The sequence below is a fragment of the Nicotiana tomentosiformis genome, chromosome 4 (genome assembly GCF_000390325.3).
Source record: "Nicotiana tomentosiformis chromosome 4, ASM39032v3, whole genome shotgun sequence".
Taxonomy (NCBI): Eukaryota; Viridiplantae; Streptophyta; class Magnoliopsida; order Solanales; family Solanaceae; genus Nicotiana; species Nicotiana tomentosiformis.
The window spans coordinates 41,797,039-41,869,127 of record NC_090815.1 but is presented as its reverse complement, the minus strand read 5'-3'; the positions used below and the strand labels follow the sequence as shown (position 1 = coordinate 41,869,127).

The 72,089-nt window shown below is 37.9% G+C and overlaps 2 protein-coding genes across 2 annotated transcripts; both read left to right on the top strand.

The window, feature by feature from the left end:
- Positions 1 to 21,698: 21,698 nt before the first annotated feature.
- LOC104112852 (transcription factor MYB16-like) lies at positions 21,699 to 24,303 on the top strand. Its single transcript, XM_009622895.4, has 3 exons — positions 21,699 to 21,949; positions 22,088 to 22,217; positions 23,166 to 24,303. The coding sequence occupies exons 1-3, from the start codon at positions 21,817 to 21,819 to the stop codon at positions 24,010 to 24,012; spliced, it is 1,110 nt and encodes a 369-aa protein (XP_009621190.1). The 5' UTR covers positions 21,699 to 21,816; the 3' UTR covers positions 24,013 to 24,303.
- An 8,195-nt stretch (positions 24,304 to 32,498) lies between these two features.
- LOC138909565 (uncharacterized) lies at positions 32,499 to 34,868 on the top strand. The gene is made up of 5 exons (XM_070200770.1): positions 32,499 to 32,658; positions 33,439 to 33,986; positions 34,059 to 34,196; positions 34,302 to 34,359; positions 34,477 to 34,868. Exons 1-5 carry the CDS (start codon positions 32,499 to 32,501, stop codon positions 34,866 to 34,868), a joined length of 1,296 nt encoding a protein of 431 aa, XP_070056871.1.
- The last annotated feature ends 37,221 nt before the right edge of the window (positions 34,869 to 72,089 follow it).

Below are 72,089 nucleotides of genomic sequence, written 5' to 3'. Positions count from 1 at the left end.
TCTTCTTGCCTTCTATATGAGGATTATTCTATTGGCACGTGAGTCGTCCGTGCGGTTATGAGTTGTAATGTGGGCACAAGATGCCAAGTGATTAGGGTTCATGAATTGGGACCCGTGAGCTGTGATTATAAGGTTTAGTATCTCGTGGAAAAGCTTGAACAGATTTGGTGTGAAAGCGGTTGTTCTCATTGAGTTATTGCTGGTTTTCCATTTATTTTGGTTTCCCAGACTTAAACTGTGATTATTTACTTTACAGCATTATTACATGACTGCTTCATGCTAGATATTGTTGTTACTAGTGTATCATTGCAAGTATTGACTTGTATTCCTTATTATGCTTAGCTTTTTATTAATATTGTCTCTCTGTTAGTTCAGCTACACACTTGTTCAGGTTGTTTAGTCCAGTAGGTGTCTTGACTGTCCCTCGTCACTACTCCACCGAGGTTAGTCTTGATACTTAACGTTGGGATTAAAGATTGGTGAATGGGAAATGGAGGGAAGAAAAGTGGAGGGAAAGTGAGCTCCCTTTTGCTTTGGAAAGAGCAAGTGTCCCTCATTGGTGGTGGAAAGAAAAGTGAATGTGCTTATATTAAGAAAGCACTTCTCTTGGTGTTAAATGGGTTGGAAAGTAAGTAAGCCTCGCGCCGCCTTCGTCGTCGTCGCTCGCTCGGTTCGGCTTCGGATTCGGATTCGGTCAAAGATCGATTGATTAATTAATCTTTTTGGACAAAATTTTTTTAATCTATTCCAATGTAATTTACTACCATTGAGTGATTCGTTGACACAGTAGTTTTTGGTACCAATACACCGGTGAGTTAAATCGTTCTATCCTAGGAGGATAATATTCCAGCACCTCGGGTACTTGAGGGGAATAATTTTCTTAAGGACACACTATGCATTTAGTGGGCTCGATTTATTTCGAAATTATTTTTTCAGATATTATTTCGACATTCTAACATTGTAGGTGCTTGCAATGGGACGGATGCGACTTCCCTCAGTTGGTTTGGGTGGCATAGCCCGTTGTATAAGTCCCCCCCCCCTTTTTAATGCACCGGGAGTCAACTCAAAAATTTCTATTAGGTTGCAATACACCGAGTTGCTTCTTTGTTCTATCATGATTGGGCGGACTTTCCCTCATGAACTGATTCCCACCACGAATTTGATCGCCGGGTCGTGCTAATTCCATACGAATCAGTACTGAGAAGCATATGCCCATCCAAATCCGAATCTGTAGAATCTATTGGGGAATCCCCATCCGCACCCGAAGTGGCTAAATCATTGATGCTAACTTTTTGTTTCTGTTTTCTGTTTCAGAAAGATTATTATTTCGTTATTTATTATATTAATACAGATTGAATAACAATCTTAAGAAAATTACTTATTGTAATCTGTATTTTGTTTTAGGAGATTAAAACCTGTGTGGTTTTCTACTCCTTCTGAATTTTTCTATTCTGATTTGAAGATATAAAAACTTCATCGGAGTATTAAAATTCAGAAACGATTTGAAGAACATAAAAGCTTCATCATTTTCTGTGAAACAGTATATAAAAACTTCAGTTTTTATTTATTAAACGTACTGTTTATCATTAATTACAGTGCTGTTTACTATTCTAGTTTTTACCATTAATTGAGATCTTCTGTTGTTGACAATGAGAAATGGCAATTGATAATTAAAATGCTTCTGCAACTATTGCGGCAACAAGCCGAACTACTGTTCTACTGGTCGAGAAATCGGGGAAATTTTCTGGATCCAACTTCAAAGGATGGCAGCAAAGGGTGTTTTCCGGCTTACCACGCTTAGTATGCAGAAGTCCACCAGTGAAGAACCTCCAGTGCCTGCAGCGGACATGCCAGACAACGAGAAATTTATGATTGTTGAGGCATGGAAACAAGCAGATTTTCTTTGCAAAGGCTATATTCTAAGTGCTTTGGAGGATCACTTGTACAATATCTACAGTGCTATGAATACTTCTAAAGAATTATGGGACGCACTTGAGAAGAAGTACAACACTGAAGATGCACGCTTGAAGAATTTTGTGATTGCCAAGTTTCTAGACTATAAAATGATAGACAGCAAAACCGTTGGAACCCAAGTTCAAGATCTTCAACTTATTTTTCACGACCTTATTGTTGAAGGTATGGTCGTGAATAAAGCATTTCAAGTGGATACAATGATTGAAAAATTTCCTCCTTCGTGGAGAGATTTCAAAAACTATCTTAAGCATAAACACAAAGAAATGAAGTTGAAAGATCTTGTGATTCGTCTCAAGATTGAGGAAAACAATAAAACAGCCGAGAAAAAGTCTCGTGGAAATTCAATGATTATGGGAGCTAATATCGTTGAGGAGACTGCTTCAAAAGTAAGAAGAGGAAGGGGTCTTCTGGAGAGCAGAACAAGAAACAATTCAAGGGAAACTGCTATAATTGCGGAAAAGCTGGTCACAAAGCCCCTAATTATCATCTCCCAAAAAAGGATAAGAAGAAGGGACAGGCCAACATAGTGGAGAAGAATGAAGACATTGATGATCTGTGTGCAATGCTTTCGGAATGCAACTTAGTTGGAAATCCAAAGGAGTGGTGGATTGACTCTGGAGCCACTCGACATATTTGTGCTGTCAAAGAAGCATTTGCAACTTACTCTACTGCTGGTCCCGAAGAAGAGCTTTCCATGGGAAATACTGCAATAACCAAGATTGAAAGTTATGGGAAGATATTCCTGAATATGACTTCCGGCAAGGTGTTAATGCTCAACAACGTTCTTCATGTTCCTACTATTAGGAAGAATCTAGTTTCTACTTCTTTACTTGTTAAGAATGGATTCAAATGTGTATTTGTATCTGACAAAGTTGTTGTAAGCAAGAATGAAATGTATGTTGGAAAGGGCCACCTCACAGAGGGCCTTTTCAAACTCAATGTAATGGTTGTTGATAGTATGAATAAAATTTTATCTTCTTCTTATTTATTAGAGTCAAATGATTTATGGCATATTCATTTAGGACAAGTCAATTACAAAACCTTACGGAAGTTAATTAATTTAGAAGTATTGCCTAAATTCGAGTGTAATAAATCAAAATGTCAAATATGTATTGAATCTAAGTTTGTAAAACATCCTTATAAGTCTGTTGAAAGGAATTCAAATCCTTTAGACTTAATTCATACTGACATTTGTGATATGAAGTCGACACCATCTCGAGGTTGGAAAAAGTATTTTATTACTTTTATTGATGATTGTACTCGATATTGTTATGTTTATTTGCTTAATAGTAAGAATAAAGCAATTGAAGCATTTAAGCAATACATGAATGAAGTGGAGAATCAATTAAATAAAAAAATGAAGTGGGGGTGTTTAGCAAAGATATAAGTACCTTTACCCAAAAGTGTAAAAATCGGACAAAACATTGTGGATTGCATTTTCATTGGATATGCTACAAACAATAAATCATGTTGGTTTTTAGTTCATAAATCTGATAATCCCGAAATTTATGTTAATACGGTAATTGAATCAGATAATGCTAAATTCTTTGAAAGCATCTATCCGTATAAAACTGAATGAGAGTAGTTAAGTGAAAGGCCTAAACGACCACGGGAAGAACCAAAGGAAAATACTCCAAGTAAAGAAGATCCAAGGCGTAGTAAACGTCAAAGAACATCTACTTCCGTTGGACCAGATTTTGTGACATTCTTGCTTGAAAATGAGCCTCAAACTTTCAAAGCAAGTATGTCATTTTCTGATTCAGCATTTTGGAAAGAGGCAGTCAATAGTGAGATTCAATCAATTTTGGATAATCATACATGGGAATTGGTTAATCTTCCTCTAGGAAATAAGCCTTTAGTTTCGAAATGGATTTTTAAACGGAAAATGAAAGCTGATGGTACTATTGACAAATATAAGGCAAAACTTGTTGTCAAAGGTTATAGACAAAAGGATGGCCTTTATTACTTTGATACTTACTCGTCAGTAATGAGGATAACATCCATTAGGTTGTTAGTGGCACTGGCGGCCGCGTATGGTCTTAAATCCATCAAATGGATGTTAAAATAACTTTCTTAAATGGAGAATTGGAGGAAGAAATTTACATGGAATAACCTGAGGGTTTTATAGTTTTGGGTAAAGAAAAGAAAGTGTGCAAACTTGTTAAGTCACTTTATGGACTTAAACAAGCACCCAAACAATGGCATGCCAAATTTGACCAAACAATGTTGGCAAGTGGGTTTAAAATCAATGTGTGTGACAAATGTGTTTATATTAAAAACACTTCAAGTTATGAAGTCATTGTTTGTTTATATATTGATGACATGTTGATAATGAGAAAAAATATGGCAGATATAAATGCTACTAAGCGCAGGTTGGCTAGCAAATTCGACATGAAAGACTTAGGAGTTGCTGATGCGATCTTAGGAATCAGAATTCACAAGACTCCACAAGGTCTAGCATTATCACAGTCTCATTACATTGAAAATGTACTTGACAAGTTCAAGTATTTGGATTTCAAGATTGCCAAGACTCCAATTGACATGAGTTATGCACTTTAAAAGAATAAAGGTGAAAGTGACTCACAACTGGACTATGCAAGAGTATTGGGAAGTTTGATGTATATCATGAATTGTACGCGACCAGATATAGCATGTGCTATTAGAAAACGGAGTCGGTTTACAAGTAATCCCAATCAAATACATTGAATGGCAATAAAATGAGTTTTGGGGTATCTGAAACATACCCAAGATTATGCTCTACATTATAACAAATATCCCTCCGTGATCGAGGGATATAGTGATACAAATTGGATCACCGTATCATCTGAAGTTAAATTCACGAGTGGATATGTTTTCACAATTGGGGATGGAACAGTATCTTGAAAATCATCCAAACAAACGTGTATCGGCCGTTCTGCAGTGAAATCTGAATTCATAGATTTAGACAAGGCCGGTGAAGAAGCTGAATGGCTCCGGAATTTCTTGGAAGATATTCTATTTTGGCCCAAACCTTTAGCACCTATATGTATACATTGTGATAGTCAAGCGACAATAGGCAGGGCAGGGAGCGTTATGTATAACGAAAACTCTCGTCATATATGACGGAGACACAATACCATTAGACAACTACTCTTTAGTGGTATTATCACGATTGACTACGTAAAGTCAAGAGATAACGTGTCGAATCCACTAACAAAAGGCCTATTTAGAGAGGCAGTTGAAAGATCATCGAAGGAAATGTTAAGGCCTAGGTCAACTCATCATGGCGGTAACTCTACCTAGTAGACTAGAGATCCCAAGAGCTAGGTTCAAAGAGATCAAACAAAGTTATGAATGATGATTCAACATTGTCAAATAACTCAACACATTCTCGTGATGAAGACAATGTTCAGAAATCAAGGTAAAGCATTAAGGCTTTTTGATGAGTCAATAAAGCTTAATTTTTTTTAATGATTTGCTAAGTCTGGCAGGATATGACCAGATAGTGTATATATAGGATTACACATTTAGAAATCACATATGTGAGTGTGAAGTGTAAGCCACTTCAAGAGGAATGAAAGTAAAGGCCCATTCTCTAAGCACTCAAGAAACCAGACGATGTGCATGGATGACACGAACACAACCGTGAGAACCATAGATAGTTAAGGGTTGATTGTGTGACTTATGTTGTCTAGGTATACAACAAAGCTCGACGGTTTAAAGATATCAAATCTACTAATTGACCGAGTATATTCGATATAAGTTCACTACGAAAAGTTCAAAGGGAAACCTACTTATCCAAATGCAATTAATCCTTACATGTAATTACACATCCGTGCGTGCATTCCTTTGTCTTATAGCCATTCCCCATTAATATGGGGGATTGTTGGATTAAAGATTGGTGAATGAAAAATGGAGGGAAGAAAAGTGGAGGGAAAGTGAGCTCCCTTTTGCTTTAGAAAGAGCAAGTGTCCCTCATTGGTGGTGAAAAGAAAAGTGAATATGCTTATATTGAGAAAGCACTTCTCTTGGTGTTAAATGGGTTGAAAATTAAGTAAGTCTCGCGCCGTCGTCGTCGTTGCTAGCTCGGCTCGGATTCGGATTCGGCTTAGGATTCGGTCAAAGGTCGATTGATTGATTAAAGACAAATATCCAACACGAACCGGATCCGTGCGCGACCCTTCCCTGATTTTTTCCTCCCGTTTTTAAGTGACTATTCTAAAGGGTTGTAAACTTTTAGAAACAGTAATTTCATTGGCTATAAATTCGTTTGATTCCTCAGATTTTTCCTTACGAATTTTCTGAACTTCAAGATTTCTTCTTCTTCTGCATAAATCTATCCCAGTATAATTTACTACCATTGAGTGGTTCGCTGATACCGTAGTTTTTGGTACCAATACACCGGTGAGATATTCCAGCACCTCGGGTACTTGAGGAGAATAATTTTCTTAAGGACACACTGCATTCAGTGGGCTCAATTTATTATGAAATTAGTTTTTCAGATATTATTTCGACATTCTGTTGCTGCTAACTTTCTGTTTCTGTTTTATGTTTCAGAAAGATTATTATTTCGTTATTTATTATAGTAATACAGATTGAATAATACTTACTAGGTACCGCTGTGGTGTACTCATACTACGCTTCTGCTCATTTTTGTGCAGATCCATGTGCCTCGGTTGTTGTTGATTATTAGCTGGCTGGTCGAGCGGTGGAGACTCAAGGTAAACCTGTCGTCGCGTTCGTAGGTCTCAGAGTCACCTTCTGATATCTTGACTGTACAGTTTAATTCCATCCGAACAATTATATTTAGGGATTTTCTAGCAAATTCAGTAGAGCTTATGACTTGTACTACCGGTTTTGAGAATTATAATTTATATTAAATTTTTATTTCGTATTTTTCATTTGATGGTTAAATTCTTCTAATTATTTAATAAGTGTGAGGCTTACCTAATCTTAGAGATTAGGTCCCGTCACGACAATCCACGGAAGAAAATTGGGATCGTGACAAATATACTTTGTTCATATAGTTATCTTTTATTATTACCATTGCCAGTCGGGGGATCCCTTTCTCTGTTTCTTGGAGTTATTTCATATAATCTTTCGATTTCTTTACAGCTGTATAGGCTTCTAGCTTCCACCAGCTACGCTGAGAGAGTATCCAAAAATAAAGAATGCAGGAAGAAAAAAGACCGAACTGCAATCTATCATTTAGAAAATCAACAAGAAGGTACGGATGTTATAAATTATTGTGTTTAATTGTCTGAATCCTGGTATGAGAGCACATTTATTTTGGTTGTTGGAGGACGAGAGACAGTAACCAGCTCTAATTCAAAAATCTATTTAATATGTATAAACAATTCATTCATGATCCAATAAATTTTTTTTCTAGAATTGATTATAAACTCAATGTTTTAGTTAATTAGTGTATTTTGAGTACATAACCAAATAGATGAGATTCCCAAATCAACGACAACAACCATCCAGTGTAATTTTATAAGTGAGGTCCGGGAAGATAGGATATACGCAACCTTAACCTTACTCTGAAAGGGCAGAAAAACTGTTTCCGATAGATACTCGGGACCCGTTGCTTTACAAATCATAGGATTTTCTTTTCATTCCTGGATTGCAAGTTTGATTGGTTATTGCAAGTTCTCATTTCTCTTTCACATTATTTTTTAGGGATAATAGCGATTTTAGCCCATATGTTATTATTTTTTTCCAGTATAAATCCTTGTGTTATTCCACAAAGCATATTTAACCTTCAATTAGTATAAATGTGCAGTTTTGATCCCTCGAACACACGTTGTTAATAAACTTTAACAGAATCATGGATTCCATCTAAACCAATGAATAGTTTTTTCTACGTAAGTTTAACTAACATATACTATAATCTAACATTGTACTGAAACACTATCACATCACTTGATGAAGATCGATTACATGTAACTTGTTATAGCGAAGCATAAAATGGTAATATACAGGACATGATAAGTGACCTATCGTATCAGATGAAACTATACTGATTTGCATAAACCTTTTTACATTATGGATAATATGATTTAAGCCGGTGGAGCCCGACAAGTGTACCCTCTTATTTCTTTATTATTTTGGCTACTTTCTTACGGTAGGAACAGTAGTAAAAGCGGAGCAAGAACTTTGAATTTATGTGTTCATTCTAGAAAGGTAGCTTACTGGATTATAAAACTTATTTATAGTAAATTTTTTAAACACAAATATAGAATTTGGGCCAAAATATTGGGCCTGCCGAACTCATAAGAAGAAGAGAAAATTACTCAGTTTGACCTTTCAAAGCAAAAATGCTACCAATCATAATTATTTTATAAAAAACTACCAATATTAACTAATTACTCATAAATGCTATCAATATTGAGCATGACTAAGATAGAACACTTAGAGTGCAAGTTCAGTGACATTACTCACGAAGCTGGCATGAAAGTGAAGCTGGATTCACAAATTATCCCTAAGAGAGGTAGCTTCAAATACCTTGGATCAGCAATCCAAGGCAATAAAGTCGACGGTGAAGTCACACATTGTATTGGAGCGTCCTGGATGAAATGGAGGCTAGCATCTGGTGTCTTGTATGATAAGAACGTGTCACTAGAACTTAAAGGCACGTTCTACAAAATGGTGGTTAGACGACTCTATTGTATTGAATGGAGTATTGACCAGTCAAGAACTCTCATGTCCAAAAGATGAAAGTAGCGGAGATGAGAATATGCTGAGATAGATGTGTGGGCATATCAGGAGAGACATAGTCAGGAATGGAGATATTTGGGACAAGGTAGGTGTGGCCTCCGCCGTGGACAAAATATGAGAAGTAAGGTTAAGATGGTTCGGGCATGTGAACAGAAGATGTCAGGATACCCCAGTGAGCAGGTGTGATAGGTTGACGATGGTGTGTCCGAGGAAAGGTAGACGTAAGCAGAAAAAGTATTGGGAAAACGTAATTAGGCAAGACATGGCGCATCTTCAGCTTACTGAGGACATGACTCTTGATAGGCCGGTGTGGAGGACGAGAATTAGGGTAAAAGGCTAGTAGGTAATTGTGCTGATATTGCTTGTGTTTTGGGTGTTCTACTTTCTTATTGTTATAACTGTTTCTCTCACTTTTACACTACTTCATTTTTTTCTCTATATTGTTGTGACTGCATATTGGCTAGGAGCCGGGTCTTCCGGAAAAAACCTATCTACTTGTATACTCACTACGCTCGCCAAACCCCACTTATGAAATTATACTACGTTTGTAACTATTGTTGTTATTGTTCCTTCTCTTTCGTCTACCTCCCCATCTTCCTCTTTCTCCCTCACGTAGCCAACTGCAAAAAATATTAAAATATAATAAATTTGATTGGAACCATAAATAACGAACAACACTTTCTTTATAATTTTATCATTAGAAGTAAGTTCATTTTCTTTTGTTTCTGGATCCCATTCTTGACAGCAATTATAAATCTATTGAAGTACAATTTTTATGGAAACCAAGTAGTAAATGAATACTCATAACACTTACGAATTCCAAACTCTACAATTATTAGTATATTAGTGTTATTTTCTACAACTTTAATTTCCTAGATTTATTAGCTTACATGTTATCATAAACAAAGAATGGTAAATACAAGTTTAATTCTCTGTATGTCATGGAAACAGTTACTTACTCTCCCTTTTATTAACAATTAACAAGAGTATCAGAATTTTATGCGTGCATAGAACACTGTTTGATTGCCTAGAAAGTGAAAAAGATGAGCTAACCTTCATTGGAAGCCATTGAAGCTTGCTTAAGCTTGAGTTCGAAAATTTAAGTTTTTGAATTTAGTATTTGTTTTGAGTTGGTGTTGTTGGAATAGATTATGTACATATTAAGGAGTTTCAATCTCATTTTTGGGACGATTTAATGGAGTTTTGAGTTGGTTTTAATTGAAAATTCGAAGAGATGAACATGGAAGAAAATGAGATGAATATCCTTTGTATATTATTTTTATGTCCCATATGTATCAAATGTGTATCCCATGTATATTCTGATACACCTATGCATGTATACCTGTGTGTATGATACATGTGAGATACATGCTAGATACACGTCATAGAAAAATTTTTAAACTCGATTTTAGCTACAAATTTTAACTCCAAACCAGTCCAAATTAAATCACCTCCAATCTTCTTCAAATTTTGTATATTGTCTCATCCATGTGTTTTTAACGAATTCTAACAATAACATCCAAAAAAAACCTCTTTTTGGCTAGGTTCTTTTTTCTTTTTTGGAAAAGAAACTCGTATGACATGAATATGTCAAAAGTTGTACACACCTGATAATAGCTGAATAGGTGATACATTTTCAAATGCCTTTTTTACACATGACAATGGCAAAGAAATACAGGAGGAAGAAAGCAAGGTCAAAAATTGATGTTGTAGTTTTCTTCTTTTCGCGGTTACATCCTTATAGCAACTAGAAAGAATAACAAGGTGTGACAACAATGAGATGAAGAAAAAGCTTCATGCAAAAGCCTCGGCCAAAGTGAACGATGCTTTTGTTTTGTTTTTTTTTTTTGGGTAAGAGGGAAAACCCGCGGCCGCTACAACCTCTGTCACAGCTTCTGTCCTTCGGGTGAGCACTCTGTAGTGAGCACTTTGTGTGCACTAAGTAAACCTCCCCCTGTATAATAGTTTGCAAATCACACAGAAGATGTAAACCGCACTAGACAAGCCCTGTGCAACAGACTCAACCTAGAATGTTTTTGTTGCTGCTCAAAAAGGTCGCGAAAGATGCTATATTTGGTATCATGGTACTTCTTTATAAATTTTTTGAATGTTGTATATTATTTTAAAAAAAGAGAGGCTATTTTTAATAACACTATGTTATGGCTAATTATTGATAAATAATATCTTTTTTTGACAAGAGTGGGTTGTTATAGTGGTAAGTATCCTCCACTTTCAACCAAGAGGTTGTGAGTTCGAGTCATCCCAAGAGCAAGGTGGAGAGTTCTTGGAGGGAGGGAGCCGAGGGTCTATCGGAAATAGCCTCTCTACCTCAGGGTAGGGTAAGGTCTACGTATCTCTACCCCAGAGTAGGGGTAAGGTCTACGTACACACTACCATCTCCAGACCCCAGTAGTAAGATTATACTTGATTGTTATTGTTGTTGTTGTTCCCACTAAGAAAAATTGTAGCTCCGCTCCATATACAAATATAACTCCAAGAAAAATTGTAGCTACCACGACAATATTGATACGTGGTTGGGGAAAGGCATTATGTGCTGTAAATTTTTCTTATAGACTGAAATAAATGTGATAATTATTAAAAGGTTCCGCAAACTTTCAGAGAAAGTAAAGAATTAATTAACATCATTATTATTCTCCTGTGTTCCAATGTGCATCTATTCTATCCACAATTGGCAATTCATTTGTTTCTACGGAACTTGTTTAAAATGAAATTGATAAATATATACAGCAGAAATTAAACAAGGCATAAAAGGAATTGAACCTAATTTAGCAGTATAGTTGATGTTATTGAAGAAAATAGACTAAAACTGTCAGTGTACTGTACGATTGCACTAAAGAGGTTAAAATTTTACCCACGTACAATGTCGGAGTCCTACATTATATTTATGGTTCTTAAACATGTTTTTAATGTATATACGATCTTTGGTTGTAGAATAAATCAACATGATACTAGATCCATGCGCAAGGGAGCTATGTATAGATTATGGTTCAGATGAATTCAGTAATTTTGATTCAAATATTATGTTTGTTTTAAGAAATTTATTGAATATCTATAAATTATTAATTTAAAACTCATAAACTTCAAATTTCGAGTTCATCCTTGTAACCATGCAACCAGATAATGTACCAAAGCTCAAATATTTTGTATTAATAATTCAACTTTACTTCAGTTGATGGGAGTTATTTAAGTGAGATGTAAGCCCAAGAGACTTTTTTTAAATTAAAACAAAATTGATGAATAAGTCCTTAACATAATACCCAAATTTTCAAAAGTCAGCTTGTAATTACTTAAAAGTTTTATAGAAGAACTGAAACATTAAATTTAAAAGTTAAAACTTTTTTTTATTGCTATAAGCCCAAATTTATGGTCTTTCCTAATTCTTTATCTTTTTCGCTAGTCTGCTACCATCTCCCAAAAGCAATGAACAACCAACTTTTTGTTTTTGCAAATACAAAGAAAACTCAATTCTCCTCCATAGCAGCGAGTTCAAATATTAAATTGCAGGTTAGTCATCCTTTTTGTTCCTCCATGTAGAAAACTTTATTCTTTTCAACTCAAGTTATTTGTGCTAGTAAGTAGCGGATAATGAATTATTTTGACTAGTTTTTTGTGGGGATGTAGCATATCTATATATAATTTTTCACTTATTTATAGTTTTCTTTAATTTTATGTAATTTTACCTATTTAAATATATTTACTTTAATTATATTATTTTATAATATTAAGAATTAAATTGTAACGACCCGACCGGTCGTTTTAAGAATTTACGTCATGTTCGGTGGCTTAAGCTCTTGAGTAGCATCGTATTGTGTATTATGACTTGCAAGTGTGCCGGGTTCCGTTTTTCGGATGATTGAGGATTGATTTGGAAGAATGATTCTTGTTTTAGAAGTTTAAGTGGCAAGAGCTGACCGGAGTATGATTTTTGTATAAATGACTCTGGAATGGTATTTGATGATTCCAATAGCTTTGTTTGTATGGTAATTTTGGATTTAAGCGTTTGTCCGGATTTGGATTTGGAGGTTCGTAGGTTGATTTGATGTATTTTGACAAAAGTTGGAAAAGTTGAAGGTTTGGAAGGTTGAGAGGTTTGACCGGGAGTTGGCTTTGGTTATATCGGGTTTGGATTTTGATTTTGGGAGTTGGTATAGCTCTGTTGTGTCATTTTAAACTTGCATACAAAATTTGAGGTCATTCCAGATTGATTTGATATGATTTGGCGCGAGTTATAGAAGTTGAAAGTTCATTAGATCATTAGGCTTGAATTGTGGTGCAATTCGTAGTTTTGATGTTGTTCGATGTGATTTGAGGCCTCGAACAGGTCCGCGTTATGTTGTGAAAATTGTGTTCGAACGGGGTACCGGGGGCCTCAGGTATGTCTCGGGTGGACTACGGGTCATTTTCTCATGTTTTGGAGTTGTTAATAGCTAGTGTCTGATAATCTTCTTCACGATCGCGTAGAGTAAGACGTGATCGCGTAGGGTGTTTGATGATTGGCCACTATTCCTTCTTCGCATTCACATAGCAAGGTCCACGATTCTGTGGCTATCGACTCAACGCATTCGCGATAGTGAGTCCGCGGTCGCATAGTGGGCGACCATGCTGGGAAGGCCAAGTTCTTGTTCATCGCATTCGTGTGATTTCGTTGGCGGTCGCGCAAGCTGGGGGTTTAGGTGCATCGCATTTGCACACCTGGTATCGCGTTCGTGTAGTGCTTTTGTGGGGGGGGGGGGCAGTGTTATTTCTTCTTCGCAATCGCGAGTGTTGTTTTGTGATCGCGTTGCGTAATTCGCTGAGCAGAATATAAGTACTCTATTTCGAGGGCATTTGTTATTTTATCACGTTTTGAGTTAGAGAGCTCAGATTTGGACGATTTGGGAGGGGATTTTCACGTGTTGGATTCAAGTAAGTATTCCTGACTCCGATTTGATTGTACTTCATCATTCCATCTTTATTTTTATTATTAAATTAGTGATTGGAATTGGAAAAATTGGAGGTTTTTGTAAAAAATATTCTAAAATGTAAAATGATGATTGGAAGGCCAATTTGATATCGGAATTGGATAATTTTAGTATGGTTGGACTCGTATAGGAATGGTTATTCAGATTTTATGGTTTTTGTTAGGTTCCGAGGTGAGGGCCCGGGATTTACTTTTTGGATTGACTTTTTAGTTTTCATTAAAGATCGAAGCTTTATTATCCGAAATTATTTTCTTCGATTTTTATTTATGATATTAAGTTATTTTGGCTAGATTCGAGTTGTCCGGAGCTTGTTTCACATGAGGAGGTTATTTTAGAATATTGATTTTAGTGTCTTTGAGGTAAGTATCTTGCCTAACTTTGTGTGGGGAAACTATATATTGCGGCCAAACGCACACGCAAGTATACGCGGTCGTCAAGTAATAGAGTAGTGAGTAGAGTATCATTTCCACGGAGACTTGTTATTAACTATTACCTAGATTAGACTATCCTAATTATTTAAACAAGGCTTAAACCCAAAAGCAGTGATGCTAAAGTAATTAAACTAAAAAGAAAATAAATAATGAACTCTGAACAAAGGAAGTGCAGATTTTTATGGTATCAATGTACTGAAAACGATCTAGGATTATGGGCTATCTAACATTCCTATTGTATTCTTCAACTGAATTAAATAACTAATTCATCTAGTTCATTGGTTGACAGGGTTAATATTGCTCATAAGAATCTGTCGAGTTCTTACTCGCCTATTCAAGCTAACATAACGCCTATATGTCTATGAAATTAGACTAACAAGAACACATTTATAATTCGTGTACATCAAGCAAGCAAGGCAATTAGGTATATGTCTATCCTAACTGTGAATCTGTTCCCCGATGCCCAGGTTCAAGAACTTGCTCTACTCAATCATGTGTGCAATCTAGAATTCTCACTTTCGAGTTCAACTCTAGATTCGTAGATAGTATTCAATTGGTGATCAAGCAATTAAATAATTAAGTTCAAGATTGAATAAATAAATCAATATGATAAATCAAGAAAGCAAAATCAATATCCGAATAACAATAGTCATGAAAGAACCACAACCCTAGAATGTGAAGTTTATCTCTACATAGACATGGTAGCCAAACATCAAATCATACAAAGAAACATAAAAATTACTAAGTTTGGTGGAAGAAAGATAGAATTTAATGAATTTCGGCCTCCACGGCGGCTCTGTGCTTGTATTTTCCTCTCAAAAACGCCCCCTCCCCCCTATAAAATAGGTTTAGAACCCCTTTTAAATGAGTTGGGGTCGTGTAGGATCGAAATAACTTTGTCCCGAGCGAACTAGGAAAAATCTCTCCTCCAGCGTCCAGGGCAGCGCCTCGCGCTAACTCTGGCGCAGAAACCAGTAATGTTTTGCAATGCGTTTTGCTTTGAATTCCATAGCTTACTCTTTTGTCTTCCATTTGGGGGGGACAAAACCCAAAGGGTGTCCCCTTTTTTTTATTCTTTTAATTTTGTTTCTTTTTCTTCCGCATTTTATTTAATTTTACTCCAAATCTCTTCATCTTCATATCACTTTGTTCCTACATAGTTAAAATATAATATTAAACATAAAGTAATATAATTAAAACTCGAAAGACAATTAAAAGTACTAGAATATGAGGCAACAATGGTTAAATATATGCATTTTTTGCCAAACATCACAACCCCACACTTAAACTCTTGCTCGTCCTCGAGTAAGCGTTAAACTTACTCTCAATAAATCAAGCCTAAAAACGCCACCACTTCGGTTGATACTAATAACTAAGTCCTATAGCAACTCAAACCATCAAATATACACTTCCTGATCATCGTGCAAGATATACAAGTCACAAACAAACAACAAACTTCTAACCTCCGAACCTCAGAGAGGGACTCTAACTCACCAAATTTAAGCTCGCTCACCTACTCTGTCAAATAAAACTAATAACATCACCTATCTATCAAGAAACCAGTGTCCTCACAAGAATAAACAGTCCATACACTCAAATCAAATAATGAATACTCCCTCTGTTTCAATTTATGTAAACATATTTCCTTTTTAGTCTGTGCCAAAAAGAATGATCTCTTTCCTTGTTTGGAAATAATTTACCTTTATATAATGATTTATAGCCACACAAAATATACGTGCCTCATTTTTCACTACAAGTTCAAAAGTCTTCTCTCTTTTCTTAAACTCCGTGCCCAGTCAAATTGGTTCACATAAATTGAAACGGAGGGAGTATAATTTAAGGACTTAGTATCAAAGAACAACTCTCGCACTCACAAATAAATTTCACATGTATGCACAAAGAACCATAGGCTTGCCCATTATGTACATCTCTACTAATTAAATATGCTCGAATATAATCAAATAGGACTTTAACGGTTTGTAATGTTGGCTAGGGGACGGGTAGGAGAATTATATAATAGTGACATACACTTCCCTAAGCACTTTGCACTTTAGACTTCATTACCCATTATTTTAAGCTCTTAATTTTATTTTTTAGACCTCTCTTCATCAATTGTTTCACAAGTATTTCTCTCATATCATGAACATATCATTTTTTTTCAAAGCAATTTTTTTCTTTTTTTTTTCCGGTCACATTCTTTTCAAGAGGGCATTTTTATCACTTTGCAGCTATCATTGGTTACCTTTTTCACTTAATCATTCCTTTATCAAAATTATCAATTAATATCACAGTCTAAACAACAATGCTCAAGGAAGCAGGGTGCAAAAACTAGGGATTCAATAAAAGGATCAAGGCAAAAATACGGCTTTCAAACAAAAGGCTATAAGCTCAAAGGGCTAACTAGTGGTACAATATTTGAAAAGGCTAAAATTCACAAGACATATCAAAGAAAGCCTATTATCATCTTCTAAACAGAGAAACATTTTTATTTCGCTTCAATAATATGCACGACAAGTTCTAGACTAAGATGCAAAACATGGAATATATGTAAGAAATCCACACCACACATGGTACAAGTATCAATCAAGATGGATCAATTCTATTCTAAGACAGACATGATCATAGCGAACAACAAAATAGGAATAAGCTATATATAGAGTCACAACCCTGAGCTTAGGTGTCAGAAAGTCTGCTATTTTATTCATTACTCAAGCACTTAGAGGAAAGTACTACTCAAGCTTAGGCCTAGATATGCTAGTATCAAACAAGTCACAAAGGTTTTTCTTCTCCCTTTTTTACTACTCCTAAAAAAATCTAATCCTTAAAATAAAAAAAATTACCCGATTCAAGTTACATCCCCTGGAAAAGAACTGATGCAAAAAGAAAAACCAAGGGGGATTATTATCTAACTAAGACTAACTAGAACACAAAAGAAAATATTTTTAGATTTTTTCTTCATTGGACCTTAATCCTTCAAGAAAGCTGTCCACAAAATCCATCGTTGGGAAAAGTCCAAATTTTTTGCTTTATTTTTCAATTTTTCTTTTTTTTTTTCAATTTGTTTTTATTTACACAAAAACTACTACACTAAGAAAGAATACTACAACTAACCTATGATAGCACGGAAAAGCATCCAAACAATCTCCTCACCCCATACTTAAAATTGTACAATGTCCTCAATGCACATTGTAAACAACAAGAGGGTAAAAGAAACTCCCTGGTAGGCCAAAGGCCGAAGCATTAGCAGCTCACAGGATATTCAGACTTCTCCCAGGTATGATCCTTTGTGCGGGCATCTCACACTTAGTTCCAACCACATGAATCACTTTTGCACACTTTCTATGACTTTGCTCCCTATGCTCAAAATCCTACAAAATAAAATAACACTACACAAATAATACAATAAGAAAAAAAATCAAAACTAAAAGAAAGCAGTAAAGCGGGTTGCCTCCCAACAAGCGGCTAATTTAACGTCGCGGTACGACATGAATCACTTTTTGCCTCTAACTCAATTTTATGAATTGAGCCCCTAATTTGGCTTCAAGCTTTTTGTTATGCTCCCGGGGCGGTGAAACAAATTTAATTGGGCCAAGAAACTAATATCGCATTCTACACTTCTTGGCCTTAGGATGAGGTATGCAATTCTGTCTCTCTGGCACGACAAATTCAAGAATGTAAGCACCCCGTTTCTCGTCCATTGGCTCCTCCAAAGGCTCAGATAACTCTATTTCCATGTCATCATCCAAACATAATATTAAAAATTGAATGGAATAAGGACCAATACACCCTAACTCTAGAATTGTATTACTCTTTACATCCTCAAATTTACATTCATAAGAGTCTTCAAATATAACATTATATGTTTCCTAACATGGCTCTAGTGTACTTTTCTCAACATGGGCATCATCAACAAAAATATGTTTGAATGATTGGCTCTCTACTTTTAGCTCCTCAATTTGGCGTATAAGCTCTTTTTCATCTTCACACAATGCATTACTATTTTGTTGGGCGTTAGATGCATCAACCTTTGCATTCAATTGAGCCTCTAAGTCATGAATAGTAGTGCCAAATTTATCGATCTCTTGTCCCAGTTCAGATCTTCCTTCTATAGTGTATCTCATCTCATTTGTAATTTCCTCACGTTGAGCCTCATATATTTCTAATCTTTTATCTTGTTCCACCAGCCAAGTTTGGCTCAAAATCTCCTCTTTTGCAAAATTTTCCTCTTGCTGGTACTCGCTCTCTTCATTTAATTCTTCCAGACTGGCCTTCATTCTTGTGATTGCTGCCCTCATTCTTTTTATATCTTTTTTGAGTTCATCCTGTTGCTCTAATACTTGCCTCAAAATATCCCTAATATATGCATCACGTTCCATATCCTACACTTCATTGCCCCTACAAACTCACAAACACTGTTAGAAAGATCATAATAAGGGCTAAGAGAAGGATGAAAAGAATTAGGACAACCATCCCAATGGCCATCGTGACCACCGCACATATTATAAATATTCCACTCAAAGGATTGATATTGTACGCACAACTCGCTCTCGAAAACATTCTTACAATTTTTTCACTAGTGAGGTCCTCCACAATATGGACTAGGATCATCAAAATAAGAATAACCATCATTCGAATAATTTTCATTCCAAGATGCCATGGTAAAATAAATAAAAAATACTAACTAAACTAAAACAAAAAACTTGAAAAAATAAAAAATAAATGTCTAATCTAGAAAAATAGCTAATTCTAAGTCCCCGGCAACGGCGCCAAAAACTTGTTACGGCCAAACGCACATACAAGTATACGCGATCATCAAGTAATAGAGTAGTGAGTAGAGTATCATTCCCACGAAGACTTTTTATCAACTATTAACTAGATTAGACTGCCCTAATTATCTAAATAAGGATTAACCCAAAGTAGTGATGCTAAAGTTATTAAACTAAAAATAAAACAAATACGAAACTCTGAACAAAGGAAGTGCAGATTTTTATGTTATCAATGTACTGAAAATGATCTAGGATTATGGGCTATCTAACATTCCTATTGTATTCTTTAATTGAATTAACTAACTAATTCATCTAGCTCATTGGTTGATAGGGTTAATATTGCTCATAAGAATCTGTTGAGTTCTTACTCGCCTATTCAAGCTAACCTAACGCCTATATGTCTATGGAATTAGACTAACGAGAACGCATTTATAATTCCTATACATCAACCAAGCAAGGTAATTAGGTATATGTCTATCCTAACTGCGAATCTGTTCCCCGATGTCCAGGTTCAAGAACCTGCTCTACTCAATCCTGTGTGCAATCTAGAATTCCTACTTTCGAGTTCAACTCTAGATTCGTAGATAGTATTCAATTGGTGATCAAGAAATTAAATAATTAAGTGCAAGATTGAATAAATAAATCAATATGATAAATCAAGAAAGCAAAATTAATATCCGAATAACAATAGTCATGAAAGAACCACAACCCTAGAGCGTGAAGTTTAGCTCCACATAGACATGGTAGACAAACAACAAATCATACAAAGAAACATAAAAATTACTAAGTTTGGTGGAAGAAAAGATGAAATTTGATGAATTTCGGCCTCCACGGCGGCTCTGCGCTTGTGGTTTCTTCTCAAAAACGCCCCGCCCCTCCCCTCTAAAATAGGTTTAGAACTCCTTTTATATGAGTTGGGGTCGTGTAGGATCGAAATAACCTTGTCCCGAGCGAACTAGGAAAAATTCCGCCTCCAGCGTCCAGGGCAACGCGTCGCGCTGGCCCTGGCGCAGAAACCTGTAACGTTTTGCAATCCTTCTTAGCTGCGTTTTGCTTTGCATTCCATAGCTTACTCTTTTGTCTTCCATTTGGGGGGACAAAATTCAAAGGGTGTCCTTTTTTTATTCTTTTAATTTTATTTCTTTTTCTTTCGTATTTTATTTAATTTTGCTCCAAATCTTTTTATCTTCACATCAATTTGGCCAAACATCACTACCCCATAGGATTTGGGATTTATTGTATTATTTGAATTATGTGAAAGATGAGTACGTGAGTTGACGAGTGCGTACTCGCACTTATATATGAAAATTGACCGGTTTAGACTCTTAGGCTTCTTTCATGTATTTATTTGAAGTTGTTACATGTTATATCTTTATTTGTCAAGTTTGTTCTTTCATGTATTTATTTGAAGTTGTTGGCATATGATATATTTTTTATTTTTCAAGTTTGCTATCACATGCTTTATTTGGAGCTGTTAGCACATGTTATATCTTTTATTTGACAAGTTCACTCTTATATGCTTTATTTAAAGTTGTTACTCCTCTTATTATTATGTGACTTCCTTTATTGTTGAGTTCTTCTTAATTAAAATTATTGTTACATGATGTCCTTTCATTGCCGAGTTATTCTCATGTATTTAGACGTAGTTGCTAGTTTAGGCCATCTCTTTCATTATTAGCTTATGTCATACACTAGAATTCGAAGTTTCCATTTCTTTGAAATACCTTCATTATTGAGTTTATTCTTAAGCAATTAATTGAAGTTGAAGTTATTGAAAGTCATTAATCTATTTTAGTTGATGTTGTGTTTAATAGGGTGTTGTTCATTGTTGAGTAACTTTCTCGTTTATTTTGTTGTTATTGAGATTATGTACACATCGTGTTTGAGCCATGGGCTATATGATGTTGTAATATTTGTATTGTTGTTTTGAAAATGTTGTGGCCTATGGGCACTTGTGGTACGAGTTGATATATCGTGTTATTGTGAATTTTCGGTGTGGATTGATTGTTGTTATGCAGAGCATAAGGGTGACATCGCACTGTTGATGATTGTGCGGAGTGATACGGATGGTTATTCTGTTATTGTCCGTGCGGAGCGATAATGGTATCTATTATGTGGAGTGATAGGGGAGGTTGTCGGTATGATATGGATGGCTAATGATATTGTCGGGGTAGAGTGATACGGGTGGCTATCAGAGTGATAAGGGTGACTATTGTGTAAATATCTGGGCGAAGCGATAAAGGTGGCTATTATAATATTATCAAAACGGAGAGATAAGGGTGGCAATGTCAGGGATGATATGTGATGGCATGGGGGCATTATGTTGATGATATTCGTGTGGTGTGATTTTCTTTGTGTATGCCATGCACCTTACTTGACTTGTTGTGTTGCTTTCGGTTGGCTACTCGATGTCTTTGATATTACTTGTTGACTTAGATTGTATTAGCATACTCGCATAAGCATACATCGTGGCATGCCGTTTACACTGGTTCAGGAGTATGAAACTTGACATCTATTATTTAAACTGGCTTAATTGTTGTAAGTAATCGGCTTACCTAGTCTTAGAGACTAGGTGCCATCATGACGCTTAAGGCGGGATTTTGAGTCGTGACATAAATACTCATGGGACTTTCGCCCCGTGCCTCGGGACTTTCGTCTCGCTAAGACATATGTATGTAAACGCCTCGCGTCGCCTTACGCTTGCACCTTTTAAATTACTATGACTAACTATAGGAGTACTACTATTTAATCCTTGTCGTACAACTCTGGTTGTACCATTTAATGCTTCGTTCTCATATATATACTCTCACTAACCTTTTTACATTGTATCAGCCATCCCACCAAAAGAAAGAATATCTAGAGGAAGAGCAGAGTCTCCACATTTTTGTTAAATTTAAAGAGTTGTTCTTTAACTTTCTTGCTTTTCTTCTATTATTAAAACATTAGGAGCTACTGAACTAGGTTAAAATGGGAAGATTACCATGTATTGATAAAAAAGGGTTCAAGAAAGGGCCATGGACACCTGAGGAAGACCAAAAGCTCTTGGCTTACATTGAGGAACATGGCTGTGGTAGCTGGAGTGATTTGCCTCCTAAAGCTGGTAATTAATTATATTAACTTAATTGATTTTGGTTTACTCCTTTCTTTTGTTTGAAACGTTAGTCACCAAGATAATGATTAGTAGTACTTCTTTGCATAATTCAGAACATTTTTTTCCCACAAATTTGTACTATTATAGGGCTTCAGAGATGTGGAAGGAGCTGTAGATTAAGATGGATCAATTATCTAAGGCCAAACATCAAGAGAGGAAAGTTCAGTTCGGAGGAAGAGCGAACCATCTTGCAGCTTCATGCCCTTCTTGGAAACAGGTAACAATCTAATGATTTACTCCCTCCCTTCACTTTTACTTGTTAATTTTGGACTTTGCAAGCCTCTTAAAAAATAATAAATAAAGCACATAATTTATAATGATATCCATATTAATTGGTGTATAGTATTAATGGATTGGAAAAATAATTTGGAATAGTAATTAATGCTAAGGGCAAAACAGAAAAAATAAATTATTTTTCTCTTGATATGCGAAAAGTGACAAATAAAAATAAAAATTTATTTTTAGAATACTTGACAACTAAAAGTAAACGGAGGGGAGTAATATATAGGCTTAATTAATTTTTAGAAAAATTGGGTAAATGACATTTATCTCTCCCTTAAATATCTCACAGAATTAAAGCTCCACTTGTTGAAATAGTAAGAGCAGATTGAGAAGAAAATAAATGATTTTTTATTTTTCTAAAATCGTCAAACATTTTGAGAAAATTTAATTTGCCATAAAACTATTATTTGAGACTGCCGGAGGGTAGGTAGTGCCGATTTTTGGAAACTTTGTAAATTTCAGCATGCAACGGCCATTGCCTATACCTTAATGATCATTCTCCGGACTTTACTGCTGGACTTTTTTTGCTTGATATGCGCCAAATTCAAAAAAAAAAAAAAAAAAGGGGGAGAATTTTTTAATTCTAAGAAAAACAAGGCATTGCCCCTTCACCTTCTTATTTCGTAAACTACCTTAATTAGGTTTGAAGTAGCAAAATGATTAAGAGTAAATATTTGATGCGGGTAACGGGGTAAGTTTTACAATTGTAAGCTTTGGCACAAACATAATTATTAGCAAGAGTTATTATTATTATTATCATCACCATTTTCATAATGATCACTCAATCATAGTAGCAAAATTTATCTCCAATACTATGAATGTTGGCCTAATTTGTGCAACAATAACATATACTCCTAATAGTTCAAACTTCTTTATGGTTCAGATGGTCAGCGATAGCATCTCTATTGCCAAACAGAAGCGACAATGTGGTAAAGAACTACTGGAACACACGTTTGAAGAAGAGATTAATCAAAATGGGCATTGATCCCATGACTCATCAGCCAAAGAGAGATACAAGTCAATCCAATAAGTCCATTGCAAGCCTCAGTCACATGGCTGAATGGGAAACTGCTAGACTTGAAGCAGAAGCTAGGCTTGTTCGAAACTCCAATAAAGCTCGTTCCCGAGCTTCCGTCGTCAGCCATTTTGGCAATAAACCACTATCTACGCATATATTTTCAGCCTGGAGTACTCTAGAATCTTATGCTTCTCGGATGGTATCGAACAATTGCGTTGCGGTCAACTCCACAACATACAACAATAACAACAATTATCAACCTCGCAATTTTCAGCTTCCTTGTCTTGACATACTAAAAGCTTGGCAAATGTCTTGCACAAAATTACCAACTTTAAATGACGACATTAATAGGGCAACTTTTCTTGATGGTTTTTTCAACAAAAACCTCAAGTCTCCAACACCATCAGAGAACTTGCTAAATATAGAACAAACTGTGGAAGTTGGTGAACAGTTGTCCTTGCCCACGATTAGCTGCATTGAAGAATTTTTCCTACATGAAGATAAAATAACACAAGACAACGATATTCTCCAAACAGACTTGACAGAGCTTTTCCCAGAATATGATTGTAGCCAAACGGCTGAAAACTACCCAGGTGAGCTGTTGGAAAGTTTTTGGGAAAGCTGCTCTGGGGATTTTGAGAATAACAAGAGTAACTGCAACAATCACTTCCCTTATTTGGTAACTTCACCAATTGGTTCTCCATTATTCTGAGTATTCATTATGTTATAGAATGAATTTTTTTTTTTTTTGGAATGAATTTATATTAAATTTTTTTTTTGTACTAGGTTTAATTAATGGTCTTTGAGTTGAAGTGAGTTGTATTTTATGCGGAGGTGGTTTTAGAATTTCTAGAACATGCATGAGTGCCTCACTAAGGAGCCGTTTGGCGGAGTGTATAAGAATAATATTGAATATGGTGTATTAGTAATGCTGGTATTCGTTATGCTTGCATTAGTTATGTTGACATTAGGTATGTTCACATATTTCTTATCCATTGTTTGGTTTGATGTATTAAAGCATTGCAAAATTTCTAAAAGAATTGTTTGTTTACAAATATACCCTCATAACTAGTCCATCACTTTATCTTTTTAAAAGAAACATATACTTGAGGAATGTTTCTATATGAAAAAGATTTTAAGAAATTATTTTATTTGTTTACCTATATTATAGTATAAAACGGAATATTTATTTATAAAAAAATAAAATATGCTAAGTATTTATTTATTTACTAGGGATATAACTTTATTTTTCACTTTCTTGGATTATTTCAAACTTGCATTAATATAAAAGTATATTTTAATCAAGCATAAATTTTGAAGGACAATTTTATCTTTAACTAAGCTAATGCATGCATTAAAACTCATTGCATTGCTAATACCATGGTTTCTAATGCATTAGTTATGCATAGGATAATACCAAATAGAGTGTATAACTAATGGTTGCATAATTAATGCTTGAGTTCAAAAAGTTTACCAAACAAGGTATTATCAATACAAAAGTTAATGCATGCATTATTTTATCTAATGTATCTTACCAAACGACCCCTGAAAGAGAAGAAAAAAGTAGTAAATGGGAATCAATCCATGTTCTTTTGGATTAATAAATCAATATTCAATGAAGTGCATAATTTTATTTTTTTGGAGCATGGGTACCAACAGATAATATTAGATTAATTTGAAGAAATATGTACATAAAATACATAGTTTGACGGAAAGAACATGGGTTACGTACCCATGATTTGGTCTATAAATTCGCCCCCATTTTATGTTTAGGACGATAACTCCAAAAAGTTTTAAAATTTATGATTTTAAATATGGAGTTGATTACTGGTCACTTTATTTTATTTTATAACTTGAAAGTCACATTACTGTGCCCATTCTAATTGAAAAGTCACTTTATTTTGTTTTTTTAACTAAAAGGTCACTTTGCTTTATTTGGTAACTGAAAAGCTACCCTAGTTTTGTCTATTGTCATTGAAATGTCATTCTATGCTCTAAGGGGACATTTTCCAAAACCCAAGCCTCTAAGAATATAATACACCTACGTAATGTCAAAACCCAGTTGAAATAAAGCACTGCATAACAAGTTCTCTGGGAATTATCAGGGCCAACAAGCAGCTTTTGTTGACCAACTGTTATTCTTTCACCTATGGTGAGTCTCTTATTCTTTGTTGTGCATGTGTTCCTCAGATTTCCTTCCTATTTGATTGTTTGTGGTTCTAGCTACTGTCTTACGATGTGTGGTGTGGTGTGGCAGTGAGCTACTGTCTTACGATGTGTTTGAACCAAAATTTAGATTAGGGTTCAACAAATTAGATTTAAATAAAATAGAGTCAATCTTAGCCAATATTAATATCCAAAAAATATGTTAACTGATTTTGTAGTAAGATAATACTCCATCCGGTCCACAATAAGTGACCAATTTGCCTTGGGCACATCCATTAAGGAAATATAAAATTCTAGACAAAAATAGTTAGTGTGACTAAACTATCCTTAATTAAATATTGCAGCATAGTTAATGTGAGGAGTAAAAGACTTTTTAGGGATACGTACATAATGGTAATTTTAAAAAAATAAATTGAATTTTGAAAAAGACTATTTTTTGATTTTTTCTTTCGCCCTTACGGATTTGACCATCATGTCGTTGATATATACCTCCATGGTTTTGCCAAGTTGGTCTTTGAACTTTCTTGTGACCAACCTTTGATAGGTTGCTTTTGCGTTCTTCAACCAGATTGGCATGACCCTATAACAATATGTTCCTCGGTGGGGTGATGAATATGATTTTCTCCTGGTCCTCTTCTTCCATAAGTATCTGGTTATAGCCCGAGTATGCATCCAGGAAACTCAACAGATCGTGCCCAGCTGTTGCGTCAATCGTTCTACCGAACTGAACTAAGAGTGCTTTCTTATCACAGTAGATACGACTGTAAAGAGGCCAAATTCGGCTAAAAACAAAAAGAAGAGATCAAGGTCTTTGGTCGATATGTGGCAACGGGAAGGAATCATTCGGCCATGCTTTGTTTAAATCTGTGAAGTCTACACACATCCTCTATTTTCTGTTTTTATTTTTGACCATTACCATGTTGGCTATCCATTTGGGGTATTTCGATTCCCTAATTGAGTAATTTTCTAATAGCTTATCTACCTCCTCATGGACGGCCTCATTGATGGTGAGGTTGAACTTTCGTCTGACCTGCCTTACCGGGGGATAGAATGAGTTGACGTTCAATTTGTGTGTAGCGATCTCCTTGGGGGTACCTGGCATATATGCATGACTGAGGGCAAACAAATATGCGATAGTTATTACAAATTGGCCAAATTTACCTGGTTCTCAGAGTTTACAACCGATAAATGCCTTTTTACAGTGGTCTATGGGATCTAGTTAGACGGGGTCGAGGTCCTCTATAGTCGAGTCCGCAGCTTCGGCCATTTCGGGGTCCATGATGACGTCCCTGGTCTCAACCCGTGTCGACCTCGACCCTGTTGATTACCATGCCTCTTTTTCCTTATCTTTCTTTTGTTGGGTTATTGTTCCATCCAAGGCGATGCGGTAGCATTCCCAGGAAGTGCATTATTCTCCTCGAATGCTGAATATTTCCCAAGGTGTTAGGAACTTGATGACTTGGTATAGGTTGGATGGGAAGGCTCTCATGGGATGTATCCATGGTCGTCCTACTATGGCATTGTATGGGGTGCCTTGGTCTATTATGTGGAACGTTGTCTCCAGAGTTATGCCGCCGGCCAGGACGAGGAGTATAATTTTGCCCGATGTCCGTTTAACTACATTATTAAAACCAGTTAGTGTGATGCAGTGTGGCACTATCTTGTCCTCGAGTCTCATCTAGGCGAGGACTCGGGTATGGATAATGCATGCTCCACTCCCATCATCTACCATGATACGTTTGACATCAGTATCTAAAATACGTAAAGTAATGGCGAGAGCATCATTGTGAGGTAAAGTCAAAACGTCGGCATCTGACTCATCAAAGATGATACTTTCTTCGAGTCCGTCATACTGTTCGTGAGTGATCGATCTTTTGAGCTTGTGAATGGTAGTGAACTTGACGCCGTTGATGGAGCCATCATCGCGGCCGCCGATGATTATGTTGATGGTACAAACCGGTGAGGGTAGCTTCGGCGGACCTTGACGTTCACGACCTCTAGAGAATTTGTTCCTCTACTTGTCACTCAGCAGCTCTTTAAGGTGTCCTTGCTGCAGCATGTTCACAACTTCTTGCCTAAGAGCGATGTAATATTCTGTCTTGTGTCTGCGCTCCTGGTGGAATTCATAGAGGGTGTCCAATTTTCTTGTATTCGGGTTGGACCTCATCTCTGGCAGCCACTTCACCTTCTTTCTGGGTTTCTCTAGGGCGTAGACTATTTCTGTAGGTGATACATAAATATTGTGAGCAGATAACAAGTAGGTCATACCTCTCTCATTCCTGTGAGTCCCCATCCTCGACCTAGACGTGCCATCATCATATTGGAAAGAAGGAGGGGCGGGGGCCCTGACATAAGGCTGATGTCGTTCCCTATTTGGCTGTGATATTGGATGATCCCTCTTGATGTTATCTCTTTGTTCTTTCCTAGGCTCGGCTTGTAATGAGATGAGTCGTTGAGTCTGTTCGTTAAGGTCATCATCATCTGCTCGGACATCTGCACAATAAGCATTATGGATTTTGTCCCAAGTGATTGGAGGGTACTTCATCAACCCGCTCAATAATTTTCTGGTTGCTCTTGAACCCTCTCTACTCAACCCGTTCCGAAAGGCTACGACTACCATCCCTTCAGACACATTTGGTAAGGTCATCCTTACCATGTTGAATCGGGCGAGGAAATCCCTCAGTCTCTCTCTTAGGGACTTCTTGATGGTGAAGATGTCGTTTACTCTCATTTTGATTTTCTTGGCCCCGGCATGCGCCGTCACTAACTTATCGGCCATTTCTTTGAAGGTTTCTATAGAGTGGACTGGCAGATGTGAATACTATATTAATGCCCGTCCCGTGAGGGTTTCGCCAAATTGCTTCAACAAAATAGATGACACATGTTCCTTGGTGAGATCGTTATCCTTCACGGCGGTTACATAATGAGTCACATGATATTTAGGGTCGGTTGTTCCGTCATATATCCTGGGATATGGTAGCATTTTGAAGGTCTTTGGTATGGAATATGGGCTACTTCCTCGCTATACGACTGCTCTACGAACCTGTCGGCGTCCCTCTTTGGCATTAGCTTAGGGGCGCCCAGTATTTTGTCGACTCATTGTTGGTGTTCTTTCATTTGATCTCTGAGCGTTTTGTTCTCATTCTCCATTTCTTACATTCTCTTCAGAACAACGGCGAGGACGCCATCACCTGCATTGTTAGTTACATTGTGAGTTATACCTGAAGTTGGAGGGTCTGCTTGATCGCCTTGTTTGTCTCCTCGTTGTATCGTATAAGCTCTTGCGGTCTCTATGGTCATGCATATATCTTGCTTGTTGAGCACGCTTACTAATGTGTCAGTCAACCATGATTCGAGGAGCTTTTTCATGGCCGGTGGCGTTTCTTGTCCTGTGGACGTGGATGCCCTTTTTCTATTTGGTTTTGTTGTGCTACAATGTGGGGGAGGCGACCTCTCGCGCCTGGGGGAGGTAGTGAGTGTCACATCATCACCTAGCATTTCATAGCTCTCGTTGATAGCGTTCATGAGGTTGCCGGGGATGTCACCTGTCACTTTAGTCTCGTCTCCTTGGTTACCTGCCATATAAATTTCCGTACGTGTAGAGAAAGAAAAATACCTTGTGGTTTGTTAGGTTAGCAACTCACTTGAGTTGTAGATCTAAAGGAAACTAAAAAGATTGGTTAGGAAATTCACATAGACGGTGCCAAACTGTTTGACCCAAAATTTAGATTCGGGTTCAACCAATTAGATTTAAGTAAAATAGAGTTAATCTAAGCCATTATTAATATCCAAAAGATATGTTAACTGATTTTGAAGTAACATAATTTTGACTGAATGAAAATAAATGTGAACAATACTAACTATATTCAATGATTCAAAAGGAGGAGGATATCATTAAATAACAATAAATAGCAATGAATGACATTTAAGTAAATAAGAATATGTGAGTCACCCTAAAAAAGGGGTGAGATCTATGGATATTCCTTCTGACAATGATGAATGGTTGATGAGCCTTCAAATATTCAGGTTGTTCTTGAATCAAGTGGAAAAGTTAGGCAAGAGTCTTAGTAAAAAGATATTTTTCGTGTGTTTGCAATAAAGCTAGATTCTCTATATAAAGTCAATGTGTTTTCTTACAAGTGAATATCTCCCCTCTTTAATAAAGCATTAAATTTTTCTTTGGACCTTGGAATTATGAAAACGGTTATAAGTCAACGAGTAATTTAACTCAAAATATTAATTCCTAAAACCTATTATGCTATTTCTACTTAAACTAAGTTATTTCCAACATCTTCATTAGCAAGATACAAAGTATTTTAGTGATTATGAGTAGAAAACTACAATGTATTGAATATGTTTCCTTTCATATAATCTATATTTATCTTTTTGGATATTATCTTCTATAGATTTTATTCTTGAGTCTCAACTTTGTTAATATCTTTCCACTCGTGTGATTTATATTTTCTTTGTCTTTGCTTGATTTCTTTTACGTTGCTGTAGAATAGTCGATGGATCTATAATCTGGCCATCTTTTATATTTTTTTAATTCATCACCCTTTAAACAATAAAAATGTCTAGAGAATTTTGCTAAGTCATATAAAAGTACATATGTTATTGCATTCTAGTTCTACTGGTGACTTTTATATGACATTTAAAAAAATATCGAAAATTAACCGAGCCGTACCAATACCGAAAAGAGTCTAATTTTGGTTATACATAATAAAATAACCGAAAAATTAATATGATAAAAATTTTATAAAGTGACCGACCGAACCGAACCATTGACACACCTAGTGTCTAGTACATGCAACATGCAACTATTTGGCAACTTTGGGAAACTCTAGTTCTCATAGAAGCGCATCTATTATCTCTAATGACTTTCAGTGCTTCATATATTTCGTATCTTTACCCAAAAGTAAGGAAATGTACTGTTGAGTACGAGTTTTGCATAAATTGGAATGTTGAATGGCATTCAAGAATTGCATGACATTCAAGTGATTAAGGAATGCAAAAGCGAATGAAGTTCACAAATGACCTTGGAAGGAGTTTAGTCTTGAACTTTTGACTTTTGGACATGATACTACAATGGACAAAGCTTCAAGTTTAACTTTTGACTTACCTTAAAATTTACTCATTGGTCAGGTGGCTTGCCCCAAAGGTCAAAAGTTCAAGACCACCCCTTATGGTGTTCTTGTTTTGTGATTTTGTATGCAAAAGTATACCGATATTTTCTTGATCTTTTTATCCTTACAACCCATTTTCTTAGAGAAAACTTATTGCATCAATGGCTCTTTTTTTTTATAATTAGATATATAATTCCATCTTACATTCCCTTTATATAGCACAATGGGACTTTAGTTTTTTATTTTATATTATAATAAGAGTTTTATGAGATTAAGTGGAAAGTGTGTATGTAAATAAAGGGTACACTGGTTTTTAATAAACTAATACTTCTTCCATATCATATCAAAAGTTTCTTTATTGGTTCGTTCAAAAAAATGATATCCCAATAGCCGTTGGATATTTATTGTCTTTACAAGAAGTAATTACTCTATTAATTGTTGTGTATAAATTATAATAGTGGAGACTGCTAATTCGTGCCTCTCCATCATCAAAGTAACAATTATCTTGTAATTGCTAACTCCATAGAATAAAGTATAGGCATGAACTTTTCGACTTTCACATTCCAAGCCGTTTTTTTTTGGCATTAAACAACACTAATCAAATTTCTCACAAGTCATTATACTTTCATCCCTATAAATTCATCACAACCCCTAACCTCAATCATTTCATCATTTGAATTTTCTTCACTTCCCGATATAGTCGTACGTATATGGTAGCTTCATTGTCGGTCATTGTTATTCTGTCAAATTAGTGATGGCTCAAGAGTCAAATCGACATTCTCAAGGCAAGCTCGATTAATACCAGTGTTATTGTTAAACTTTGACTCAAGAGCTTTACATAAGAAGGCTATCTCATTTGCATGTTTGGAGTTTTTAGGTGTGTTTACCCGAAAAATCAGATAAAGTTAAATTTATTTATGGTTCTAAGGGTATGTAATATCTTTTGATACAAAGATAACAATACAAGTATTTTGACTATGAGAATGAGAATGATCAACAGAAAAATTGAATAGGACGAAGTAAGACAAGCATAAGGAGATATCTCTGTCTATAAGGAAAGGTCTGTTGTTTCAATCTGTCGCCTTTAGTTTACAAGGATCCCCCTTTTATAATAGAGGGTCATTATATTATTTATAACAAAATAATAAAATAAAGTATATAGTGGAGAACCCATGATGATTTGTCTCTTCCTCGATTCCCACCAAGATTCTCTCTCTTGGTGCGATTGCAACGGCTCTTGTCTGTGAGCTCGATACTGGCTCAAACTCGATACTAGCTCGAACCCGATACTGGCTCGATCTCGTTACTGGGTCGGCTCTTCGGTCTTGGCTTGAGTTCGACCTTCGGGGCGGGAGTGATGCATTTTCGACCTCGAAGCAATGCCTCGGGCTCGATAAGATTATCGAGCCGACTCCTCGAGCAGCCTTTGGACTCGAGGCTCGTTTTGTACCGTCTTCGGAGCTTACTCCCAAAATCCTACTCCGGTTTCTTGCCACTCGATCTCGATCAAACGTAGGAAAGCCGAAATCTATTTTGACCGAATACAGATAGTCCCCTCGATTCTCATAAAGGATGTGGTGAGAATCGACATGATCTTTGACGGTTCTATCGGACAACAAGCTGGTATTTTATCAGGGACCGATTATGACATATGTGATGGTTGTCCCATCGATTTAGTCTCTCAAGGTATTTAATGCTCGTCAGACGATGGTCGGCCATTTCTGATTTTGAACCGACATGATGCGAGCCTATAAATAACCCTTCCATCTAACTTTTACCACTTTTATGCCTTCACTCTTCCAAATTCTCTTATCTTTCCCCTCTGTTTCATTGCTTTAGATCCATCTACACCAGAGTTTTAGGTGTCGTCAATTTTTCACTTTTCTTTGCCTTTCTTCCTCTCATATCAATGGCTAAAACTTTGAAAACCGTACCTCAGAAGGAGAAAGCTTCTTCTTCACGGCCGTCCGGCGACAAGGCACCGGTGGAGCCGTCCATTCACGACTATGTTCCCGGCCCGTGCACTCTGAAGATCGATTTTAAGGTTGATAATCCTTCATCTGTTCCGGGTCGATGCGAGCACGTGTCGATGTACATGTGCTCTATAATGGAGGGTCATCTCGAGGCCGTCAGAAAAGACTGCAACTAGGGTCCCGAGGTTTTGTTGCAAATTCCGTCTCCCGAAGAGAGCGTCATCACTCATGTGGAGGGGTTTTTAAGTGTTTACACTTAACCCTTCACGTTGGGACCCGTCGACCTGGTGATCATTGATTTTTGCAAAAGATATCAGGTCGCCCTCGGTCAAATTCATCCCTATTTATCACGTATAGTGATCTTACTTCGCTTCTTCTCTATCAAAGCCGGAGGGACTGGACTTTTCTCTGAATCACCTCATACGATTGTATTTGCCTCAAATCTTTCGAGGACTAATCAGACTTCATCATCGGGTATCGAAGGCTTTGATGTCGAGCATCGATGAAGACAAGGAGTGGGGTTGGATGGGTCGTTACATTTGGGTGAGGACCCGTGACCTTATTCTGGAAGAGAAGATGTCGTTCCCCGAGGAATGGAATTTCGACTGTAAGTGGTTCTTGTTTGCTTTTCGTGTCTTTTCCCGATTTTTTCTAATGTATTTATCCGATATTCAACTGCCCCTTAGATTCCACAAGCGGTACCTGACCTCGAGGATTGGGTTCGGAAGTTAGCCTCGACTTCCTCTTATACCGAACGCTCTTGGCGTGATTTGGCTAAAGGTAGATGGGAGGCCAAGAACTATGGTAAGATTTTGCTTCTTGTTTCCTTCGAAGTATTATTTGTGTTCTATTTGTTATTGATTTCCTTTCATGCAGGTATAACCAAGGATGCCGCTTTGAGGCCTTCGAGCGGTGAAGAAGAAGCCAAGTCCCCGGTCCTGAAACCGGGGAAAGAAAAGAAGCGAAGAGCTACCCCTCGGTTAGAGGACCCCAAGCCCAAAACTCGGAGGGTGAGGAGGAAGGAAATTTCCCTTCCAATTGACTCGGTCCAACGACTGAGAGAAGAAGAAGAAGAAGAAGATAACGCCTCGGCTTTGGTGATCCGATCTGCAAAAGCTATCGAGGTTGCTAGAGCTCCTGAGCCGATGGCTGCCGTGCCGGTCGATGTCAGTCCTGAAATCCCGAGTCTTGATCGGAGCACCCTGAGTGATTTGCTTGGGGATATGACAGTGGGTCATTCGCCTTTTCTTCTAACCTTTTCTAAGGAGGCGTTAAAGGAAGTTCGAGAATTGAAGACCCCGGATATGGGCAGAGGCTCTAGTGTAGGGGACCCTTTTCGGGATTGTTTCACTAGAGTCGATGATGCTTCCGATATTGGTGACACTTCTCTTCTACAAGAGGAGGCACAACGTTTCATTACTCGGGTAATGATTTTTCTACACTTGGTTTCTTTGTTCTCTTCCATACTTGACTTGTGTTTTTTCCCTACTATGCAGGCCATTAGTCGGTTTTGTGTTGATCTTAGTCAGTGTGAGGCCGAGCTTCAGAAGGTCTCGGGTGAGAGGGATGCCCTGCGGCTTCTTTGCAGCCAAAAGGACAAGGTTATAAAGGACCTCCAAGCGGATTTGTCTAAGGTTCGTGAAGAAGAGGCCGAACTCAATAAGCAAGTGAGCCTCGTTCTGTTAAAGTATGGGTCTGACTGAACTGTGGAAGTTAACCCTTCATTGTCTCAACTGCAGCAAAAGGTTGAAAAGATCGAGTTACTTCGGGAAGAAGTTGATCAAATCAAAGCTGAATGTAATCGGTGGAAGGAGACTATTGATCGCCTGGCTGCGGAAAAAGAAACCATTTTGACCAAATTACTATCGGCCGATGTTCAGCTTCGAAGCGTCAAGCAAAAGGGGACGGCTCAAGCTAAGAGGATCGAGGAGCTTGAAACACGCCTTGCTGAGGCCAAGGCAGAGGTTGAGTCGTCGAAAATCATGGCAGATAAGTCCATCGCGGTGTATCGGGCCGATGCCGAGGCCGCTCAGATGGAGGCACGGGAGGCAGCGGATACTGTCGACGCTCAAGCTCATTGGGTTGCCGAACTTGCTAAATGTAGGTCTCGGAGGGAGACCCTCGAGGAGATACATGTTAGAGGTTTTGGCCTTACCGAAGAGATAAAAAAGGCTAAAGAGCTCGAAGCTGAAGCTGAAGCCTTGGCTTCTGATGATGATGATGATGGCTGTAGCAAGAGCGGATCCGAGGATGGGGAAGAGCCCGACAGAGAAGCTAACACCCCCGACGATGACCAGGAAGCTTAGTTCTTAATTTTTTTTACGCTTGTAATCAATTATGTAGACAATTATATATATATATAACTTGGTCGACTTGTTTTTGTGAAGACTTTAATCAAATTTTGACTTCGTAGTCTCTATGATCGATCGATTGTTTTTTCAGACTTGAAGTGATGTAGCCCTTAGGCTTGCTAGTTGAGTCAATGATTCGAACTTTGAAGAAATATAGCCCGTAGGCGTGATGGTCGAGTGAGTGCTTGCTCAAACTTAAAATGAAAGTAGCTTATAGGCTTATTAACCATTAAGTGAATGATTCGAACTCGACGTAATATAGCCCGTATACGTAAAGGTCGAGTGAGTGCTTGCTCGAACTCGAAAATAAAAGTAGCCCGTAGGCTTATTAGTCGAGTGAATGTTTCGAACTCGGAGTAATGTAGCCCGTAGGCGTAATGGTCGAGTGAGTGCTTGCTCGAACTCGTAATCAAAGTAGCCCGTAGGCTTATTAGTCGAGTGAATGTTTCGAACTCGGAGTAATGTAGCCCGTAGGCGTAATGGTCGAGTGAGTGCTTTCTCGAACTCGAAATCAAAGTAGCCCATACGCTTATTAGTCGAGTGAATGTTTCGAACTCAAAAGAATATAGCTCGTAGGTGTAATGGTCGAGTGAGTGCTTGCTCGAACTCGAAATCAAAGTAGCCCATAGGCTTATTAGTTGAGTGAATGTTTCGAACTCGGAGTAATGTAGCCCATAGGTATAATGGTCGAGTGAGTGCTTGCTCGAACTCTAAATCAAAGTAGCCCGTAGGCTTATTAGTTGAGTGAATGTTTCGAACTCGGAGTAATGTAGACAATAGGCGTAATGGTCGAGTGAGTGCTTGCTCGAACTCAAAATCAAAGTAGCCCGTAGGCTTATTAGTCGAGTGAATGTTTCGAACTCGAAAAAATATAGCCCGTAGGCGTAATGGTCGAGTGAGTGCACGGGAATTTTCTTGGACGTTGATAAAGAGGTGGACTTTTCTTGCAAGTCATTATACATGTGTTTGTGTTTTGCGCTTGGGTTCTGGTTAATCTACATGAGCATGGTTCGTTTCGACCATTTGGCTCTTATAATTTTTTCTATTGGAACCCTGTTGTTGTGAAATAACTTTCTTGCATATGAACTCGATGTATTTGAGTGCCTAATGCCCCCCAGTATTTGAGGTCGATTGTAAAAAGGCCTCGGATATTGTTGTAAGTGCATCATGATCAATGGTTGCCTCATTAAAAACCTTTCCGAAAAACACATTTGGGATAAAATCGGTCTAAGGGAAAAAAAGAGTGCAACGCGTGCTTTCAAACAAGAGATCCATCTTAGCTCTTGTTCGGACTTCTGCGGGGGCCAGTTTTGAAATGTAAATGAATATGGAAAGGTCATACCTTAGCAGTAGTACCGTTTTAGATGTGTTACATTCCAACTGCTTGATAGTTGTTTGCCGTTTATAATGCCGAGCCTGTACGATCCCTTTTCGACGTTCTCGAGCACTTGATATAGTCCTAGTTTTCCTTCGTTCAGATTTTTGGTATTGATGGTGACTTTTCTTAACAATAAGTCCCTGGGCTTGAATTGACAGAGCTTTGTTCTTCGATTATAATATCTTTTGATTCGTTGCTTTTGGGCGGCCAATTGGACGAGAGCAACTTCTCATTTTTCGTCCAATAATTCGAGGCTAGTTTTCATAGCCTCGTTATTTGATTCTACCATCGTGAATCGAAATCTGGTACTGGGTTCACCAACTTTGACTGGTATCAATGCTTCGGACCCATCTACTAAGTAGAATGGGGTCACCTCCGTACTGGATTTTGACGTCGTCCGATACTTTCTCTCCATTTTCCTTTAGCGTCGTTCAACCTCTTCTCCGATACTTTCTCTCCATTTTCCTTTAGCGTCGTTCAACCTCTTCTTTAGGTTTTGAATAATAGTTTTATTCGTTTATTCGGCCTGTCCGTTCCCTCTGGGGTGGTATGGCGTTGATAGTATCCTTCTTATTTTGTGATCTTCGAAGAATTTTGTTACTTTGCTGCCAACAAATTGTTTCCCATTATCACATACTATTTCGGCGGGTATCCCGAATCGGCATATGATATGATCCCAAATAAAGTCTATAACTTCTTTGTCTCTTATTTTCTCGAATGCCTGTGCTTCAACCCATTTAGAAAAATAGTCACTCATAAATAAAATGAATTTGGCTTTACCTGGGGTCGATGGCAGAGGGTCAACGATATCCATTCCCCATTTCATGAATGGCCATGGGGATAAGACTGAGTGAAGTTGTTCTCCGGGTTGATGGATCATTGGCGCAAACCTTTGACATTTGTCACATTTTCGAACAAATTTCTTCGCATCCAATAATACCCTGCTCTGATTATTTTTCGAACTAATGTATCGGCACCAGAGTGATTCCCACAAGTGCCCTCGTGAACTTCCCATAGGATGTAATCGGTATCTCCCAGGTCCAAGCATACTGCCAACGGTCCATCGAATGTCCTTCGATATAGCGTTCCGTCCGAAGCCAACGTGAATTGAGCAGCTTTAGTCCGTAGGGCCCTGGAAACTTTAGGGTCCGATGGGAGTTTTCCGCTTTTTAAGTATTCAATATACTTGTTTCTCCAATTCCAGGTTAATCTTGTAGAATTTATCTCGGCATGACCGTCTTCGATTACCGATCTCAAAAGTTGAACGACAATCCGCGAGCTCAAGTCATCTGCCTTGATCGACGATCCCAAATTCACAAGCGCATCAGCCTCATTATTCTGTTCTCGTGGAACATGCTGTATAGTCCATTATTTGAAATGGTGCAAAGTGACAAGCAGTTTGTCTAAATACCTTTGCATTCTACCTTCTCGGACTTCGAAGGTTTTGTTTACTTGACTCACCACCAGCAAAGAGTCATAATTGGCTTCAATAACTTCTGCTCCCAAGTTTCTAGCTAGCTCGAGACCTGCAATCATGGCTTCATACTCGGCCTCGTCGTCTAGTCAATCTGGTAGTTTTTATAGATTGCCTAATAGTGTTACCCGCGGGTGATTTCAAAACTATGCCTAGTCCGGACCCTTTTACGTTTGAAGCTCCGTCCGTAAAAAGGGTCCATACCCCCGATGATGTACGTTGGCGTGAAATCAGCCACGAAGTCTGCTAAAATTTGAGACTTGATGGACGTACGGGGTTGATATTCGATATCGTACCCACTGAGTTCGACAGCCTATTTGGCCAATCGGCCTGATAGTTTAGGCTTGTGCAAAATATTACGAAGTGGGTAGGTGGTTAATACGCATATGGGATGACATTGAAAGTACGGTCTTAACTTTCTAGAGGCGCTTATTAGTGCAAGCGCCAATATTTCTATGTGTGGATACCTGGTTTCTGCTTCTCCTAAGGTCCGACTTATATAATAAACGAGAAATTGTGTACGTTGCTCTTCTCGAACTAGGACACTGCTTACAGCGACTTCCGATACTGCCAGGTACAACAAAAGTTTTTCGTCTGTTTTTGGAGTGTGAAGTAGTGTGGGGCTCGATAGATATCGTTTTAGTTCTTCTAATGCTTGTTGGCATTCCGGTGTCCAAGCGAAATCGTTCTTCTTTTTGAGTAGAGAGAAAAAATTGTGACTTCGATCTGATGATCTCGAAATGAATCGGCCTAAGGCTGCAATCCATCCTGTTAGCTTTTGTACAACTTTAACGCTGTCCACGATGGTGATGTCTTCGATGGCCTTGATTTTTTTGGGGTTAATCTCGATTCTCCGATTTGATACCATGAAACCGAGGAACTTGCCCGAGCCGACCCCGAAAGCACATTTTTCAGTGTTGAGCTTCATGTTGTATTTTCTCAAAATCTCGAACGTTTCCTGCAAATGGGTCAAATAGTCCTCTGCGCGCAGGGACTTAACTAGCATGTCATCAATATAAACTTCCACTGATTTACCTATTTGTTCTTAGAATATTTTATTTACTAGGCGTTGGTAAGTAGCCCATGCATGTTTTAGTCCAAAGGGTATCACATTATAACAATAAGTTCCATATTTGGTGACAAACGAAGTCTTTTCCTGGTCCTCCGGGTTCATCTGGATTTGATTATACCCAGAATAGGCATCGAGAAAAGTGAGGATCTCATGGCCGGCCATGGCATCGATCATACGATCGATATTGGGCAGCGGAAAGGAATCTTTGGGGCATGCTTTGTTCAAATCTTTGTAGTCCACACACTTTCTAAGTTTGCCCCCCTTTTTTAGGTACTACAACTACATTGGCTAACCATTCGGGATATTTCACCTCCCGAATGGACCCTATCTTGAGAAGTTTGGTTACCTCGTCCTTTATGAATGCGTACTTTTCCTCGGATTGGGGTCTTCTTTTTTGCTTCACCGGTCTAAACCTAGGGTCCAAGCTTAACCGATGCATCGTTATGTTTGGTGGGATCCCTATTATATCTAAATGGGACCAAGCAAAACAATCAATGTTATTGATAAGAAATCAAACAAGTTTCTTCCTGAGTTCGGGGCTCAACCCCGTTCCCAGGTATACCTTTCGTTCAGGCCAATGCTTGATTAGTATGACTTGCTCCAGTTCCTCAATTGTTGATTTGGTGGCGTCGGAATCATCGGGGATCACGAAGGATCGAGGGATCCTCTGATCATCATCTTCTTCGATCTTCTGGTTTTCTGGCTGGGTCAAAACCGACATCTGTGATTGCTATTTGGTGTTCTGTTCTCCTTCTGAGCCCGATCCCTTTATCGGTGAAGGCGAGGATATTGATTTCGCTTCCTCGACAGCGAACATTTCTTTTGTGGCCGGTTGTTCTCCGTATACTATTTTGACACCTCTCGATGTGGGAAATTTGAGGACTTGGTGTATGGTCGAAGGTACAGCTCTCATGTTGTGGATCCATGGCCTTCCAAAAAGGGCGTTGTATCTCATATCGCCTTCGATCACGTGAAACTTTGTTTCCTGGATGGTTCCTGCCACATTTATTGGTAGGATTATCTCGCCTTTGTTGGTTTCACATGCCATATTGAATCCGTTTAGAACCAAAGTCGCAGGTACGATCTGGTCCTGCAGACCGAGCTGTTCCATGACCTCCAATCTGATGATGTTGGCCGAGATACCTGGATCGATTAACACACGCTTAATTTTAGTTTTATTCACGAGTACGGATATTACCAGTGCATCATTATGAGGTTGGATGATTTCTTCTCCATCTTCATCATCGAAGGACAAAGTCCCTACGGGTGCGTAATCCTAAGTCCGAGATCGCTTTTCCCTCATAATCGATGTTTTAGTGCGTTTAAGCACCGGTCTCTAAGGGGTATCGACACCACCGATGATCATGTGAATGGTGGTTCCTCTAGCTTGTTTTGCTTGCTGAAATCCCTATTTTTAAAATGATTCTTCGCCCTATCACTCAGAAATTCCCGAAGGTGCCCTTTATTAAATAAGCGGGCTACTTCCTCTCTTAATTGCCTGCAATCTTCCGTTCTGTGGCCATGGGTGCCATGATATTCGCACATTTGATTGGGATTCCTTTGGGCAGGATCGATCTGCATGGGTTGAGGCCATTTAGTGTCTTTGATGCGTCCGATATCCGACGCGATGGCGGATGCATCAACGTTGAAGTTATACTCTGATAATCGAGGTGATTCTATAGGATCGGAATATTTATCAAAACCGTTCTTGCTCATAAGTCCCCGAGAATATTTCCCTCGATCAATCCTTCAATTGTTTCGAACAGTATTGCGTGCCGAACCGTTGTTCATCCGATCTGCGACGTACGATTGGTATTGGTCTCTGTTCGACCTTTGTTCTCTGTCGATCTCCCTTTGGATTTTAGTAGCTGTCCTGCTCTGATGCACGGGTCCATACGGAGCTCCCAACTGATCATCCTCGACCCTAATTTTCGATTGATATCGGTTGTGTATATCTGCCCAAGTTATTGCTGGATACTCGATCAAATTTTGTTTCAGGCGACGTGATGTTGTCGAACTTAGTTCGTTCAACCCTTGGGTGAAAGATTGTACGGCCCAATCGTCTGTGACCGGTGGCAATTCTATGCGTTCCATTTGAAATCGGGATACAAATTCCCTCAGCATTTCGTTACCTATTTGCTTTACTTTGAAGTGGTCTGATTTCCTTGTTGCAACCTTTATGGCACCAGCATGTGCCTTTACGAACGAATATGCTAACATGGAAAAAGAATCGATGGAATTTGATGGTAAATTGTGATACCATATCATTGCTCCCTTCGAGAGGGTCTCCCCGAACTTTTTCAACAACACGGATTCGATCTCATCATCCTCCAAATCGTTACCTTTGATGGCACATGTGTAATAGGTGACATGTTTGTTAGGATTGGTCGTACCATTATATTTGGGAATTTTGGGCATACGGAATTTCTTGGGGATTGGTTTTGGGGCCGTACTTGAGGGAAAAGGCTTTTGTATGAATGTTTTCGAATCAAGCCCTTTTATTATTGGTGGAGTCCCCGGGATTTGATCGACCCTGGCATTGTATCTTTCCACTCTCTTGTCGTTGGCTTCGACTCGTTTTGTGAGTTCCTCGAGCAATTTAGTAATTTCGGGAGTGGTCCCCGATTCTTGCTCGTTTGATTTCACTACGGCGGGCGCCGTTCTGGGGGTGATTTCTTGAAGTGGATTGGAATCCGGCCTGCTCTGTATATGAGTTTGTCTCTGTAACTAAGATATCGCTACTTGTTAGGCTTGTAGCATCTCGAAGATCATACGCAAGCTGGCCTCGATTTCCCCCGCGTTATGGGTGTTTCGGGCTACGGATCGAGTACCGCCCTAAATGCTTCTTTCCGGTTCGGAACGCTGATGCGCCTCTACAACTATTTGTGAATTGATATCCAATGGTACTTCGGATCGAATTTTGGGTGCCTCGATTCGAGCCTCAGTGCCATCATCGAGTGGCCTTCCGCCCCCGGCTGCCAAGATATTGGTTTCATCTTGAAGGCCGGCTTCGTGGTCGATAGGTAAAGCCATTACTGATTTGAAGTTGTAAGCTGGTATGTACTGTAGATTTATATCAACCAATCTCTGTTATCCTTAGCTCCACGGTGGGCGCCAAACTGTTTAGCTGAAAAATTAGATAAAGTTAAATTTATGTATGGTTCTAAGGGTACGTAATATCCTTTGATACAAAGACAACAATACAAGTATTCTGACTATGAGAATGAGAATGATCAACAGAAAGAATGAATAGGACGAAGTAAGATAAGCATAAGGAGATATCTCTGTCTATAAGGAAAGGTCTGTTGTTTCAATCTGTCGCCTTTAGCTTACAAGGATTCCCCTTTTATAATAGAGGATCATTACATTATTTATAACAAGATAATAAAATAAAGCATACGGTGGAGAACTCATGATGATTTGTCTCTTCCTCGATTCCCGCCAAGATTCTCTCTCTTGGTGCGGTTGCAACGGCTCTTGTCTGTGAGCTCGATACTAGTTCGAACTCGATTCTGGCTCGAACCCGATACTGGCTCGATCTCGTTACTGGGTCGGCTCTTCGGTCTTGACTTGAGTTTGACCTTCGGGGCGGGCGTGGTGTATTTCCGACCTCGAAGCAACGCCTCGGGCTCGATAAGATTATCGAGCCGACTCCTCGAGCAGCCTTTGTACTCGAGGCTCCACTACTAGAAATTCGCTAAAAACCGACCAAAAATACCGACCAACGTTGGTCGGTTATGGCAAATTACCGACCAAAACGCGACCATTACGATGTGGACGGTATTTTGATGGTCGGAATGGCTTACCGACCAAAGTTGGTCGGAAATTATCGACTAACTTTGGTCGGTATATTAAAATGACCATCTGACAAGTTTAATTACTTACCGACCAACTTTGGTCGGAAACATATTTTATTAATTTAATTTTACCGACCAAAGTTGGTCGGTTTAACTAAATTATATTTTTTTTATTAATTATTAAAATTAAAAAAAACGACCAACTTTGGTCCGTAATTGAAAATATATATTTTTTAAAAATAATTAAAATTAAACATTACCGACCAACTATGGTTGGTAATCTCAATAATGCAAGCAAAATACCGACCAAAGTTGGACGGTAGTGTTGAATTCTGGGAATTCAATGTTCATTAACTGACCAACTTTGGTCGGTATTTTGGAATAATTTATTTTTTTTAATTAAAAATCGACCAACTTTGGTCGGTTTTTCTGGGTTTAATTTTGGCATAAAATGCCTGTTTTGGCAGCTAAACCACCTGCTAGCATACCAATACAACAACACAACAACAACAACAACAACAACAACAACAACAACAACAACAACACAACAACAACAACAACACAACAACAACAACAACAACAACACAACAAAAACAACCAAAACATTCAATAAATACTTTAAAACTAACAAATTAAAGTTCAATTGAACATAAAAATCCAAAACCAAGTTAAAACTAATTACAACTAGTTCAAAACCGGTTCTATTTGTCTAGTTCAAAGTATATAAAAGTCAAGGGGTGTTTTGTACAACATCACCATCACCGTCTGATGAACTTTCATCTACAAGACGATATAGAGAACGGTCTTGTGGAGGACGGGAATCACGATCACGGGGAGGACGGGAGGAACGATCACGAGTAGGGCGGGAGGAACGATCACGTGGAGGTCGACCCTCTGGAGATAACTCACGAGATCGGGGCAACAGAAAAGCTCCACTAGATAGGAGAGTTCTGATCTGAGCTTGCATGCCAAGGAATTAAGCATCTCTAAGCCTTTCTCTTTCCTTGGCCGCTTCTAGCTCTGATGTGAGCTTTGTCACTGTCTCCCGCATAGCGGAGAGGCTCTCCCTATTAAGTTGCTCGCCTTGCGAGGAAGTCCCTATTCCTCGCATTCCACACTTATAGCGATGGAAGTTTTTAGTAGGAAGCCCGTATACCTTCCCCCATTTTGGACCGCCAACAGACTCCAACCATATTCTTTCAGCATCCTCGTCCGAAGGTTGGGTTGGCTCACCCGATTCACCAGCTGGATGACTACGGATGAATTCCTCCACGTTACTTTGGTAGCGACCCTATATTATTTTAAATTAAATCAGTATTTCAAGTTTTTTATAAAAGTAAATTATAATACTTAAATAAAATTGAAAGCTTACATATGCAGTCGAGGCCCGGTCCTCGACCCACCTATCTTGATCCCCCTCTTTCTTCTTCTTCACAACATGTGTCTCCTTGAATAGCTCATCATGACTCATTGGACGCCCATACTTCTTTTCCTGAAAACAAATTAATTTAGTTAATAAACAGAATAGATATACTTAGAAAAGTAAAATAATTTAGGCAATTACGTACCAATCTTCTTTTTATTGTCCCTAGGCTGATCGCACCTCCAGTGTGCAAGGAGCCTCCCTTCTCGGATGCGCGAGCTTTCTTTCCTTTTTCACTCCTCTAAGAACTCTGCGGTAAGCCATTGCCTTTGCAAATCATTCCAAAAATTCTCAAGTAACCAGCTAGGCCTCTTGTTCTTCTTTCTAGCATCCGACAAAGCATCCGCCGATCTCTTGCTAGCTTTATGATGAAAATCTGTAGCCACTTCCGCGCTATAGCGGTCTTCCCATACACACTTGCTCTGTATTTCAAAAGTTAAATATTAGATGGAAACATCATAAATATAAATTATTAAACTGTTTAAAAGAATATTTAATCCTTCAGTGAGAATGGGCAATCAGTCCAAGTCGCATAAGGGCCATCATAAAGCTTTCTGATGGCATTGGTGATTATCCTCGTAGTCTTATTACCCGGCCTGAACCTGCAATTTAACAATAAAAACACATTAATATCTTAGTAAAAATGTTACAAATCAATAGACGCAAAAATAATGAATAACACTTACCCATCACCCTCAGGGACTATGATGATCCTGCCATATCGATCATAATGCACTACCTCGTCATCACCATCCGAAGCATGTGTATCAGAGGCATGTGAAGACGGTGTAGGCGGGTCAGAGCTAATGCCTCCCAGGCGAAGGCCTGCAATAGATGGAGTCGATGATGAAGATGGTTGCGATCCCTGTGACTGCGACATAGCTGGATGCGACCCAAGTGGATGTGATACCGATGGCTGTGACCCGAGTGGCTGTGACCCGAGTGGCTGTGACATGGGTGGATGCGATCCATGTGGCTGTGATATGTAGGGATGTGATCCATGTGGATGTGATGCAGATGGCTGTGAGGCAGCTGGACTGTATGTCGGACGTATAGTCCTGTGGCCCTGTGATGGAAGACTGGGTGTCTGAATGAAGGTATACGGCTCGTGATGCTGTGGCAGCTCAGTATAGCCGTGTGGTGGAGGATAAGACATAGGCATCTCTGAAAAGGGTAGACAAGAGGGAGTATTATTTTCTACCCTCCTCTTTCCCTTCCTACCCTTTTCTCGACCCCGAGAACTAGTAGGGTCATTGTTACCTTGACCCTTGCCTGCCATCTGCATAATATAATACACATTTAGATTGAAACATATAAGAAACTAGCTATAAAACGAGAGTGCTTTAAAAAACCAACTTTTTAATCCTCATCGACGTATTGTTCCTCGTCCGAGAATTCTTCGTCCTCACTTGTTTGAGCTTCATCAGTTGATTCTTCGTCCTCATTTTCTATAATTGTTACTTCATTTATATCAACTTCTTCCAATATGCGTTCAGGATGTTCCAAATCATTTTCTAACTGATCGTCCACTATTTGGTGAACATTGGAGATATCGTTTTGATATGCAACATCCAACACATTCTCGACTTCCACCCTACCTACAGGCTTAGTTTTTATTATAACCCACCAATCGGACTTATTCCGCCGCAATGGATAAGGAGCATAATACACTTGCCTAACGTTATGTGCAATTATGAAAGGATCATAGCGATCATACTCCCTCATATGATTAACCTCAATTATGTTGTATTGGTTGTGTACTCTTGTACCTCTTGTTGGATTTGGGTCAAACCACTTGCATCTAAAGAGTATCAATTTCTTATATGGCCAACCTGTATATTCTAGTTGTAATATTTCTTTGACCACACCATAATAATCAATATCTCCAACTTGGTTGCCATCACCACCTTGAACCCACACCCCGCTGTTGTTGCTATTTTTATTTTTAGAGCAATCCTCTGTATGAAACTTATAACCATTCACTACGTACTTAGACATTGTTGTGACCTGAAGCCCAGGTCCCCAAGATATATCTTTCAAAAATTGATTTACACCATTATTTGGATTATTTACCTACATAGAGTTAAAAAAAGACATAAGTTAGCACAACTTATGAATCAATTTTTATACATTCACTACATATATATATATATATATATATATATATATATATATATATATATATATATATATATATATATATACACTTTCAAACTATTTAAACCACGTATCAAATCTCGTATATACAGCATCATAGCCAAATTGACCCACGAAGTGACTGTGACATATCAAATATTTTTAGTAGTTGCATCAATATGTAGTCACAGTAAATTTTACATTTTGATAACTAATAAATCAATACTTACTTGAGAAATGGTACAACTTCGGGATAATTTAGCAACACATGAAGTGTAGCTGACTTGTACTCCATATCACTCAAACTTCTCTTTCTAACATCCTTAGAACATCGGCCTGGTTGATTGAATATGGACATTGGTGGATATAATGGATCATTCACACATTCGACCATGTGCCTATTGGGCCTATTCCTAGAACATGGCACGTTACTCTCAAAATAATAAGAACAAAAATGTGCAGTTTCCTTTGCAAGATAGGCTTCGCATATAGATCCTTCAATCTTATTCCTCTGCTTAACAAATTGTTTGCATTTGCCAATTGTCCTACATAATCTCATGTTAGCCAAGAACATTCAAATAAAATAGAATATTACATCAAACTTATAATATTATCTCTCAAAGGGATATATCCATCTGCATTGAACAGGCCCTCCAAGTTGTGCCTCGTGTACAAGGTGTATTGGAAGGTGTTCCATCACATCAAAGAAATCACATGGGAATATTTTTTCCATCTTACTAGAAATTACACGGATGTTCTGGTCTATCCGAAGTAGGTTTTCTTCCCTTAATGTGGTAGAACACAAGTCTTTGAAAAACAAACTAATCTCTGTGATGGGTTTCCAGATTCTTTCAGGCAAACCACAAAATGCAATAGGCACTAAGGTCTCCATAAAAACATGGCAGTCATGACTTTTCAAATGGTTCAACTTCCCTACCTCCATATCTACTTTTTTTCCAAGATTCGACGCATAACCCTCAGGCATCTTCAATTTCATAACCCAATCACAAATTTGTCATCTTTCCTCCAAAGTGAATGTGTAACTTGCTTTGGGCTTGAACACCTTACCATTGTTTGCTGTCTGCAAGTATAATTCAGGCCGCCTGCAATATTCTTGTAAGTCCATTCTAGCCTTCGGGTTATCTTTTGTCTTACCTTTAACATCCATCACTGTGTTGAACAAATTATCAAAATAATTCTTCTCAATATGCATGACATCAAGGTTGTGTCGGAGAAGATTATCCTTCCAATAAGGCAACTCCCAAAATATACTCTGTTTCGTCCAATTATGATTAACACCATATCCGGGGAATCTATAAGGTGGAGCCTCAGTAACTTTACTGAAGTTCTGGACCCTCTCCCAAATTTCCTCACCTGAAAGTATCGGAGGTGGAGAATCATATTCCACTTTATTCTTTTTGAATGCATTTTTCATCCTTCTAAACTCATGATCATTAGGCAAGAATTGACGGTGACAATCAAACCATGATTGTTTTCGGCCATGTTTCAAAGTGAACGCTTTACTATTTTCCATGCAGTAAGGACAAGCTAGCTTCCCAGCAGTCATCCACCCAGACAACATTCCATACGCAGGAAAATCATTAATAGTTCACATTAAATTAGCACGCATATTAAAATTCTGCTTGGTTGATATGTCATATGTTTCAACACCATCATACCACAATTGTTTTAGCTCATCAATCAAAGGTTGCAAATATACATCAATCAAACTTTTCGGATTACGTGGACTGGGGATAATATAATTTAAGAATATATATGGACTAGTCATACACAACTCAGGTGGTAGATTATAAGGTGTAAGAAAGACATGCCAACATGAATATGGTGTCACAGATATAGAAAAAGGCGTGAAGCCATCGGCACACAGACCTAACCGAATGTTCCTTGGTTCACTAGCAAAATCTGGATATGTCCTATCAAAGTGCTTCCAAGCTTCTCCATCTGAAGGATGACACATAACACCAGGTGGTCTTCTATTTTCAAAATGCCATCTCATATGAGGAGCAGAACTCATCGACGCATATAACCTCTTTAACCTAGGTATAAGAGGTAAATAATGCATTGCCTTGACAGCGACCATATTCCCGCTGGAAAGCCTCTTGAAACGAGGCTTTTCGCAAAATTTACAACTGTCTAAAGTTGCATCATCTTTATAATATAACATGCAACCATCTTCACAATAATCAATTCTCATTGACGAAAGTCCTAACTTAGAAACCAATCTCTTCGCCTTATAGAAATCACCAGGTAAGTTGATATTAGGGTCAACTAGTTCACTCATAAGGTCAATGAAACAGTCCATGGCTGCTTGAGAAATATTCCAATTAGATTTGATACTTAGTAATCTAACTACAACAGACAGCTCAGAGTGCGGACTTCCTTCACGTAGTGGACGACTAGCTTCCTCTAACTGTTCATAAAAATGTTTTGCGTAGGAGTTTGTTCAACATTTTCATTGGGCTCACCCCCAAAAGCATCCGCAACCATATCCTGAATTCTAGAATCAAGATTTGTATTCTCCACCGACCTACTACTTTCACCAACAACCATGTTATGAAATATCCCACGGCTACCATCGATCTCTCCATGATTAGTCCACACAAAGTAATTCTCTATAAACCCCTTCCTATAAAGATGAAGCTTAACTTCCTCCGATTTTTTAAACTTCATACAATCGCACCTGACACAAGGGCACCTAATTACTCCTTCACTTTGGTATGGTGGAAGTGACATTGCATGTCTAATAAAGTCATCAACCCCTTCTACAAAATCCTCCCGCAATCCCCGCCGATTAGGATAATTTCTATTGTACATCCAAGTACGATGTTCCATCTATACAAATAAAACAAGAACAAATTAATTTATTCTACAATTATAAATTAATTATATTTTTTTTAGTTAATTCAAGATAATTATTTTTTCTTAATTACACCAATTTATATCCTAAAAGTTCAATTCATATCCAAAACGTCCAATTCATATCTTAAAAGTTCAATTCATATCCTAAAAGTTCAACTCACAAGAACAAATCCTAAAAACTAAAATTTCAATTCATATCCTACGATTTTAAACATAAACTAACTAAACTAAAGAAATTCAACCCATACCCTAAAAGTTCGATTCACAAGAACAAATTAATTTATTCTACAATTATAAATTAATTATATCTTTTTAGTTAATTCAAGATAATTATTTTTTCCTAATTACACCAATTTATATCCTAAAAGTTCAATTCATATCCAAAAGGTCCAATTCATATCTTAAAAGTTCAATTCATATCCTAAAAGTTCAATTCACAAGAACAAATCCTAAAAACTAAAATTTCAATTCATATCCTACGATTTTAAACATAAACTAACTAAACTAAAGAAATTCAACCCATACCCTAAAAGTTCGATTCACAAGAATAAATTAATTTATTCTACAATTATAAATTAATTATATCTTTTTAGTTAATTCAAGATAATTATTTTTTTCTAATTACACCAATTTATATCCTAAAAGTTCAATTCATATCCAAAAGGTCCAATTCATATCTTAAAAGTTCAATTCATATCCTAAAAGTTCAATTCACAAGAACAAATCCTAAAAACTAAAATTTCAATTCATATCCTACGAGTTTAAACATAAACTAACTAAACTAAAGAAATTCAACCCATACCCTAAACTAAACTAATTCATAAATAATTGACTAATTAACAAAACTAATTAGTTAATAAAACTAATTAACAAAACTAATTAAAACAAGACCTAAACCCTAATCCTCAATAAAATGCAATGTTCAAATAATTGAAACACTAATCAATTGAAACTAATTCATAACTAATTAACAAAACCTGAAAATAATAAATAAATGGGTTGTAATTCAAACCTAGAATTTTTAGGAGATGGAGAAGGAGATCGAGGGGCGGCAGTGGCAGTGGCGACGGCGACGGCGAGGGTGAGGGCTGGACGGCGAGGGGCAGGGCTGGACGGTGAGGGGGAGGGCTGGGAGAAGGAGAGAGGGGAATGAAGGTTTAGAGTGAAGAAGAGGGAAAAATTTCAGAGAAATGGGGGTTTCCCCCCGTTTTTCACTTCTCTGATTTTAGAATTACCGACCAAAGTTGGTCGGTAATTTTGGTCGGTACATTAAGTGCTGACCGTTTGACCAAAAACCGACTAACTTTGATCGTTTTTTTTTAAAAAAAATTTAAATTCTTTAACCGACCAACGTTGGTCGGTAATTTTAAATATAAATTCTTAAATATTATAAAATATTTTAAATAATAAAATGATTATTAAAATTTAAAAAATTGGATCCAGATTACCAACCAACGTTGGTCGGTAATCCAAAATTTTCTTGTCTGGCCAGCTATTGACCAATTTACCGACTAACGTTGGTCGGTATTTAGTTTAAAAAAAAATATAAATATTTTTTTTCCCCAGTTTGCGTCCAACCTGGACGGTTTTTGGTCGTATTTTTTGACCGACCAACGTTGGTCGGAAATAGTTGGTCGGTTTTTAGCAGATTTTTAGTAGTGCTCGTTTGTACCGTCTTCGAAGCTTACTCCCAAAATTCTACTCCGGTTTCTTATCACTCGATCTCGATCGAACGTAGAAAAGCCAAAATCTATTTTGACGGTATACAAGGAGCTTTTTTGGTGTAATTGAATATGTAATTGAGATTAGCACCGTAAAAGTTATCAGGAGATCATTCATACGCATTTGTTTGTTCATAGCTTCTTCTATTTGTTTAATGCACTAGCATCATCTTATATGTAAACATAGTTGTGACGTTATATATTCTCTTTCTTTCTTTGTGTCCTTTATTTTAAAGTTTTATTATAATTTTTATTTGAGAGAAAAAGAAAAACTGTCAACCTTATGAAACGAAAGTGTACACGATTCATACTAAGAAACAAATCTTAAGAGGAATGAAAAAGTTGACACCGTCTCATGTTTACATCCCCCATAATTTCACATTACTATTATTTTTTCTTTTTCATTATTTTCTTAATTTCTCTTTTCTTATTAAAGTTTACATATACTAATTCAAATAGTTGATCATATTAAGCTTGGAACGTTGAAGACTTTCTATCAAAGAATTTCATGTAGGATGGATGTTAAAACTTGATTTTTCTTTATAAAGAATTATGACATTATAATATAAACCTATTTTAAACTTTTTCTTTAGTACACTAGTGGTATAATATATTTAAGAGCTCAAGTTTTAAAAATCTAATCTATATATAAATATAAAGTTGGGAATAGAGAAGGTGATGTGGCATGCTTCTTTAATCAGTATGACAATTTATCCTTTTTCTCAGAATTTTGAACTTTTCCCTTATTTTCTGACATAAAAATTGCAAAAAAAAATCTTATACTCATTATTATTCCATTTATTTCTTTTTCATCAAAGCCCATTTCATCTTTCTTTCTTCCGTTTTCTTTATCCTCATTATTGCTCCATTTATTCTTTTTCGTCAAATCCCTCTTTCTTCCTTTCTTTTGTTCCATCAGGATTTGTATTTATCTTTCACCTCAACTTCCTTCTCTTTTTGCTCTTTTCCTTCCGATAAAATTTATCCGCTCTTCCCATTCTTCAAAATCAGTTAATACATCATAATAATTTAATTAATGTGATATTTCCGTTACATCATAATGATTCAATAACGTGGTTTTTCTGTTACTAAAACTCTTTGGAAAAATAAAACTTACTATGAGATCTCTCACATCTATATAAAGGTTTTGACCTAACTGGAGATGTAGTTGTAAACTAGAAGGAAATTTTTTCCCGAAATGGCTTGATAACTTAGAAAATAATGATGTTTTTTTGAAGTTCGATGAATGGAGGTACATGAGATATCATGAAGCAGGAAGTAGACGGTGGACTCAGGATCACGGAGGTGTCGGACGATGGCGGAGAGGAGTTTGGACAAATGAGGTGAGAGATATCTGTTAGTTTGATTTTGTTTAGGTACTTACAATTGAAGAAGCAACGACCCAAGGAAGATCAGAGTTTTCAAGAGATTGAAAATGAAGAGTCAAAGTCAGATCTGGCGAAGAACGAAGGTAGATGAGCAAATAACGAGAAAAAAAAAGAAACTGAGATTACAATTAAGCCGAGGCTAATCTTTGCTGGAATTGATAGTCTCCAAGGAGGCATCAAAAGAAGTTTCCGATTAAGGACAAACAATCAGTACACGAGTAATATGTGTTGAGGGTCAACAAAGTTTGTTTTTTCTTTGCAAAGAAGTATTCACTTTTTATAATTTAATTTATTACTTGTAAATAATTTTTAAATTTATAAGTGCACTGAAATTTCATGTTGAGCAAGTTTTTTCTACTATTTGTGCTTAAACTGCTCACACAAATATTACATGAACAGAAAAGAATCATTTGATACCACAATAGGAATGAGTGTATGTTACATTTTTTAGTACTTTTCAAGGAACATAAGAAAGACTAAATTAAAAAAGAACTAAAGAAAATCAAAGAAAAAGGGAAAAAAAGAAAAGGAGTACAATATGGTGTAACAAAATGTCTATGTATCAGTTCTTGATGTAATATCTATATATAAATGTCAATAAGAATTTGATATTAACAATTAATTTGCTAACAGCAAGATGGTTTTTATTACACCAAAACATCATCTCCTTCATGAATGGCTTTTGCTTAAAAACAAAGGTGAAGAAAAGAGAAATGACAAAGGTGCAGATTTACCTGTTTTGTATTTTCTTTTTCTTTTTTCTTTTCTCTTTTTTATTTCACATATCTTCTCTGTTACTTTTCAAAATATGAGAAACTTTGGAAAATATTTTAGAAAATAAAATAATATATTAAATATATATTAGACAAAGACATTATTATTTTCAAAATATAATAAATTCTCCTGAAACTTATTTTCATTTTTAAGAGATGAACAATCCACAATTAATTAAGGAATGCTTATCAACAAGATTTGCTCATTTGACTTGTAACATGTATGCTGGTACATTGAAATTACACCCATTGATATTATCGAAAATATTAATTAATCAAATTTACAAATTTAATTTTAAATGCATATATAGAAGATTTAGTTTAACTTTTTTATTTGATTTTTTTTTCCTATCTCGCTAAATGTACAAGGCCATTTTGTGAATTTACTATTATTTTTTATAACCGCGCGAAGCGCGGATAATTTTACTAGTTATCACATAAATGTTATGATATATTTAGGACCAAAATTTTAGAAATCATTATTTCTTTTGAAACTAAAAATTACTCCCTCCGATTTCAATTTAGACGAGGTAGTTTGACTCGGCACGATATTTAAGGAAAAAAAAAAATTTGAAACTTGTGGTCTTAAAAGTTTAAGGGGTAAAAGTTTTGTGGAACTATGACATTTGTGTGGTTATAAAAATTTCTCATTAAGAATAAAATGAGTAAAATGAAGAGTTTAAAATTAAAATATTTTTAAATTTATAAATATATCATTTATTTTGGAACAGATCTCGTCTAATTTGAAACGGAGTAAAACCGTTGAATATTGAACGGCCGGTGTCAGAGTACTGAGACCAGAGCATTTACCTTTTACCTTTAATGTGGATTCTAAAGGCAAATCTGCAAAGATATACAATACCGCAATAATTAACTCCTGCAGTTACTGCTACCATGAAACTTTGCAGTAAATCTTGGGAATAAAGATCTTTCTCTGTTTAAACTGCATAATATGATCTTTCCGTCCTTTTTTATAGCTGTGCATTCAATAATGGGAGTACCAAAATTCAATAAGACAGAAGAGTTAAGCAAAAAAATTCCACTTGGCCAGAAGAATTTGTATGTGACAGATAAATGGCTTTATGTTTCAATTGGAACGTGGTTGTTTTTACGCTTCTTTTGTTCTCCTGAAGTTAAATGCTCTTCTGATCTTCTTTATACTGCATTAATTAGTGAATAGCGTAATGCTTGGAATCTTACATTTACCATCTTTTATGTTGTCGTATACTATTAAATAGGTCTAGCATCCAACAACTACACTTTCGAGTCAATTCGAGCAAAGTTGAGCCTAACTAAACGGATTTCCAGATTTAAAATTTTTTGGGTTATTATAACAATCTCAAGTTAATATATATAACAATACTTCACTATAAAAGTCAAGTTTTTTCGGAGCCAATTTTCATGTTATATTATAATATATGTTCTATATAACAACACTTCGCTATAACATCAAAAAACATTCAGAACAAACGATACTATTATAGAGATGTTTGACTGTAATATATAGTTTGCCCGTAGTGTACATCTATACTAATCTAAGCTAGCCATGTCTAGGGTCAATTAGGACTTTCCGGGTTGTAATGTACGCTAAGGGACGGGTAGGATAGATTTAAAAATAATGATTAACCCTGCTAAGCACTTTAATTCACTACACTAAAATATTGAGCCCATATTCTTCTCAACCACTTTAGCGTCACAAACCATACACACATAGCCCTTTTCTTTCAATTAAGAACTTCTACGTTCCCACTGGCCCGAATTTGTAAGATTAGGAGATGTGTGTGTGTGTGTTTACTTTTTGACTATCAACATTGTTTGTATTTTTTTTCTTTTCCACACACTCCATACATTAAGGTTCATCGGCTAGTGGTCTTTTTCATAACTTTAGTGCACCTTATGGGCCCTTCAATGGTTCCACTCGAAAGCTAATTCCCAATCTCTCACCTTACTTCTTTTAGCGCCTAGTGCCTTCAGGGGTAAAGGTTCAACAAGCTCAAATTAAGAACAGAATAATGATACGGCTTGTAATGTGTGTGCCAAGGAAAAAGTTTATAGGCTCAAAAGGGCTAGCAACGGAAAAATTTTATTTATAAGAGACAAGAACATCTATGATCAAGCAAAGAAGTGCCTACGCCATCTCATAGACTGGCACCACTCAATGATTTCGTTTTGATTAACACACATGGCAATTTCTAGACTATACAGGATAGCACAGAATATCAAAAATCCTCATACACACATTGCACATGACTCAATCAATATGATTCTGTTCAATTCTTAAGTCAAGCAAGCATATATAGTTGAGAAATTTTAAGCAATAATGCACTAGGTGACATACAAGTCAAATAACTAAAAACATGCATCACAGAGTAGGTTATTTATTTCACTTAGACATCACATTTCAAATCAAATATAATAGGAAGACAGAGCACATGCCATAGCCTAATGTGCCAATACCAAACGTGTCATATGTATCTAGAGCAACTCAATCTTCTTCCTATCCTAATCCTAAAAAGTTAAAAGCAAAATACACGGTTCAGATTACATCCTTGAAAAAGAACCGATGCCCAAATAAAAATCAAGAGATACTACCTAACTATTCTAAAAAAAATAAAAGAAAATATTTTTAGTGTTTTTAATCGGACCTTAATCCCTCAAGAAAGCTGTCCAAGAGATCCATCGTCGAGAAAAGTCTGAGATTTTTCTGATTCTTTTTTTTTTTGTCTACAACTACTCTAAACTAGACTATGTCTAACTACGAGTTCTAAAAGATACACTAGCTAAACGTTTTATACAACTACACTTCACAAAGTAGTTCCCCCACCCCACACTTATGTTATGCATAGTCCCTGATGCATATAAAAATTCGAAACAAAAGGAAGGTGGAGAGAAGAACTCCCTGCTACTTGGAACCATTTGGGTCATACTCGGAACCTTTATCCTAAGAACGCCTATCAGCCAGAACTCCGGGCTCATCATCATCTACTCCAAGCGGTACCCAAGCCATTATCTCCGTGACATCAGCATCTCGGTCATCCTCATCATCAGAGCCCTTGATGGTGTGTTCATCCTCTGATGGGTGAATGGGACTGCCAGGCGCAATCCCCAATATTTCTTTTGACACACTAGATAGATGATTGCGTAGATGCATCTGCTTCTCATCCGTCAAACCCATCTTGCTCATCATCAAGTTAAGAGAGCCATATAGATATTTGTTGAAATTTTTCTCCCACTCATTCCGAGCAACCGGGCGTAGCTTAGAAGTAGACTCCAACAAAGAAGTAATGTTTATTAGTCCCGTCGGAGCCTCCACCACATCATCATAACCAAGGTACTCAGGTACTTCACGAGAGAGAATATAATCTCACCTCACAAGGTACTGTGTTAGCAGGTTACCAAAGAAGAACCTCTTTATCTTCTGCCCAAACTGTGTGTGGACCATCTCCCCAACATAATCTCACCCACGTTGACTAGTCTGCCAGTCATCAGAAAGAAAATCAAACACACCCTGGTTTGAGTGCACCTGTTGTTGTGCTCCACTGGCATCAGTCTGGCCTGCACAAAGTTCTGACATATCTTGGCAGTTCTGTTGAAGTCAAATAGGAGCATCTCATTGTGGGTATCACCCTTTGTCCTCGTACACTTAGCATTAGAATCTACGCCACATAGAGTGTGACAAATAGTAGTGTAGCTTGGGCACTTTACAAACTTTAGCAACCTCCCCATGTTTGGAAATCAACCCATAAGAACTTGCATAACGAATCCCTATCCAATGGCACTTCCTTCCCTCTGACCCACGACATGAACCTGTGCTCATTCCAATTTACATACAACTCCTTTACCATGCTCAAATTCGCATGTCCCGGGCACTCAATGAACTTGTCCATCTTCATACTTTTAAATCGAGCTAGCATATTGGGGAAATTCCTCTCCAAAGTGGTCACATTGATCCCTATTCAGATACATACCACCAATATGGCTCGAAGTCGTGGTCCCACCGGACAGAATCCTCCCAAACCAAATCCAACTGGGGCCTTGGTTCCGATGTTGCTCTCCTTCACCCATCAACAACTTGCTTGCCTTTTGTTTGCCCAGATGACCCCTCGCCTTGCTTGTGCTTCTTATGAGGGGGAGTAGTAGTAGAGGACTTCCTCACTCCTTTTCCTTTGTTACTAGCGTCACGAGCCATCGCAACCTACAAAAAAATCAACTTGGATGTGAGAATTAATCAAGAAGTCAGTCATAAGGTTAAAGTAAAGGTCAAAGATGACCCCACACTTTGAACCGAAGGCTCTATGCAACATACTTACAATAGTCATTCAACAAGAGCACAAGTGTTGCACCACAAGGCAATGGGTACTCAAGAATTCCCCATGCCACACAATTATATTCTAAGTATTATTCCATATACAAACAAGCAATCAATTATGGCCATGACTTAGCCTTAGTGCAAGCAAGCAACACTTGATTAACAAATACTACAACTAATACAATACACTAATAATTCTAATAAAAGGATACAATATATATTATACATGATACAAGGTGTGGGTAGTGTGATTATGGAATGGTGAACATTGAACACAAGCTCCGGGCTATGTAAAACCACCCCAAAATACCCCAAACTTAGCCCAAAATCACATACAAACACACCCGACTACTCAGACTTCATCGGTGCACAATTTATTCTTTCAAGTATTTTATCAAACAAGTGGTGGGCATCAACTGTGTGTGTCTTATTTCATCAATGGTGGATCATGATTACCCTCCAAATTTTGAATGAAGTAGAGGAAATTTTAGTTTAATACTCCGTATAACATATTCACAACCAAAGTCAACAACAACCAATTTTCACATAGAGACCACCCACCATAGCAACAAAAGTTCTAAAAGAAAAGTAGGGGAGATTGGGGATGGAAGTCGTTTGGGATGGAGGATGGGGTGAACAATCACAGAGACAAACAAAGAAGAGATATAGAGATGAAGGAACTTACCTCTATAGTGTGAGAGGGAGAGAGAGAGAGAGACGAGTTGAGGGGAGAAGAGCAGTGTGGGTGTGGTTTTGTTTGGTAGAAAGCGGGGAGAGAGAAGACAGATGGGGGGAGATTTGTTTGTGTTAATTTGTTTTAGTGTAAATTTTTGTGGGAATGGGTATCAGAGGCAGTTAGAAGGTGGGTAAATATGGGTAACTGGGTCGGGTTCAACGGGTCAGGGTTAATTGAAAGTAAAAAAAACAATTCTTACCTTGCCCCCCAGCCTAGCGCTAGGCTTGGCGCTGGGAGGAATTGTGCGCAAAACATTTGGTGTGCCACAGGCAGCGGTGGGCATTGATTTCCCTTTTTTTTAATTTGTTTTTTGAATCAATCCCTGATTCCCCCGAGCACTTTGTACATCCATTATACACATTCCACACCATTCCTACCTATGTTATCTATGACGACAAAGAAAAATAAAAACTCTAGCCTACTCTAACTAAAAAGAGAAAAACTAAGCTACAAAAGTAATAAACATTGGGCTGCCTCCCAACAAGTGCCTTACTTAATGTCGCGGCACGGCACAACATGTTCTCTCACGCATCCACCAAGTCTATCAAAGTTTTGGGACGACGAATGCCACCACCCCAGTAGTGTTTCACTCTCTTCCCATTGACTAAAAATGTGGCATCGCTTTCGAGATCCATTAGCTCAATAGCTTCATGCTTTGTAACCCGCACTACTTCAAATGGACTCGACCATCTAGACTTGAGCTTCTCAGAAAAGAGCGTCAACCTTGAATTGAACAATATATTGTCTTGGTTGGGTTTGAACTCACGATGCAAAATGTGTTTGTCATGCCATCACATTGTTTTCTCTTTATATAACTTTGCTTTTTCATATGCGTGCAAGCGAAACTCTTCGAGCTCATTTAGTTGAAACATATGTTTTTCCCCATCTAGATCCATATTAAAGTTGAGCTTCCTGATCACGCAATATGCCTTGTGCTCGAGCTCAACATGCAAGTGACAAGCCTTCCCATAAACCAACTTGTACGGCGAAGCACCTATTGGAGTTTAGTATGTAGCGCAATATGCCTATAGAGCGTCATCTAGCTTGCTAGACCAATCCTTCCTACTTGCGCTCACTGTCTTCTCAAAAATTTACTTCACCTCCCTATTCGAAACCTCAACTTGACCACTGGTTTGCGAATGATAAGCAGTTGCGACCTTGTGTCTCACCACATACTTAGCCGAGAGATTGTCCAACAGTTTGTTACAAAAGTGAGTACCTTCATCACTAATCAAAGCAAACAGAGTTTCAAATCTTGTGACAATATTTTTCTTCACAAATCTCACCACTACCTTAGTATCATTCGTAGGCAAAGCCACAACCTCAACCCATTTTGACACATAGTCAATTATAACCAAGATGTACTGATGGCCATTTGATGATGGAAACAACCCCATGAAGTCTATTCCTCAAACATCAAAGATTTCGACCTCAAGTATGCTCTTCAATGGCATCTCATGCCTTCTCAAAATTGTACCCGTCCTTTGGCACATATCACATCTTTTCATAAAAGAATGTGCATCCTTGAATAGTTTGGGCAAATAAAATACTGACCGAAACACCTTTGCAGCCATATTTTCCCCACCATGGTTCCCTATATACGGTGATGCATGACAATCATTCAAAATTGCTTCCATCTCCTTCTTGGGAACAAATTGGTGCACTAACTGATCTGCATAATGCTTAAACAAAAATGGCTTATCCCATAGATAATATCTAACATCATGCATGAATTTTCTCAAACCACCCGGTGACAACTCTGACGGAGTCACCCCATTTACAATGAAGTTCACATAGTCAGCATACCATGGGGTTGTGCCAGCTGTGATGGCTAGCAATTTCTCATCATGAAAACTTTCCTCAATTTTGCCCCTTTTATCATCATGTGCGCGAGTTTCCAAGCGCGACAAATGGTCAGCTACCTGATTTTTTGTCCCTTTTCGATCCTTGATTTCCACATCAAATTCCTAAAAAAGAAGAACCCAGCGAATTAGTCTAAGATTAGCATCCTTTTTCTCAAACAAATACGTGATGGCTGTATGATCTGTGTAAACGATGTCTTTAGTTCCCACCAAGTAGGCCCTAAATTTGTGAAACGCCCATACTACCGATAGCAATTCTTTTTCTGTGAAGTATAATTCATCTGAGATGGGTTTAGAGTTTTGCTAGCGTAGTAAATTGAGTGGAGCACTTTATTTTTTCTCTGGCCCAATACGACCCCAATTTCCATGTTACTGGCATCACACATTAACGCAAAAGGTTCTCCCATTTTGGGGCGGTGATAATTGGTGCAGTCACCAATCTCTTTTTCAGCTCCTTGTACGCCTTCAAGCAATGTTCATCAAACTTGAAAGGCATATCCTTCTCAAGAAACATGCACAAGGGAGCATAAATCTTTAATGAATCTAAGATAGAAACCTGCATGCCCCAAAAATTGCACAGAGATTGGAGGTGGCAGTTTTTCCTTATCCACCTCCAACCCATCTTTGGACACCTTGTGCCCGAGTATAATTTCTTCTCGTACCATAAATATGCACTTCTCCCAGTTCAACACTAAGTTCGTCTCTTCACACTTGGCAAGAACTTTACTCAAATTCGTTAAGCATTCATCAAAAGATGGTTCGAAGACCAAAAAATCATCTATAAATACTTCAATAAAAGTTTCTACCATATCAGTGAAGATTTCCATCATGCACCTTTGAAAAGTTGCAGGTGCATTGCACAACCCAAATGGCATTCGGTTAAAAGTATAAGTGCCATAAGGACAAGTAAAAGTGATCTTTTCTTGGTCCTCTGGTGCAATTGATATCTGGTTATAGTGAAAATATTCATCAAGGAAAAAATAATAGTCTTGTCTGGCCAACCTATCCAACATTTGATCAATAAAGGGAAGGGTAAGTGATCCTTTTTAGGAAAACACTGTACTATACTTACCCACTTGCTGTTAGAGGTGGGAAAGATAATACCTGCAACGAGCAACTTTATGACTTCTTTTCTTACCATTTCCTTCATGACTGGATTCAAGCGGCATTGGTGTTCCATACTTCGTTTGTGCCCATCATCTATGAGAATCTTGTGCATGTAAAATACTGGGCTAATACCTCGAATGTCAGCCATGGTCCATCCAATTGTCTGCTTGTGCTCTCTAAGCACGCGAAGTAGCTTTTCGTCATGCAAAATAGATAAATCAGAAGATACAACAACATGTAAAGTTTCATCTACACCCAAATAAGCATAATGAAGATGTGAGGGCAAGGGCTTGAGTTCCAATTGGGTGCTTCTTCGATAGACGGCTTGGGGGTGGCCTAGTTGGTCTATCTATAGGCTCAAAATTGATTATTTCTTTGATGTAAGCACATGCATCCAGATGATGCACCATCTCCTTCACCTCATCATCCAAGTTAATGCTGTCAAACAACATAAGTGCTTTCTCTAGAGAGTCATCTAGATATGCACCCACATCATTTTTTCTTCTTTTTTTTCAATCAGATAATCATTCCTTTGATGTAAGCACATGCATCCAGATGATGAACCGTCTCCTTTACCTCATCATCCAATTCAATATTGTCAAACAATATAAGTTCTTTCTCTAGAGAGTCATCCAGATATGCACCCATATCTCTTCTTCCTTTATCAATCAGATATCATAGCTAGATCGTCATAGTGACTTGGCAGCTGAATTGCCTTGTACACATTAAAGACCGCTTCCACATTATAAACACAGAGAATCATTTATCCTTCACGAACTTTTATCACAGCACCAACAATGGATAAGATAGGTCATCCCAAAATGATGTGGACGTGTTCATCGGCTTCATATTCCAGTATAATGAAATCTGCTGGAAGAATAAATTTCCCAATTTGTAGCAGCACATCTTCTATCACCCCCTCGGGATGGATAATACATCTACAAGCAATCTGCAACATGACTGTTATTGGCCTTGGGGCTCCCAACCCCAATTGACCAAAACCTATAGGGGGCATCAAATTTATGCTAGCCCCAAAATCACAAAGTGTTCGTCCCACATCTACCTCACCAATTCGAACATGTATGGTGAAGCTCTCCAGATCCTTCAACTTTTACGACAACTTTCTTTGAATGCTTGAGGTGCACTCTTTAGTAAATGCCATTGTCTCAAACTCTGTCAATCTTCTTTTGTTGGCCACAATATCGTTGATGTACTTAGCATATTTTGGGATTTCATGTAACATATCAACCAATGGAAGATTCAATTGAATTTTGCTTAGCATATCAAAAAATTTGTTGAACATCGGGTCATCACTTTTCTTCTTTAATATTTATGGGAAGGGAAGTGGTGACCTTGTAGTTGGATTCTTTTCACTTTCTTCGATTTCTTTCTTAGTTTCCACCAAAGATTTAGGAACAAGTTCGCCCTTAGAAGTGACTTTTATTTTCTTTCTTTTTGGTACTTCTTCTAATTCTTTGCCATTCCTCAAAGTTACAGCAGTTACTTGAGGATTTTTATCTGTATCACTTGGAAAGCCCCCTGCAAGTTAAGCATTTTTTTGTGCAGCCAACTGCCCAATCTGCCTCTCTATATTTCAAAATTCAGTCCTTAATTGTCGTCTGTCTCTTCGAAGCTGCTGGTTGTCAATTAACAAGTTTTTTAACATATCATTGGTGTTTTCTTCTACATGTTGGGATGGATTTTGAAGCTGATTGTAATTCCCTTGAGGCTTGTATTGATATTGAGTGGCCTGGTTTCCACCCCATGAGAAATTCGGGTGATTCCACCAGTTGGGATTATAGGTATTCCTATATTGTGTATTCTGGTTCATTGGGCCTCTACCTTGCTAGCCTACGTAATAAACATATTCGGGATTCACCGGACATTGGTCACTCATATGACCATCTCCAAAAGTTTCACAACATATGGCCATTTTCTGAACCTGCTGCATCTGATGCCCTTGACACATTGCCATCTTAGCCACTTGGTTAGTTAGTATAGAAATTTTTGCTCGTGTGGTCGACACTTCATCCAGTTCGAGTGTTCCTTATGATTTATGTTTTATCATCCTTCTTGGTTTACCCTCACCTTTCCAGTTATGATCATTTGTAGTGAAATTATTCAGCAGAGTCTCAATATCATTGTATGGCTTTTGCATGCAACTTCCTCCACAAGCTGAATCTAGATTTAATTTGGAGGTCTCGTCCAACCCATCCACAAAAGTATGTCCCAACACTTGATCAATATAACAATGATGTGGGCAGTTTCAATGCAGTTTCTTGTATCTTTTCCAAGCCTGACAAAGAGTCTTAGAGCTCCCCTGTTGTGTATTTATATTTGGGACTACGAGGCGGTACCTTGGGAGTGCCCCTGTTATTTACCTCTATTTGTTGTGTTGTTATTTTTTTTGTAATTTCTCATTGTTCACTTCTCAGTCATTTCATTATATTATTATATCATCTGCCTTGTTTCTTATTATTTCCAGTAGGGCCCTGACCTGACCTCGTCACTTCTCTACTGAGGTTAGGCTTGTCACTTACTGGGTACCGTTGTGGTGTGCTCATACTACGCTTTAGCACATGTCTTTGTGCAGAGCCAGTTTCATCTTACCAGCCCTGATATTAGTGCGATGTGTTGATGCTTGGAGACTTCAAGGTACACCTGCCCGTGACCGCAGGCCTCGGAGTCCCCTTCTAATCTGTTCTTCTCTTATTTCTTTTTATTAGGATAGAAAGTGGTTTATAGGATTATTCGGTACTGTAATTAAAGCTTGTGACTTATATCTCACCAGGTTTTGGGATTTTATGTATTGAGTTTTGGTAGATTCCTTTTATGAAATTGTTGAGATGCTCAAGTTGTAATCTCTTATTTATCCGCTTATTGTTTAGCCTTACATAGTTTTAGAGATAAGGTGCCATCACGATATCCCACGGAGGGAAATTGGGGTAGTGATAGTGGGTCTATCTCATGAAGATCTACAACGGCATATTCAGAACTTTCTGGAAATTACGGATACTTATAATTATCCGAATGTTTCCAAGGACTACGTCAGACTGACATTGTTTCCGTTTTCACTACTGGGGGAAGCTAAGTAATGGTTAAACAAACAACCCGCAAACTCAATCCATGCTTGGGATGATCAAGCACGAAAATTCTTAATCAAGTTTTTTCCCACAAAGAAAACAAAGTCGCTGAGGAGCCATATGCTTGGGTTTCAACAACGACATGGTACCGACTTGTAGTCCCAAAAGTAAATATGCAACATGCGCGCTCCCGAGGTACCGCCTCGAGTCCCAAAAGTAAATACACAACAAGGGGCACTCCCGAGGAATCGTCTCGTAGTCCCAAAAGTAAATATGCAACAGATAACCAATGGGACAATGAAAGTACAGCAAGGAATCCTACAGTTAAAGAATGAATACAAAATCAAGGAAGCAGGTAATCCAACTAAGCATGTTTCACAAATTGCAAGTAAGAGATAAGACACGTACATAGGTGGCATTAGGCTAAACATGATGACTACACATGCTAGAGTAACTCAGTTAAGGAATTAAAAAGAAAACTACTTAGCAAGGACCAGATATTTAAAATTTAACCCGGGTACGTACTCGCCACCTCGCATACACGGCTTTCACGTATTGCAAATACCATAACAATACCAAAACCTAAGGGGAGTTTCCCCCACATAAGGTTAGACAAGTCACTTATCTCAAATCTCGCTCAATCAATCAATAAGAATGCCTTTCCCTCGACTTTCCAACTCCGATCAACTCGAGTCTAACCAAAACAATTATATACTATAAATATAACTATAAGAAACTAATTTAAATAATAAATCTACGACTTTAGAAAAGAATTGAAAAATCGCCCCAAAAGGTCGACCCGCCCACATCTCAGAATCGGGTAAAAGTCCCAAAATACGAACAACCATTCGATATCGAGTTCATCCACACCAAAATTACTCAAATCCGAACTCAAATCGCATTTCAAATCCCAAAAATTCGGCCTAAAAACTTTCACCATTTTCCCTAAAATTTCTCAACCCAATTCCTGAATTAAATGAAGAAATTAATGATAGATTAGTGGATATTAATAAAAAATGAGTGTAGAATCCTTACCCCAATGTTTTCTCTGAAAATCCCTCAAATTCTCGCCTAAATCCGAGCTCTCAAAGTCCCAAAATGGAAATGAGAGAAAAACCCTCGATTTTGAAATTTAATCTGCTGCCCAGGTATTTCTTCTTAGCGAACGCGGAAATTGCCTCGCGTTAGCGAAGCACAAATAACTACTGGCCAAATCTCCCTCTTACACGAATGCGAGGGTCCACTCGCGAACGCGGTTCAAAAGATCAACCAGCTTCGCGATTGTGAAGCCCATTACGCGAACGTGTGGACCAAACACAGGAGTCCACCCAAGCTGCTTTTCCTCGTTGCGAACGCGGATCCCTTTCCGCAATCGTAGTGCACAAGGACCTGCCCCTTCACGAACACGTGACCTACTTCGCGAACGTGAAGGGTAAAATTCCAGCAAGGCTCAAACTACTCTACGGGAATGCGGGAGGATCATCGAGAATGCGTAGAAGGACACCAGAACTGGAAAAAGCAGCAACTTTAGAGTTCCTTCCAAGTCCCGAAATGCACCGAACAAGGTCCGAATCACCCCCGAGGCTCCCGGAACCTCAACCAATAATACCAATAAGTCCTAAAACTTCATACGAACTTAGTCGAGCCTTCAAATCACATCAACCAACGCTAGAAACATAAATCACACCCTAATTCAAGCTTAATGAACTTATAAACATCTAACTTCCATATCCGATGCTGAAACCTATCAAATCAAGTCTGATTGACCTCAAATTTTGCACACAAGTAAGAATTGATATTAGAGACCTACTCCAACTTTCATAATCGGAATCTGACCCTGACTTCAAAAAGTCCACTCCCGGTCAAACCTTCCAAAATCTTCCAATTTTCAAACTTTCGCCAATTAACGCCCGAATGACCTAGGACATCCAAATCAACCTCCGAACATGCTCCTAAGACCAAAATCACCCTACAGAGCTATTGGAACCATCAAAACTCCATTATGGATTCGTCTTCACATAATTCAAACTACGATTGATTCCTACGACTTAAACTTATATTTTAGGGACTATGTGTCCTATTTCACTTCGTAATAAAAAACCATACCTCCCAGCAAGTTACGTAACCAAAAAATGAAGTATAGGAAGAAATAAATAGGGGTTCTGGGCTAATTCTCTCAAAATGACCGGCCGAGTCTTTACATCCTCCCCCTCTTAAAATAATGTTCGTCCTCGAACAAGTATATAGACATACCTAAAGTGGTGAAAAGATGAGGATAATGGCTACGCATGTCAAAATATCGCAAGATTAGGAATCAAAGAAGTGAAGCTTTTCCTAACAGTTCCATAGCTTCCCGCAGATAAGTAAATATATCTCCGTACCAATTTGCGAGACTCTACTAATCATGTTTGTGTCTCGTAACACCTATAAACCTATTGCTCTGATACCAACTTGCCACGATCCTAATTTTCTTCCATGGGATATCGTGACGGCACCTAGTCTCTAACACTAGATAAGCCTAAACAATATGCAGAAATATTAAATAAGAGATTAAAACTTGAACATCTCAACAATTTCATAAAAGGAATCTACCAAAACTCAATACATAAAATTAAGTAAGCAAGTAATCCAACTAAGCATGTTTCACAAATTGCAAGTAAGGGATAAGACACGTAGATATGTGACATTACGCTAAACATGATGACTACACATGTTAGAGTAACTCATTTAAGGAATTGAAAAGAAAACTATTATATCAAGATCCGGATATTTCACATTTAACCCGAGTACGAACTCGTCACCTCGCGTACACGGCCTTCACGTATTGTAAATACAATAATAGTGCCAAAACCTAAGGGGAGTTTCCCCCACATAAGGATAGACAAGTCACTTACCTCAAATCTCGTTCAATCAATCAATAAGAATGCCTTTCCCTCGACTTTCCAACTCCGATCGACTTAAATCTAGCCAAAATAATTACATACTATAAATATAACTATAAGAAACTAATTTAAATAATAAATCAACGACTTTAGCAAAGAATTGAAAAATCGCCGAAAAAAAGTTGACTTGGGTCCATGTCTCGGAATCGGGTAAAAGTCACAAAATACGAACACCCATTCGATATCGAGTTCACCCATACCAAAATTACTCAAATCTGACCTCAAATCGCCTTTTAAATCCCAAATATTTGGTCTAAGAACTTTCACCATTCCCCCCCCCCCCCAAAAGTTTTCAACCCAAATCCTTAATTAAAAGAAGAAATTAATGATAGATTATTGACTATTAATCAAAAATGAATGTAAAATCCTTACCCAAATATTTTCTCTGAAAATCCCTCAAATTCTCGCCTAAATCCGAGCTCTCAAAGTCTCAATATGAAAATGATAGAAAAACTCTCAATTTTGAAATTTGATCTGGGCACTTCGAGAACGCGGAAATTTCCTCGCGTTAGTGAAGCACAAAAAGCTACTGTCCAAATGTCCTTCTTACACGAATGCAAGGGTCCACTCGCGAATGCGGTTCAAACGATCCACTAGCTTCGCGATCGTGAAGCCCATTACGCGAACGCATAAACCAAAATATGAGCCCACCCAAGCTACCTTTCCTCTTTGCAAAAGCAGATCCTTGTCCGCGATCGCAGTGCACAAGGACCTGCCTATTCACGAACACGTGACCTACTTCGCGAACGTGAAGGATAAAATTCCAGCAAGGCTCAGACTACTCTATGCGAACGTGGGAGGATCATCGCAAACACGTAGAAGGACACTAGAACTAGAACAACCAACAACTTTAGAATTCCTTCCAAGTCCCGAAATGCGCCGAACAGGGTCCAAATCACCCTCGAGGCCCCCTGGACCTCAACCAATAATATCAACAAGTCCTAAAACATCATACGAACTTAGTCGAACCGTCAAATCATATCAAACAATGCTAAAAACATAAATCGCACCCCAATACAAGCTTAATGAACTTATAAACTTCAAACATCCACATCCGATGCCGAAACCTATCAAATCAAGTCCGATTGACCTAAAATTTTGCACACAAGTCACAATTGACATTACGGTCCTACTCTAATTTTCGGAACTGGAATCCATCCCCAATATCAAATAATCCACTCCCGGTCAAACCTTCCAATTTTCTAACTTTCGCCAATTAACACCGCAATGCCCTACAGACCTCCAAATCAACCTCCAGACATGCTCCTAAGACCAAAATCATCCTACGGAGCTATTGGAACCATCAAAACTCCATTCTAGAGTCGTCTTCCTACAGTTAATTCCTATGACTTAGACTTCCATTTTAGGGACTATGTGTCCCATTTCACTCCGAAACAAAAACCATACCTCCCAGCAAATTATGTAACCACAAAATGAAATAGAGTGAGCAATAAATAGGGGTTCGGGGCTAAATATCTCAAAATGACCGGCCGAGTCGTTACACCCACATACTGCCCCATGGACCTAATCAGCTGCACCATGTACCATTTGAGCTCAAAATGACTCGTGATTTCAGGCTTCGAAATATCTTGAGTCATACTAGCAAGATTAGGCCTTGCGGCCTCTATCACTAGTCACTCTTTATTTTCCACCATCTCGATTGGTTGTGGCTGGACTATGATGCTCAATTCTGCAATTTCTTCTTTTACTTCCTATTCCCTCCTTAACTTATGGAAGAGTCTTACGTGTTTATGTTCAAAAGTTGGAAGATTGTTCAAACTCTTACTTCTTCTTAGCATTCAATGTGAACATTTGTAGAGTCAGAACAATAAAAAAAATTAAATCTCGAACAAAAATAAATAAAACCTTATTTCATAAGTGTTGAATAGTTGAAAATACTAAGAAAGATGAAGAAAAATTGTGAATCCTTGCTCCTGAGTGTTCCGTGCTTGTGTTTTGCTCTAATGGTGGAATCTCCCCCTCCAAAATAGGTTTAGACTTCTTTTTATACGAGTTGCGGTGTGTGTAGGGATGTTAGAACCTTGTCCCAGGTGAAGTAGGATAGTTTCCCGTCACCCAACGTCCAGGGTAGAACTGGGAACTGGCCCTGGCGCTAGGAGTTTTGTGCACCTGTAACTGTGCCCCAGGCTGCGCTGTTCGCTGGCCTGGGCACTACATTGCCCATTTTCTTCTTTTGTTCTCTTATGTTTTTCAATTCATGCACTTTCGTCTCACATTGCCTGCGGATGACTCCTACACATAAAATACCATGAATTAGAATAAAGCATTTCATTCTATATCCGAAATCTACAAAATACGAGTAAAATATGAGGCGACATGCATATAAATACACATACTTTAAGCTGAACATCAAGCTACACACGTATCAAGACCACCTTATCTCACAATATGTGTATCAACCCCTAGCCTTATACCACCACATGAATATCAATATCACAACACAATAACAACTTGCATCACAAGTTCTCATATTCCACAAATTGCCAAAAGGTCAACAAAACCAATGTTTACACAACAAATAGGCCATGACTTAACCACAATGTGTACATGAATCTCAACAATAACAAAATGAATGTGAACTGCTCAACAATAAAGATATTTCAACAATTAACAACTTCGCCTCAATGTGATAATGACTTTTACAGCCTCAACACCAATAATTTAACTGAAAGATATTCCACGAAATAACAACTTCAAGTAAAAGTAATTCAACAATTAAAGAGGTAACAAGACAATCAGGAAGGCAATAATTCAACTAAAGCATATAAGAGCAAAACAACAAGTAAGAGGCAAAATAAGTGTTAACAATGTCAAATAAAGCACGTAGGAGTAGATTAACAATGAGAGATACAACATGCTATGACAATTCAATTAAATGCATGAAAAGAGTCCAAATAACCTAACCGGTCAAATACCACATATAACCCGTGTACACACTCGTCACCTCGTGTACACGTCTTCCATGTAACATATATAGAACAATCAACCCAAATCCTAAGGGGTAGTTTCCCCCACACAAAGTTAGGCAAGATACTTACCTCAACAAGCTAAATCAATCCCCTAGTAAACCTTTCCCACGAATATCCGACTCCAGACGACTAGAATCTAGCTAAAATAACTTAATACAATAAATACAAACCATAAGAAATGATTTCGTGTAAAGAAATTGCAATCTTTAAAGAAAATGGAAAAGTGAACTCAAAAAGTCAACCCCAGGCTCGCACCTCAGAATCCGACAAAATTTACAAAATCCGAATACCCATTTCATACAAGTCCAAAAATACTAAAATTATCCACTTCCAACCTCAAATAAACATTCAAACCCTCAATTTATAGTTTAGGAAGTTTTCACAAAATTTCCCAATTTCTCCAGCTCAAAACACTAATAAAAGGTTATAAACAATGATGTGATCATGAATAATAAGCAAATCCGAGTCAAAAACACTTACCCCTATCCAATCCTTGAAAATCCCCTCCTAAATCGCCTAACACCGAGCTCTCTAACTCTAAATATGAAAAATAACTCTAACCATCCATTATTTCTGCCTAGTTACTCCACTTTTGCGGACATTTAGTCTCATCTACGGCTCCACATCTGCAGAAGAAATATCGCAAATGCGGCCTCACTAATGCTCAACAATTTCTGCTTCTGCGGCACATAAAGTGCACCTACCTTCCGCTTCTACAGACCAAGAGCGCATCTACGCATTTGCAGATGTGGAGCCTAACCGAGGTCTGAAATCACATCAATCAACGTCAATTCTATGAATCGAACCCCAATTCAAACCTATTGAATCCATGAACATTCAATTTCTAAAACTAATGTCGAATCATACCAAACCAACTCCGAATGAGCTCAAATTTTGCACACAAGTCATAAATGACACAACAGACCTATTCTTACTCCCGTAATATAAATTTCGAGCTTGGTATTAACAAAGTCAACTCTCGGTCGAACCTATCAACCTTCCAAACCATCAACTTTCCAACTTTTGCCAATTCAAGCCAAAACGACCTACGGACCTCCAAATCAATATCCGAACATACTCCTAAGTCCAAAATTACCATACGGAGATATCGAAACCATCAAAACTCCACTCCGGAGTCATCTACACAAAGTCAAACTCTGGTACACTCTTTCAAGTTAAGCTTCTAACCTTGCGACTAAGTGTCCCAATTCACTTTGAAACTCATCCGAAACGAAAAAAACCACCCCGGAAAGTCAAATAACCATAATTGAATATAGATGAGGCAATAAATAGGGGATCGGGGCTGAAATACTCAATACAACCGGCCGGGTCGTTACATATTTCCCCTTTGAAAACAAATGTTCGTCCTCGAATGAGTATTGAGAAATACTCAAAGTGCTAAAAAGATGAGCGTAACGACTACTCATATCATGCTCAGTCTCCCATATCGCCTCCTCGACTAGGTGACCCCTCCATTGAACCTTCACTGAAGCAATGTTCTTTGATCTCAACTTTTGAACCTGCTTATCTAAGATGGACACCGTCTCCTCAACCTATGTCAAATCCTTGTCGAATTGGACTGAGATAAAATCTAAAACATGGAACGAATCACTGCGATACTTATGGAGTAAGGAAACATAGAACACCGCGTGAACTATGGACGAGCTGGGTGGTAATACATGCTTTTAGGACACCTCTCCCACTATCTCAAGGATCTTAAAAGGCCCAATATAGCTAGGCCTCAACTTTCCCTTCTTCCTGAACCTCATTACACCCTTCATGGGTAAAACCCGCATCAAAACTCTCTTTCCTACCCTAAATGCTACATCACGAGCTTTCCGATCAACATAACGCTTCTGCCTAGACTGTGCTATATGAAGCCGATCCTGAATCAACTTGATTTTCTCCAAGGCATCCCCAACAAAATCATTGCCCAACAACCTAGCCTTACCCGACTCAAACCAACCAACTGGAGAGAGACACCGCCTCCCATATAAGGCCTCACAAGGAGCTATCTGAATACTCAATTGGTAGCTGTTGTTGTAGGCGAACTCTTCAAAAGGCAAGAACTGATCCCAAGAACCCCCGAACTCCATACCATAAGC

What these genes read in the sequence shown, in the direction of transcription:
- LOC104112852 (XM_009622895.4), top strand. Translation starts at nt 21,817, where the DNA reads ATGGGAAGATTACCATGTATTGATAAAAAAGGGTTCAAGAAAGGGCCA. An exon ending in TGATTTGCCTCCTAAAGCTG is followed by an intron (nt 21,950 to 22,087) that starts GTAATTAATTAT and finishes GTACTATTATAG; the next exon opens with GGCTTCAGAGATGTGGAAGG. An exon ending in CATGCCCTTCTTGGAAACAG is followed by an intron (nt 22,218 to 23,165) that starts GTAACAATCTAA and finishes TTTATGGTTCAG; the next exon opens with ATGGTCAGCGATAGCATCTC.
- LOC138909565 (XM_070200770.1), top strand. Translation starts at nt 32,499, where the DNA reads ATGGCTAAAACTTTGAAAACCGTACCTCAGAAGGAGAAAGCTTCTTCT. An exon ending in TAATCCTTCATCTGTTCCGG is followed by an intron (nt 32,659 to 33,438) that starts GTCGATGCGAGC and finishes CCTTTCATGCAG; the next exon opens with GTATAACCAAGGATGCCGCT. An exon ending in TCCAAGCGGATTTGTCTAAG is followed by an intron (nt 34,197 to 34,301) that starts GTTCGTGAAGAA and finishes TCTCAACTGCAG; the next exon opens with CAAAAGGTTGAAAAGATCGA.